The following is a 72,089-nucleotide window of genomic DNA, read 5'->3' on the forward strand; positions in this document are numbered from 1 at the left end:
ACATTATCAGTAAGTAGTGTAACCCACGTATTATCTAATGCCCTTGCTTATATATACCTGGGTTACATCACATGAACATTTTGGACAAAATGAGGAGCATGAAAAGTAAAGGAGTCTTGCAAAATTCAGTAAAAGTCCATTAATCTGGTGCTGAATAGTCCGGAAATCCTGGTAATCCGGCAAAAATAGTTCACCACTGGTCCAACGAGAAACTACCTGGCTTTATTATTGCTAATTGGGTCTGTTGGGTTGGGTGAAGGTCGGGTAGGGTATATCGGCCTTGGTGGGCATCAGCATCTGGATGTCAGCGCTGGTGTTGGAACACTTACATCATTTTGGGAGCTCCGCCATAGGCACTGTTATACAGTGCTCATGTCACACAATGGTGTCGGACATCATTAAGTGGATCTCTATTATGGATCCACTTCTAAGCATATATATTTGTATATGTACTTGTGCCTCCTATAACAAAACCATCATTGACCCCATTAACACTACCTTCAGAGTGGCCACTCATAAACAGTGCCAGGATCTCGGCTATCATTTGTAGGAGTTTTGATAACAAGCTCTAAATTTCTTTGCTTCCAGCCATAGAATGAAATAATACAATTCTGTCTTCCTGCAGCTGCCACTAGGGGGAGCTCACTGCATACAAATGAAATTAAGTCAATGGGAGCAATATAAATACATGGGCATCAAGCGCCCCCTAGTGGCATCTGCCAGAAGCTTTTACAGGAGGCTTGCCTTCTCTGAGAGTATGGGAGATCTCCCTTATTTCGGGAGACTCCCTCACATTCAAATCTACATTATATGTCTTTACATCTCCTGATTTACTAGTACTTTAAAATTCATCTGTCTAGAAAGTCTGGTTGACTGCATAGAGCAAAACTGTTTCAGAAAGATAACCTGGTTGTCAATGCCCCTCCCCTCATAGTTCAAGGGGGCACTCTAGAAGGAAGGTCACTAACAACTTGGCTATTTGCCACAGATCAATGGGAATAGAATAAGAACAATCTCTTGAATTAACCCTCTAAGGCCCCATGCACATGACCGTAAAAATCGCCCGTTATTGCGGACTGTAAATACGGTTCGAAATTACGGACCCATTCACTTCTATTGTTCATGGACACCTTGCCGTTCATTTACAGGAAGGTTTTCATGCCGTAGAAACCTTCCGCAAAAGATAGGACATGTCCTATCTTTTGCTTTTTACGGACTGTGCTCCCATACCTTATAATGGGAGCACGGCCCGCAAATGCGGACAACTGTAATTATGGAGAGTGATTACAGGCACGATCCTGTGCAGGGGGCCTAATATTTGCTTAGCTGAAAACCATTTTTAAGGTGAATTTAGGTCACATTCTTTTTTTATCGTCATTTTCTCTCCCGGATTTTATCAGTACTGAATTTTTAAAAGCTTCCTAAAAAAATGGACACAAAATCCTTTACAATCAAATTAAGGTTCAATTCAGTTGCCCGAAGAATTCCTTAAAGGAGTATTCCCAGAATTGACAATTATGATCCCACACCAATCACGAGAAGAGGGGCCCTAAACCCCCTGTTCCTCCTCACTACTCACCCACATTGAGGAGGACATTAAATGGAGCGGCAGTCGAGCAAGTGCACTGCCACACCATGCATTTATTTTTCTGTTCGTTTTTACTCTGCGGAGAGTAAAAAGAAAGAAGAGGCTGGACGCAGCCCGCAGGGATTAAGGGAGGCCGACATGACCGTCCTGGTAGGGAAAGGGTTACTTAGGTGAGGGAGAGTTGGTAGGAGCTGGAGGAGGGACGGGGAGGAGTTAAGGGGGGGCTGTTCTGCGCTTCCCGCTGTTTCTCGGCATTGAGCCGGAAGCAGCGGGAGGAGTAACACAAGAACAGTAAGCTCCCACCCTCCCGCCCTTGGTTTTGTTACTCCTTAGGTCTTATGTACGTCCGTCTATGAGCGTTGTGTTTTATTTGTGTGCTTATTTAACATGTTTTTCTTTTTTCCGGAGTAGGTTCTGTTGTCATGGCAGCTGGCGGGGGGAGTCCTTGAGGCCAGTCAGTACAAAATGGTGGGGGGGTCGCATCGGGGGTATGCGTCCCCCAAAAAAGGTACATGGTTGAAGACTTCATCGGGTGGTATCCCTTTGAAGTGGTCTTCTGGTAGAAGGTATATCACTTGAAGGCTTCATCGGGTGTTATCCCTTTGAAGTGGACTTCTAGTGGTCGGTATATCACTTGAGGGCTTCATCGGGTGTTATCCCCTTGAAGTGGACTTCTGGTGGTCGGTATATCACTTGAGGGCTTCATCGGGTGTTATCCCCTTGAAGTGGACTTCTAGTGGTTGGAGCCATCTGCAGAGGTGAACGGTGCTTCCGAGCTGGTTTACGGCTGGAGGTAATTGGTGGTTTGCAGATGGCTAATTCGGTGTGTTCTTAAAAAGGAACATCTGAAGGGGCTTCAAGGACTTCCTCTGCTCGGGTTAATGTTAACGTTAAATTGTTATTTACGATTCTGACCCATGTTGGGTCATGTGAATTATTAGGAGGAATTCTATGGCGGATTCCTAACTAGTTATCCGAATGTTTCGGATTTAAATTGTTTTTATAAAACTGTGAAATTAATAAACGGCTGCTGTGGCCATTTCACATCCAACCTCGGTGTCACGTGTCTTTACTAAAATGGGGGTGGGGGGATAGGATGATCTAAGGTTAACGCACGACTCTACCTAGGCAGGTCAAGCTGTTGCTACATGGGAACTATCAACAAGCTGCTGTTGACGGACCTGTTATGTTTATAATGTGTTTGTATTTACTTCTTAAAAGGGTTGTGTCATTTGGACAATCCCTTGTAAGGGTATGTGCACACGACATCGCCAAATATGCACGCGTTTTTCGCGGCGTCTTTTACGGACGTAATTGGAGCAGGTTTTCTTTGGAGTCAATGAAAAACGGCTCCAATTACGTCACAAGAATTGTTCTGCACTTCTTTGACGCGGCTGTAATTTTACGCGCCGTCTTTTGACAGCGACGCATTAAATGACAGCTCGTCTGCACAGAACATCGTAAGACCCATTGCAAGCAATGGGCAGATGTTTGCAGAGGTATTGGAGCCGTCTTTTCAGGCGTAATTCGAGGCGTAAAACGCCTCCATTACGTCTGAAAAGAGGTCGTGTGCACATACCCTAACACTGCAACAGCATGCGGTTTTACTATAAATTGGAGTTTTTTTAATACTGATTTTTGTCCACGTTTTTTTTTCAGGTAAAACATCTTCAACACCTTCAAAAATCGTACGGCCAAAAAATTAACATTGCAAAAACGCAACAATTTGTGTTGAAATCGTATTATGCTCTTGTAGTTTTTGGCTACACATGGGGTTAAACCTTGACCGATACTTGTGGCATTACCCTATATTTAATCCTGCTGTTAAGTAAATGGGCAATGGGTCTGATTGACTTATTATCAATTTAGGTAAGAAGTAGATAAAAGATACAAAAGAGTAACACATGACTGCGGGATCAGACTACACACGGTTTGCTTGTAGTCTGTAACCCTGGAGACACATAGGTCTGTTTAGGAGCTGTTTACACAAAACGGTAGGAGCTTTTTCATCAAGACTAATTGCAAAGTTGCTCTATTTTTTATTTTAAATGTATTGGAGCAATTGAAAAGTATACATACCCTTTAAGATTTTCCTTATTGTAGCCATTTTTCTGTGTAAAGTTACATTCTCATATTTTTGATGAAGTCTTTAACTTTGGAATCAGAATTTATAATGCTGAACGTAATCTGTCATATTGCGATTTTATATTAAATCAATTAAAACCGTTTGCTACGTCTTTGTTCCTGCTTGATTTAAACAATGATGGCATGTTATCAGCAGCGCTGAGAGACAGAGATTGATCTGTTTCACCCAATGTTCCTGCAGTCTGGAGAAATATGTCCATTAAATTGAGTCTGTATTTTATTCCTTCACATCTCTGTCTGGTATTAAATATTGAAGTCAAACATTCACTCGATGCATTTCATAGTGTGAGTATACATAGGATTATACTTGGCATTGTTAACACTATTGCAGTATTTTAGGTTGTACAGATGTAGCCATCTTTATCTTGACTCTTAACGCATTAAATACACAGTGTCAAGAAACTTTAACTTGACTTTTTCAATGGCTTTTGTTGTGTGATATCCCGCTGCAGCAAGTTTTCCGTCAAGATAAACTTGGCTACATCTGTACTTAGTCTGTATGAGCCAAATTCACACTTTCTTAGCACAAAGGCATGAGGCAATAAGAATTTTTGCTCACTCATTTCAGGCTTAATTAATTCTAAAAGGGGTCTACTGAAATGGGTACATTTTTTTCTGCTGTGTAGGGAAAAACAATGAAGGGGCCACTGTTCTTAAGCAGCCCCTTTATTTTAAGGGTCCGTGTGGGTTCCAGAGGTTGGACCTCCACCGACCATAAAATGATGGCATATCCAACCGATAAGCCAGCATTTTATAAGATGGCATACCGCTTTAAATGTTCAGAAATCACAAAAATAAAAAAATACATCTAGCGTAATATAGTTAGCATTAGAGAGGGAGGAGGGGGATGCTGCTGCAGTATCTCTCTCTCAGTGTCTGTGCGAGAAGAAAGATGGAGCTGCAGGCTCAGAGAACTCAGCATATGCATATACATATGGCAAAAAAGTAGAGGCAGCGCTCCAGTGATGTAAAAAATATGGTGTATTTAATTCACCCCAGTGACAGCAACGTTTCAATCCGTCTCAATAGGATCTTTGTCAAGCATAAAATGACATATAAAACAGGGCTTTATATAGATCCAAGGTGTAGCAATTAGTGGAGCACATTTCCATAAATAAATAAATGACATAAAATGCCTTGATGAACAACGTGTAGAAAATATTATAGCACCCAGCACATGTGCAGCGAGTTTGAACCAACAAAAGTGCAATAAAAATATGCAAGAAACACCACAAGTAATTATGAAATAGACATAATGATCATACTCATAGAATGAAAAGAAGATTATAGAACTGATAATAATATAATGTGATGTCCATATGATATCCCTCACCTCCTGATGGACACACGCTGTGTGGGATACAAAACGCCATATCGGCGTCCCTGTTAGCTTACCGCGCAGGGAAGACGATATGGCGTTTTGTATATATATCTTACAGCATACAGATATCATCCGCATACAGCAAAATATTGAGAATCTTTCCAAATACTTTGCTCTCTTTATCTTGTACTGAGGTACAGTATTCCTACTGAACCAGCAGGGGATACTGGGCATCGTGAGCTTAGAAGCTAGTAGAATTATGAATGTAGTGGATTAGGATGGACTATAAGGCATCGCCTTACAGTCCATCCTAATCCACTACATTTATAATTGTACTGACTTCTGAGCTCACAATGCCCAGTATTCCCTGCTGGTTCAGTGTCTGTGGTGAATTTGCTCTAGGGATTTGTATTACTGCTGGTGCACTCTTTACACCAGACACAATACAGGATTACATTACTAGGAATATGACACACTAGCGTCATGGCTTCTGTTCATAATGGAGCCATGACAGTTATGTTGGCTCAGTTTTTTAATGGAAACCAACGAATCATAACAAACCATGTCGACCTAATGAGCTCTCAGGTTTCTGAAATTTTTGATGGCAAGTATGGAGCGGCAGACTGCGCTTTTCTTTCTGTCAAAACTAACAGAAGCTACTATGAAACCAATAATGCCAAAAACACTACCTTTCCCAGAATGCAGTGCAGCACAGAACATTTCATTATATAAAATAAAAGAATTGCAATTTACTACAAAATATTTTCCTATCATTTTTTGTGATGAAAGCAAGAAGCAAAGTTGAGCAAGTGTCACAATCTGCACCAATTTATGTTATTTAATCCCCCCCCCCCCCACCAGCTGTCTGATGTCTGCCTGAGCTGTAAGTGTTCCTATTGTTCTTTTAATAAAATGTTCTCTCAAGTAGAGATGAGTAATGTAATATAGATTTTATATCTACAGCTATAGAACATGTGAGCTGTATGGCCAGTTGTCGGAATCCGGAGGAAATTTACAGGAAGACAGAACAACAGTGACTGCAAGATAAAAAATTGTGGATTCAAGAACACAAAGGTCAATTGAAAAAACAACTTCATATAAATGACAATTCTGCAATTAGTTTATAGCCATATTTCCATCATAGGGGGCAGTATTATAGTAGTTATATTCTTGTACATAGTGGCAGTATTATAGTAGTTATATTCTTGTATATAGGGGGCAGTATTATAGTAGTTATATTCTTGTACATAGTGGGCAGTATTATAGTAGATATATACTTGTATATAGGGGCAGTATTATAGTAGTTATATTCTTGTATATAGGAGCAGTATTATAGTAGTTATATTCTTGTATATAGGGGGTAGTATTATAGTAGTTATATTCTTGTATATAGGAGGCAGTATTATAGTAGTTACATTCTTGTATATAGGGAGCAGTATTATAGTAGTTATATTCTTGTATATAGGAGGCAGTATTATAGTAGTTACATTCTTGTATATAGGAGCAGTATTATAGTAGTTATATTCTTGTATATAGGGAGCAGTATTATAGTAGTTATATTCTTGTATATAGGAGGCAGTATTATAGTAGTTACATTCTTGTATATAGGAGCAGTATTATAGTAGTTATATTCTTGTATATAGGGGACAGTATTATAGCAGTTATATTCTTGTATATAGGGAGCAGTATTATAGTAGTTATATACTTGTATATAGGAGCAGTATTATAGTAGTTATATTCTTGTATATAGGAGCAGTATTATAGTAGTTATATTCTTGTATATAGGGGGCAGTATTATAGTAGTTATATTCTTGTATATAGGGAGCAGTATTATAGTAGTTATATTCTTGTATATAGGAGGCAGTATTATAGTAGTTACATTCTTGTATATAGGAGCAGTATTATAGTAGTTATATTCTTGTATATAGGAGCAGTATTATAGTAGTTATATTCTTGTATACAGGGGGCAGTATTATAGTAGTTATATTCTTGTATATAGGGGGCAGTATTATAGTAGTTATATTCTTGTATATAGGGGGCAGTATTATAGTAGTTATATTCTTGTATATAGGATCAGTATTACAGTAGTTATATTCTTGTATATAGGGGCAGTATTATAGTAGTTATATTCTTGTATATAGGGGTCAGTATTATAGTAGTTATATTCTTGTATATAGGGGCAGTATTACAGTAGTTATATTATTGTATATAGGGGCAGTATTATAGTAGTTATATTCTTGTATATAGGGGCAGTATTATAGTAGTTATATTCTTGTATATAGGAGCAGTATTATAGTAGTTATATTCTTGTATATAGAAGGCAGTATTATAGTAGTTATATTCTTGTATATAGGAGGCAGTATTATAGTAGTTATATTCTTGTACATAGGAGCAGTATTATTGTAGTTATATTCTTGTATATAGGAGGCAGTATTATAGTAGTTACATTCTTGTATATAGGAGCAGTATTATAGTAGTTATATTCTTGTATATAGGGGCAGTATTATAGTAGTTATATTCTTGTATATAGGGGGCAGTATTATAGTAGTTATATTCTTGTATCTAGGGGCAGTATTATAGTAGTTATATTCTTGTATATAGGGGCAGTATTATAGTAGTTATATTCTTGTATATAGGGGGCAGTATTATAATAGTTATATTCTTGTATATAGGAGCAGTATTATAGTAGTTATATTCTTGTATATAGGAGGCAGTATTATAGTAGTTATATTCTTGTATATAGGGGGCAGTATTATAATAGTTATATTCTTGTATATAGGAGCAGTATTATAGTAGTTATATTCTTGTACATAGGAGGCAGTATTATAGTAGTTATATTCTTGTACAAAGGGGGCAGTATTATAGTAGTTATATTCTTGTATATAGGAGCAGTATTATAGTAGTTATATTCTTGTATATAGGAGCAGTATTATAGTAGTTATATTCTTGTATATAGGAGCAGTATTATAGTAGTTATATTCTTGTATATAGGAGCAGTATTATAGTAGTTATATTCTTGTATATAGGAGCAGTATTATAGTAGTTATATTCTTGTATATAGGAGCAGTATTATAGTAATTATATTCTTGTATATAGGAGCAGTATTATAGTAGTTATATTCTTGTATATAGGGGCAGTATTGTAGTAGTTCTATTCTTGTCCAGTGGCCTTGCTATAGGGGTTGCAGCGGTCGCAACTGCGACCGGTCCCCGTAGCTAGGGGGGCCCGCAGGCCCCACTCACCACACTAGCGCTGCAATGATTACTCTACATTGCTGGGTCCCTGCTGTGGTACAAAAGAGACCCAGTAATGTAGCTTAAAGCATTGGTGGCAGCTCAGCTGTCAGAGAGTCATTGCGTGGAGGGGGAACAAGACGGTGGAAAATGAATGATAGATGAATCCACTCATCTTACGAGACCCAGGCCCGCCCACTGTACTGTCCACCCAATCAGCTCACTTCTTTCTATTTCCCTCTTCCTCCTGACCTGTTCAGAGGGAAAGGAATGGCTACAGCAAGAAGATGGTATGCGTGTCTGCTGCTCCCCTGCAGTACGAGCTGCTCTCTGACCCCACAGCAGATGTAAGTAGCAATTAGTAATCCAGCTCTTAACCCCTTCACTGTGTGTGTATATGTATGTCTGTCATGCTGAGCAGTCACACCTCAGGGCTGACAGTTTAGCATAACAGACAAAGTATCTATCTATCTATCTATCTATCTATCTATCTATCTATCTATCTATCTATCTATCTATCTATCTATCTATCTATCTATCTATCTATCTATCTATCTATATCTATAGATCTATCTATCTATCTATCTATCTATCTATCTATCTATCTATCTATCTATCTATCTATCTATCTATCTATCTATCTATCTATCCATCTATCTATTTATCTCATATCTACACTGGCGTAGCTATAGGGGTCGCAATTGCGACCGGGCCCTGAAGCCAGGGGGGCCCACAGCCCCCCGCACCACATCAATAAAAAGTTACTATAGTAACTCAGGCCGCGGGCCCCTGTTACTATAGTAACAGACTGACCTTACCTTCCTGGTTCCGGATCGCAGCGGAGGTCCTGACGTTACAGCGCTATGCGCCGCGCACAATATCGAGAGGACAGAACTTTCGCCGCGGCTGAAGAGGAAGGTAAGATTAGTTGCCCTGACTGGCGGGGTCCGACTCCCGGGACCCGCCTATCAGCTGTTTTGAAGGGGCCGCAGCACTCTTATGAGAGCTGCTCCCCTTCATTCCGGTCACACTGTGAATCGGTGTCGGCGATTCACAGTGTGAGCGAGTAGTGAAATGAAGGGGAAGCAGCTCTCGTACGAGTGCTGCGGCCCCTTCAAAACAGCTCATTGGCGGGTCCCGGGATTCGGACCCCGCCAGTCAGGGCAACTAATCTTACCTTCCTCTTCAGCCGCGGCAGAAGTTCTGTCCTCTCGATGTTGTGCGCGGCGCATAGCGCTGTGACGTCAGGACCTCCGCTGCGATCCGGAACCAGGAAGGTCCCGGGAGTCGGACCCAGACACATCAGCTATTGATGGCCTATCCTGAGGACAGGCCATCAATGTTTAGGGACTGCACAACCCCTTTAAGCCTACGATGTAGCAGGCTTAGAGGGCCCATGAGACAGGATCACAGATTGTGTGATCCTGTCTGCTGGGCCCTGTATCTAAGACAATCACATGGTAGGCTTAGATACATGGCCCATGTGTGATCCTGTCTGTGGGACCCTGTATCTAAGCCTACCACACTGTCGGTTTAGATACAGGGCCCCAGCACACAGTAATCTTATACTGTATAAGATTACTGTCTGCTGGACCCTGTATCTAAGCCTACCTTGTGGTAGGCTTAGATACAGGGTCCCATAGACAGTATCACACATGGGCCCTGTATCTAAGCCTAACACATGTGTTACTAATAGTTTTTTGTGTTTTCTTACAGGTTCGGTCATTGGACTACGTCGGATTCCAGGACTACTTCGATGACGGATTTTTATATTATCAATAAAATGGTTAATGAGGGCTGTGTGAGTTTTTTTTAAATTTCAATAAAATATTTTTTCTATGTCTTTGTGGTTTTTTTTAAACTATATTATTACAGTCTTAGTAATGGCCGCCGGGTGATTGACAGTATCCATTGCTAAGGCGGGGCTTAGTGTTAGCCGGTGAAGAGGCTATCACTAGCCCCCTTTATTACCCCCCAGGGGTGCTGGGAAGAGCCGGGTACGATCCAGTAGCTGACCATCTGTACTGATGGTCGGGCACTGGGGTGGCCGCAGGCTGGTATTATCAGGAGGGGAAAGGCCAAAAACAGTGGCCCTTCCTACCCTGGTGATGCTAGGCTGCTGCTGCTTTATTGTATCTGGCTGGTTATGAAAAATGGGGGGGACCCCACGTCATTTTAAAAAAAATAAAAATAAAAATTGGAAAGAACGATGTGGGGTCCCCCCCAATTTTCATAACCAGCCAGATACAACACAGCAGCAGCAGGCAGCATTACAAGGGTGGGAAGGGCCACTGTTTTTGGCCTTCCCCAGCCTAATACTACCAGCCTGCGGCCACCCCGGTGCCTGCCCGTCACTACAGATGGTCGGGTACTGGTTCGTACCCGGCTCTTCCCAGTACTCCTGGTGGCGGTGGGTACCGGGGTAATAATGGGGGTTAGTGTAGCCTCTGCACCGGCTAACATTAAGCCTCGCCTTAGTAATGGAGGTTGTCAATCAGCCAGCGGCCATTACTAAGGCGGTGATAATAAAGTTTAAAAAGATACAAGCACATAGAAAAAATATTTTATTGAAATAAAAAAACACAACCCTCATTAACCATTTTATTGAGAATAAAAAAAACACCGTTATTGAAGTCCTTGAATCCGAAGTCCAACAACCGAACCTGTAAAAAAAACACAAACACACAAAAATAATCAGTAACACATAAAGAAGCAAAATTATTATTCTTACCTATCCTGGGTCCAGCGCTGGAGCCGCAATGTCAGCGTGCTGAGTCCTGTATCTAATCCAATCATATGTGATACTGTCTGCTGAGCTGTGTATCTAATCCAATCATGTGTGATACTGTCTGCTGGGCCCTGTGTCTAATCGTATCTTTTGTGATACTGTCTGCTGGGCCCTATATCTAATCCGATCATGTGTGATACTGTCTGCTGAGCCACTGTATCTAATCCTATCATGTGTGATACTGCCTTCTGAGCCACTGTATCTAATCCTATCATGTGTGGTACTGTCTACTGAGCCACTGTATCTAATCCTCTCATGTGTGGTACTGTCTGCTGAGCCACTGTATCTAATCCTATCATGTGTGATACTGTCTGCTGGGCCACTGTATCTAATCCTATCATGTGTGATACTGTCTGCTGAGCCACTGTATCTAATCCTATCCATAGTTTACAGGGTCGTAGTGCTATAGATATGCTATTCTGTCTCATATACACACTTTTTTTTGGGCGGACAACATATGTATTGGGGCTATTTCCCTGACATTTTAAGCCCTGAGGGTATGTTCACACGGCAGCGTCCGTTACGGCTGAAATTACGGTGCTGTTTTCAGGAGAAAACAGCACCGTAATTTCAGCCATAATGGCATGTGCAGGCGTCTTTCGCTGCGTCCATTACGGACGTAATTGGAGCTGTTTTTCTATGGAGTCCATTCAAAACGGCTCCATTTACGTCTGAAGAAGTGACAGGCACTTCTTTGACGCGGGCGTCTTTTTTACGCGCCGCCTTTTGACAGCGGCGCGTTAAAAAAAATGACCGTCGGCACAGAACATCGTAAGATCCATTCAAATGAATGGGCAGATGTTTGCCAACGCTTTTGAGCCGCATTTTCTGACGTAATTCAACGCTAAAACGCCCGAATTACGTCCGTAAATAGGGTGTGTGAACCCAGCCTTAGTGACGCCCCCGGCTGCTAGTGCTGCATTGTTGGGTCACTTAGGAGACCCAGCGATGCAGCTGGAAGCTGCGGACCGTCGGCCATGAGAAGTTTGCGGGGGGGGGGGGCCCAGTAAGAATTTTTGCATCGGGGCCCATGAGCCTTTAGCTACGCCCCTGTTCTTGTCCATAGGAGAGGATAGACGTGTGCTTGTGAGCTCCCTGTTAGGACTATGCATGGCTTCTGACCCAGGTGGAGGGGAGGGGTCCTGGGCTGATGATCCTGGGAAAGCCCAGAGTCTGGAGTTTGACCTGCAGCATGGAGATGGTGGAGGTGATGATCTGGAAATGGTGGCTGGTGAATCTCATGATGTTGGTGAATTGTGCACAAAAATGACAAAGAAAAATATCTTTAAAATGGAAATGCAAGTTCGCAAATTGAGAACTGAAATTAACCAAGAGACTAGGGATGTCACGATACCAAAATTTGGACTTCGATACCGATACTTCGTTTAGTATTGCGATTTCGATACCAATTTCGATACTTTTGCCAACAGTAATAAAAAAAAAAATCTTCCGTTTTCTGATGTGAGGCGCGACGTGTGATGAATTTTGAACGCGCCTCACATTAATAGTAATTAATCCCATCATGTTTCTCAGTCATAATGGGTTAATGTGTAAGGTACATGATGGGGTTAATTACTATTAATGTGAGGCACGTGTAGGTGAAATTCATTGCACCTCGCGCCTCACATTAATAAGTGAATGAAAGCCGTGTTTATTTCATTTTTTTTACAGCGTACACATCATAAATGATGCAAAAACATTGTTGTCCGCGCCATTACTGAATGTGTGTATTTTATGTATTGAGACTTATTTTAATGTTTATTGTAAAAAAGGTGAAGGTGTATTTTTTTTAAAATTTAACAATACTTTGTTTTTACTTTATTTTTAAACTTTAATGTACTGACATATATCAGATATATCCCAGTACATTAGCCTGTGGACGGATAGCACACAGGCAGTTGTTAGGCCATACTTGGGTATGTCCTAACAACATGAAATATGGTAAGACAGCCCTGGGGTCCGTCAATAGACCCTGGGCTGTCTGCCCATATATGGTATGGCCCTCGATCGCGTCACAGGAATTCCCTGTGACGCGATCCAGGGGCATCCCCCCTGCTCATTTTCTCCTGAATTCTGCAGTCCGCTGTGATCGCAGCATTCATGGGAATAACGGCGGAGATGAGAGGTTTCTCTGATCTCCGCCGTTATAGAGCGGGGCTGCGGCTGTGTAATACAGCCATTGCCCCGCTCCTGACAGGAAGTGCACGCGCGGTCAGCATAAGGAGGTGCGGCCGGCGCCGCACTAATGAGCGGCGGTTCAGGCACTGGGGACAGAACATGGGGGTGTTTTGTAGCGCGCCCGCCATGTTCTGTCTCCAGTGCCGCCGCTCATTAGTGCAGCGCCGGCCGCATCGCATCATCCTGACCCCGCGAACTTATCATGACTCAGGAGCGGGGCTGTGGCTGAATTACACAGCCGCAGCCGCGCTCCCATACATTAATGTATTACTATACTGAGCTGTGCGGCTGCGCAGCCAAGTATCGAAATACAGGAAATAGCGGTATCGAACCGTTTAGGGATGCAAAGTATCGAAACAGTATCGAAGTTTCGATGCACCGTGCATCCCTACAAGAGACTGATCCAAAGGCAAAGCTGATGAAATGTGAATGTCTGGATGTTTGCACACGTGAGCTGGTTATATTGAAGGAGAGATTGCAGAAAGAATCATGCACAGTACCCAAAATAAAGAACTGGGCAATTGAGAACAAAAGGGAGACCAGAGCCCAAACTGTGAAGAGAAAAAATATCATTGCAAAAAAAGACACTGACTATAAGACTGGGTATAATATTGTGGAGCAGGGAAACCCTGGAAGATATGAGTGTGCAGTGGCTGGAGGATCACATCTCTCATCATGTGTGGGGTCTGTGGAATCAGCCAACACAAATGCTGCTAAAGCTGCAGAGAAATGTGTGCCAGCTGACGAGGGGTTAACTGCAGTAGACTCTGTGTGCAGTACTGATGAAGTGAATGCGAGTGGCACTCCTGGGAGTGAGCAAGAAAGTGCCTCATGTCCTGATATTATAAGTGAGACCTCGCTCAGCGCGGTGATTGACAGTCTGATATCTGATGAACCAGCGGCACAGGCTGAGGCGGACATTGCAGACCCTGTTCTGGAGGTTCAGCCGTCCGCAGTGTCAGTGAATGGAGTGCAGGTTACACAGCGATCAGGAGCAGACACAGGAGGATCTGCAGTACAATCAGCTGAGGAGAGGTCCAGTCCTGACCCACCTGCTGACAGACCTCAGTACAGGAGACTGTTCTCCAGCGTCACAAGACCGACTAACCCCGCACCTCAGAGGAGGAACGCGGTCAGAATCAGGTACTCAGGACCAGAGGAAAACCTCCCCTCCAGACTCCACATTGGGAAAGTTTTGTTGAAGGAGTTTATGAAGTTTAAAGCTTCTGAGGCAGTGGCGGACACAGACTGCAAAAGGCCCCTGTGCAGATAATGTGCCAGGGCCCCCCCCCCCCCACCCCGCAAACTTCTCATGGCCGACGGTCCGCTTTCAGCTGCATCGCTGGGTCTCCTAAGTGACCCAACAATGCAGCACTAGCAGCCGGGGCGTCACTAAGGCTGGGTTCACACACACACTATTTACGGACGTAATTTGGGCGTTTTAGCATTGAATTACATCCGAAAATGCGGCTCAAAAGCGTCGGAAAACATCTGCCCATTCATTTGAATGGGTCTTACGATGTTCTGTGCCGATGGTCATTTTTTTTTACGCGCCGCTGTCGAAAGGCGGCGCGTAAAAAACTGCCTGTCACTTCTTCAGATGTAAATGGAGCCGTTTTCCATGGACTCCATGGAAAACCAGCTTCAATTACTTCCGTAGTGGACGCAGCAAAAGACGCCTGCACATGCCATTACGGCTGAAATTACGGTGCTGTTTTCTCCTGAAAACAGCACAGTAATTTCAGCCGTAACAGACGCTGCCGTGTGAACATACCCTCAGGGCTTAAAATGTCCGGGAAATAGCCCCAATACATATGTGTCCGCCCCAAAAAAAAGTGTGTGTATAGGAGACAGCATAGCATATCTATAGCACTACGACCCTATAAACTATGGATAGGATTAGATACAGTGGCTGAGCAGACAGTATCACACATGATAGGATTAGATACAGTGGCTCAGAAGGCAGTATCACACATGATAGGATTAGATACACAGCTCAGCAGACAGTATCACACATGATAGGATTAGATACAGTGGCCCAGCAGACAGTATCACACATGATAGGATTAGATACAGTGGCTCAGCAGACAGTACCACACATGATAGGATTAGATACAGTGGCTCAGCAGACAGTACCACACATGATAGGATTAGATACAGTGGCTCAGCAGACAGTATCACACATGATAGGATTAGATACAGTGGCTCAGCAGACAGTACCACACATTATAGGATTAGATACAGTGGCTCAGCAGACAGTATCACACATGATAGGATTAGATACAGTGGCTCAGCAGACAGTATCACACATGATCGGATTAGATATAGGGCCCAGCACAGTATCATACATGATTGGATTAGATACACAGCTCAGCAGACTGTATCACACATGATAGGATTAGATACAGGGCCCAGCTCGCTGACATTGCGGCTCCAGCGCTGGACCCAGGAAAGGTAAGAATAATAATTTTGCTTCTTTATGTGTTACTGATTATTTTTGTGTGTTTGTGTTTTTTTTACAGGTTCGGTTGTTGGACTTCGGATACGAGGACTTCAATGACGGCGTTTTTTTTATTCTCAATAAAATGGTTAATGAGGGTTGTGTTTTTATTTCAATAAAAAAAATTTCTATGTGCTTGTATCTTTTTAAACTTTATTATCACCGCCTTAGTAATGGCCGCTGGCTGATTGACAACCTCCATTACTAAGGCGAGGCTTAATGTTAGCCGGTGCAGAGTCTACACTAACCCCCATTATTACCCCGGTACCCACCGCCACCAGGGGTACTGGGAAGAGCCGGGTACAAACCAGTACCCGACCAGCTGTAGTGACGGGCAGGCACCGGGGTGGCCGCAGGCTGGTAGTATTAGGCTGGGGAAGGCCAAAAACAGTGGCCCTTCCCACCCTTGTAATGCTGCCTGCTGCTGCTGTGTTGTATCTGGCTGGTTATGAAAATTGGGGGGGACCCGACATCGTTCTTTCCAATTATTTTTTAAATGACGTGGCGTCCCCCCCATTTTCATAACCAGCCAGATACAATAAAGCAGCAGCAGCCTAGCATCACCAGGGTAGGAAGGGCCACTGTATCTGGCCTTTCCCCTCCTGATAATACCAGCCTGCGGCCACCCCAGTGGCCGACCATCACTACAGATGGTCAGGTACTGGATCGTACCCGGCTCTTCCCAGCACCCCTGGTGGCGGTGGGTACCGGGGTAATAAAGGGGGTTAGTGTTAGCCTCTGCTCCGGCTAACACTAAGCCCTGCCTTAGCAATGGATGCTGTCAATCAGCCGGCGGCCATTACTAAGGCGGTAGTAATATAGTTTAAAAAAAACCACAAAGACATAGAAAAAATATTTTATTGAAATAAAAAAAAAAAACACAACCCTCATTAACCATTTTATTAATAAAAAAAAAAGCTGTCATCGAAGTAGTCCTGGAATCCGCCGTAGTCCAACGACCGAACCTGTAAGAAAACACACAAAAAATGATTAGTAACACATGTGTTAGGGTATGTGCACACACACTAATTACGTCCGGAATTGACGGACGTATTTCGGCCGCAAGTACCGGACCGAACACACTGCAGGGAGCCGGGCTCCTAGCATCATAGTTATGTACGACGCTAGGAGTCCCTGCCTCGCTGCCGGACAACTGTCCGGTACTGAAAACATGATTACAGTACAGGACAGTTGTCCCACAGCGAGGCAGGGACTCCTAGCGTCGTACATAAGTACGACGCTAGGAGCCCGGCTCCCTGCAGTGTGTTCGGTCCGGTACTTGCGGCCGAAATACATCCGTCACTTACGGACGTAATTAGTGTCTGTGCACATACCCTAAGGCTTAGATACAGGGCCCATGTGTGATACTGTCTGTGGGACCCTGTATCTAAGCCTACCACAAGGTAGGCTTAGATACAGGGTCCAGCAGACAGTAATCTTATACAGTATAAGATTACTGTGTGCTGGGGCCCTGTATCTAAACCTACAGTGTGGTAGGCTTAGATACAGGGCCCAGCAGACAGGATCACGCATGGGCCATGTATCTAAGCCTACCATGTGATTGGCTTAGATACAGGGCCCAGCAGACAGCATCACACAATCTGTGATCCTGTCTCATGGGCCCCCTAAGCCTGCTACATCGTAGGCTTAGGGGTTGTGCAGTCCCTAAACATTGATGGCCTATCCTCAGGATAGGCCATCAATAGCTGATGTGTCGCCCGGGACCCGCAAATCAGCTGTTTTGAAGGGGCCGCAGCACTCGTACGAGAGCTGCTTCCCCTTCATTTCACTACTCGCCCACACTGTGAATCGCCGAAACCGATTCACAGTGTGACCGGAATGAAGTGACAGGAATGAAGGGGAGCAGCTCTCGTACGAGTGCTGCGGCCCCTTCAAAACAGCTGATTGGCGGGTCCCAGGAGTCGGACCCCGCCAGTCAGGGCTATCTTACCTTCCTCTTCGGCCGCGGCGGGAGTTCTGTCGTCTCGATGCTGTGCGCGGCGCATAGCGCTGTGACGTCATGTGCTGCGCACAGCGCCTGACGTCAGGACCTCCGCTGCGATCCGGAACCAGGAAGGTAAGTAAAGTATGTTACTATAGTAACAGGGGCCCGCGGCCCGAGTTACTATAGTAACTTTTTATTGATGTGGTGCGGGGGGCCGTGGGCCCCCCTGGCTTCGGGGCCCGGTCGCAATTGCGACCGCTGCGACCCCTATAGCTACGCCAGTGGTCCACGGGCCTCTGTCTCAGTCCTCAGCATCGCGCAGCTGAGAACTGAGTCGGCCAGCAGAGGAACGGGCCCCCTTCCCACGCGGGGCCCTTGTGCAGCTGCACCGGCTGCACATGCGGTATGTCCGCCCCTGTTCTGAGGTGTTCGCTCTGATCCACGTTCCCTCCAGCAGGAATTATGACATCAGTTTCAAGCTGCAATATAGTCTAGACTTATTCTGGAGTGTTTATAACGATACAAAGGAGCACGCGATGTGGGAGCATCTACATGTCATCCAGCTGACTAAACCCCAGGTAGTCACTGCCACCGTCCTGTTCCAGTCTGAGGTGGTGGCTCTGGCAGATTTGCAGCACTGGTTGAGCAGATATTGTGAGGTGAAGAGACTGCCAACAAAGATCTATGATGAGGAGGAGATCTGGAATGGAGGATATTCTGTCAAGATCCAGCTCGTTCAGGAGAATGGAGTGACCAGACATCTGCCGCACTCCTTCTACCTGGGCTCGGAGAGAGGCGTATGTTACTACCCTGGTAAACCGCGACGGTGCCATAGATGTGGGGGCAGACACCTGCCATTCAACTGTTCCCGTATTAAGTGCTCACTATGTGGTCAGTTTGGGCATGTGAAGGACGATTGTACAGGGCCTGTCATCTGTAACCTGTGCTTAGGACCTGGACATACATTCCGGGAGTGTCCACATGCAGAACATAATAAGGAGGAGACCTTTAAAGAAGCCATGGAGGAAGACCAGGAGGATGTCTCCATATGTGTAGATATGACCCCAGAACCTGGAAGCCCCAGCGATGATGTGAGCCGAAGTACCAGAGACCCTGCTCCAGAGACGAATGTACCATCTGTGGATGCTGCACAAGTGTCACCAGCCACTAAAAATAGAGGTCATGCTAAAAGTAAAATATCCAGTCACTCTGTCACCAAACATCTGCCCGACACCAGTAAGGAACCAGCTGATCCAGCCGCAGCGACCAGTAAAAAAACCAGCTGGGCCAGCCGCAGCGACCAGTAAAAAAACAGCTGATCCAGTCGCAGCGACCAGTATCGATGAGGAGGGATTTCAGACGCTTAAAAGGAGAAGTAAAACAGATGATTCTTCTAGGAAAAAAATCACTGCTGCAAAGAAATCACCGGAGTCTCCAGTGCTGGCGATAACTGGGGGACGTTACTGTGCGCTGGGGGAAGATGAACAGGAAGAAGAAGCAGAGATGGAGCAAGTCTCCTCACACATCCCAGATGACGAACCTCCAGTTCTCTCATGCCCCCAGAACTGAGAACAGGCAGGGTGGAGGAGTAGGTATACTTCTTTCCCCACACTGCACTTTCCAGGTCATTCCCCCGGTCCCCTCACTCACATTTCCCTCTTTTGAAGCCCACACCCTCAGACTCTATCACCCTTTTCCCCTCCGAGTGGCAGTTGTCTACCGCCCACCGGGCTCACCCCGCCAATTCCTGGATCATTTTGCTGCCTGGCTTCCACAATTTCTATCCTCTGAAACACCCACTCTCATCATGGGTGACTTCAACATCCCCATTGATAACCCAATCTCCTCATCTGCCTCCCAGTTTCTATCTTTAACCTCGTCCCTCGGTCTGTCACAACTTACTAACTCTCCTACACATGAAGACGGGCATTCACTTGACCTGGTCTTCTTACGGCTCTGCTCAGTTTCTGACTTTATTAACTCTCCTCTCCCGCTTTCTGACCACAATCTTCTCTGCTTTACTATCAAATATTCTCTGCCTCCTCAGGTCATCCCTACGTATCAGACATACAGAAATCTACATGCCATTAACACTGTGAAACTCATAGACAGTCTACAGTCCTCATTGTCCCCTATCTCTTCCCTCTCCTGTCCCAATCTGGCTGCCAAACTTTATAATAACACTCTCAAAAATGCATTGGATGAAGCAGCCCCCACTACACTCCGAACCACCCGACAAAGACGACGACAACCCTGGCACACGCCTCAATCCCGCTTTCTTCAGCGGTGCTTGAGATGTGCCGAACGACTGTGGAGAAAATCGCATTTGGATGCAGATTTCCTCCATTACAAATTTATGCTCAAAACTTACAACTCTTCCCTTCACCGCGCCAAACAAGTCTACTTCACTTCTCTCATCTCCACACTATCTAATAATCCAAAACGCTTCTTTGATACTTTTCACTCCCTCCTTAGTCCTAAAGTGCAGACGCCAATCACAGATCTCAGTGCTGAAGACCTGGCCAATTATTTTAAAGTTAAAATTGACAACATCCGGCATGATATTATCTCCCAGTTCCCTAGTAACATCGATCCCCTTCCCCCCCCGCACTCCCTCTTCTTCACTCTCAGCATTTGACCCAATAACTGAAGAAGAAGTCTCGAGGCTCCTCTCTTCTTCTCGTCCTACTACCTGCCCTAGTGATCCTGTCCCCTCACACCTCCTCCAGTCCCTCTCCCCAGCTGTCACTAGTCACCTCACTAAAATATTTAACCTCTCTCTGTCCTCTGGTATCTTTCCCTCCGCTTTTAAACATGCCATTATAAACCCATTATTGAAAAAACCAACACTTGACCCATCCAGCGCTGCCAACTACCGACCAGTCTCTAATCTGCCCTTCATCTCCAAACTCCTGGAACGCTTGGTCTACTCTCGCCTTATCCGCTATCTCTCTGCTAACTCCATTCTTGACCCCTTACAATCTGGTTTCCGCACTCTACACTCCACAGAAACTGCCCTTACTAAAGTCTCAAATGATCTCTTGGCGGCTAAATCGGACGGTAAATCCTCTCTCCTGATTCTTTTGGATCTCTCTGCAGCCTTTGACACTGTAGACCACAAACTCCTACTTAACATGCTCCACTCTATTGGCCTCAAGGACGCGGCTCTCTCTTGGTTTTCCTCCTATCTCTCTGACCGCTCATTCAGTGTGTCATTTGCTGGTTCCACCTCTTCTCCTCTTCCCCTTGATATCGGGGTTCCTCAGGGATCAGTCCTAGGTCCGCTCCTCTTTTCTCTCTACACAGCTCCTATTGGACAAACCATGAGCAGATTTGGCTTCCAGTACCATCTCTACGCTGATGACACCCAATTATATACCTCTTCCCGTGACATCACCCCTGCTCTAATACAGAACACCAGTGATTGTCTGTCCGCTGTCTCTAACATCATGTCCTCTCTCTATCTGAAACTGAATCTTTCTAAAACTGAGCTCCTTGTGTTCCCACCATCTACTAACCTCCCTAAACCTGATGTCTCCATCTCTGTGTGTGGCACTATCATAACTCCTAAGCAGCACGCCCGCTGTCTCGGGGTTATTTTTGACTCAGATCTTTCCTTTACTCCTCACATACAATCACTTTCACGCTCCTGTCAGTTTCACCTCAAAAACATCTCTTACGGAGGAAACTGCCAAAACTCTCATTGTTGCTCTGATTCACTCTCGTCTTGACTACTGTAACTCATTACTAGTCGGTCTTCCCCTCACTAAACTCTCCCCTCTCCAATCTATCCTCAATGCAGCAGCCAGGCTCATCTTTATGACCAACCGCTACACCAACGCCTCTAATCTGTGCCAGTCACTGCACTGGTTGCCCATCCCCTTCCGAATAAAATTCAAACTTATTACTCTCACCCACAAAGCTCTCCACAGTGCTGCACCTCCTTACATCTCCTCCCTCATCTCTGTCTACCACCCTACTCGGGCTCTACGTTCTGCCAACGACCTTAGATTAAAATCCTCCATAATCCGAACCTCCCACTACCGTCTCCAGGATTTCTCTCGTGCTGCACCCGTCCTCTGGAATGTGCTACCCCAGACAATCAGATTAATTCCCAATATCCACAGTTTTAAACGTGCCCTGAAAACACATCTATTTAGACAGGCCTATAACATTCCCTAATCTGACTCCTTTCCATGGCCCTCCATTTAGATTAGTCATCAGAATAAGATTCCCTCACACTCCTTCTCTTCATGTCCGTCATACACGGATAGTGGCTGGTGACCGGCTCATGCAGCTTTATGTTACCACCGCATGTGTATAAAAATGGCCGGACTATTGTACAGAACAAACACTGTTACACTTTGTGTCTCCCTTATGTCCTCATAGATTGTAAGCTCTTGCGAGCAGGGTCCTCACTCCTCAGGTTTGAATTGTAAATTAACTTTGTCACTATGTAATGTCTGATATTGTTTGTTTCATGTTCCCTCTAAATTGTAAAGTGCTGCGTAATATGTTGGCGCTATATAAATAAAGATTATTATTATTATTATTATTAAGACGCTGACCCCCCAATGTCCACCAAAAGATGGGGTGTTACAGGACATAGCAGTGGAAGAAGGAAAAAAAGTAGGAAAGACCTGTAACCAGGATGAGGCTGAAAATCGCCTCCTATTAATGTGAACAGTGTGAAGAATAGGAGCAGGCGGCAGGCGATATTCCAGCGTCTGTCTGACGACAAAACCAATGTCCTCTTTATACAAGAGACTTATCTACAGAGTAATGTCCCTGCTGTGTCCCTGCAGTCACCACATCTAGTGGGACAGTGAAACTCTCAGCTGCTGTATGGAGACTTCTACCCCGAACTCGTTTATATCATAGAGGTTCACTATATGTCATAAATGTGGTGACCGTGTACCCTCTGTGGTGTGCCCGATGCTGCCCGGTCACCAATAAAGAAGAACTCTCCTGTAATACTGTCTAGAATAATATCATGAAAAATAGTTGAAACAATCTATACTGGAGTAATATTCTTATATTATGGTTTGTTTAATGGTTGTGATGTTATTAAGAGACAAATGTTTATTTTCTTTATCTGTTATGAATGTATTGCAAAGGTATTGTAATAATTTGTTGCAAGTTTTCAAATAAAAAAGATAATTATAGTAGTTATATTCTTGTATATAGGAGCAGTATTAAAGTAGTTATAATCTTGTACATAGGAGCAGTATTATAGTAGTTATAGTCTTGTATATAGGGGGCAGTATTATAGTAGTTATATTCTTGTACATAGGGGGCAGTATTATAGTAGTTATATTCTTGTATATAGGGGCAGTTTTATAGTAGTTATATTCTTGTATATAGGAGCATTATTATAGTAGTTACATTCTTGTATATAGGAGCAGTATTATAGTAGTTATATTCTTGTGTATAGGGGCCAGTATTATAGTAGTTATATTCTTGTATATAGGGGCATTATTATAGTAGTTATATTCTTGTATATAGGAGCATTATTATAGTAGTTATATTCTTGTATATAGGAGCATTATTATAGTAGTTATATTCTTGTATATAGGAGCAGTATTATAGTAGTTATATTCTTGTATATAGCGGGCAGTATTATAGAAGTTATATTCTTGTATATAGGACCAGTAATATACAAGTAATATTCTTGTATATAGGGGGCAGTATTATAGTAGTTATATTCTTGTGTATAGGGGGCAGTATTATAGTAGTTATATTCTTGTACATAGGGGGCAATATTATAGTAGTTATATTTTCGTACATAGGGGGCAGTATTACAGTAATTATATTCTTGTACATAGGGGGCAGTTTTATAGTAGTAATATTCTCGCACATAGGGGACAGTATTATAGTAGTTATATTCTTGCACATAGGGGCAGTATTATAGTAGCTATATTCTTGTATATAGGAGCAGTATTATAGTAGTTATATTCTTGTATATAGGAGCAGTATTATAGTAGTTATATTCTTGTACATAGGGGGCAGTATTATAGTAGTTATATTCTTGTATATAGGAGCAGTATTATAGTAGTTATATTCTTGTATATAGGAGCAGTATTATAGTAGTTATATTCTTGTACATAGGAGGCAGTATTATAGTAGTTACATACTTTTATATAGGAGGCAGTATTATAGTAGTTATATTCTTGTATATAGGGGGCAGTATTATAGTAGTTATATTCTTTTAAATAGGGGGCAGTATTATAGTAGTTATATTCTTGTATATAGGGGGCAGTATTATAGTAGTTATATTCTTGTATATAGGGGTAGTATTATAGTACATATATTCTTGTATATAGCAGGCAGTATTATAGTAGTTATATTCTTGTATATAAGGGCAGTATTAAAGTAGTTATATTCTTGTACACGGGGCAGTATTATAGTAGTTATATTCGTGTGTGTATATAGGGGGCAGTAATATAGTAGTTAGATACTTGTATAATGTGGCAGTATTATAGTAGGTACATTCTTGTACATAGGGGGCTGTATTATAGTAGTTTAGTCTTGTATATATGGGGCAGTATTATAGTAGTTATATTCTTTTATATAGGGGGCAGTATTATAGTAGTTATATTCTTTTAAATAGGGGGCAGTATTATAGTAGTTATATTCTTGTATATAGGGGGCAGTATTATAGTAGTTATATTCTTGTATATAGGGGTAATATTATAGTACATATATTCTTGTATATAGCAGGCAGTATTATAGTAGTTATATTCTTGTATATAAGGGCAGTATTAAAGTAGTTATATTCTTGTACACGGGGCAGTATTATAGTAGTTATATTCGTGTGTATATAGGGGGCAGTAATATAGTAGTTAGATACTTGTATAATGTGGAAGTATTATAGTAGGTACATTCTTGTACATAGGGGGCAGTATTAAAGTAGTTTAGTCTTGTATATATGGGGCAGTATTATAGTAGTTATATTCTTGTATATAGGGGCAGTATTATAGTAGTTATATTCTTGTATATAGGGACGATTTTATAGTAGTTATATTCTTGTGTATTGGGAGCAGTATTTTAGTAGTTATATTCTTGTACATAGGGGGCAGTATAAGAATATGTTCACACGCATAACCAAAAACGTCTGAAAATATGGAGTTGATTTTAAGGGAAAACCGCTCCTGATTTTCAGACGTTTTTTTAATCCATTCGTGATTTTTATGGCCGTTTTTGGAGCTGTTTTTAATAGAGTCTATGAAAAACGGCTTCAAAAACATCCCAAGAAGTGACCTGCACTACTTTTTCGCGGCCGTTTTTTTACGCGACCGTTTTTAAAAACGGCCGCGTAGAAAAACGGCCCGTCGGAACAGAACGCCGTTTTTCCTATTGAAATCAATGGCCAGATGTTTGGAGGCGTTCTGCTTCCGATTTTTCGGCTGTTGTTCGGGCGTTTATTGCCCGAAAAACGGCCGAATATCTGAAAATAATCCGTGTAAACATACCCTCATAGTAGTTATTTTCTTGCTCCTTCCCCATAGAATTTCCCCAACCCCATTCCTTTATTAGAAATATGTGGCTAGTTATGATTTTAGAAGTCACATAACATTTGGCACTCTTATGATCTAGATAAGATGTGTGCTTAAAGGGGTTGTCCACTACCGGACAACTGATGACCTATCCACCGGATAGGTCATCAGTACATGATCTGTGGGGGTCCGACAAACGGGAATCGCACCGTTAAGCCGCTCCGGCAGCCTCCGGGCACCGGATGTACATGCCGGAAGCAGTTGGCTGCGGCCACAGAATAGCGGCCGAGCTGCAGTACTACATTTCTGCTCCAATTCAAGTGAATAGGGGCAGTTCTGCAGCACGACCGCTATACTATGTACGGAGCCAACTGCTTCCGGCACCGTACATCACATAATGGGCAATAATATCCGGTGGCAGCAGGCACCGGAGCGGCTGATCGTGCAGGGTCCGAGTCTTGGACCCGCACCGATGACATACTGATGACCTATCTTTTGGACAGCCCCTTTAATTTAATAAGGCATTTAATCTTACTGGACAACCCCTTTAATTTAATAAGGCATCTACTGCTATAAAGGCCATGAATACTGAAGAATAAGTAAAAGTCTTTACAGGGCCTAGACTACTCAAGAAGCCATTGACATGATATGAAGCTATTTCTACACATATTACTGCTAGAAAATTACTCCACTTCTTCTTTTAGACTACTCCTGAGCTGCCTTTATGTGTTGCAATATTTCAATTACATCAGACCATAAGGTCAATAATTCTGTATGGGTAGATATGAACTATTTCAAGCATAAAGGGACTCTAGTGCTACATTTTGGAAAATTTCCCTGCAGTCGCCCCCTTCATTATTTAAAGAGAAAGATTTGGACCCGTATTACAGTGTTATTCACCGCGTACCGATCCAGGATCTCTCACCTGCTCACTGCCGCTGGCTTTCTGCTTAGCCATGTGCCGCGTCAGGTCTCTATAATGACCGGCCCACTTTGATGGTGTCACGAAATCGGCAGATTTAAAAGGGAAAATCACCAGTTTCCTTGTGTGTGAATAAGGTACTTTTTGTATTGTTGTATTTACTTGTATTGATCTGGACTCTGAGCCTGATTTTGACCTAAGCCACCATGCTACCTTTTGTTTCAAAAAGGTCTAAAAATCGAAAAAATATTGCTGTCTTTGAATTCTAGGAGGAACAATGCAGAATCTTCTCCCCAAAGATATTGAGATTCAAATTTCATTTTTCAATAATTCATATTCATGTCATTTGAGATCATTTGTTTGCTGATGTGAACTTCCCCGAGGTTTAATAATCATACATTATAGTGGGTGGCATAGGAAATGTCGATATGAAAACCTTTCTGATTAACTCCACAGATGAATCATACGATTGCTGACAGGCGTATCACATAAATCACGCTCAAATTATATCTCACAGGTCTATGAATTTATTGATGTGTGCTATCTATTGCATGGGAAAGGGTCAAAATCTTTTTGAATTTTTTGTAAATATTAGAAATTGTAAATATAAAGTCTATAACTTTGCTTTGAATTAACCCATTTGTTACCAATGACTAACGAGGCTTTTCGGTTATGCAGAAACTTTAGTGGGTTGAGAATGGAGAAAGGTGATGCCAAATAGTTTGAGTAGAGTCCGTTTCTGGCCAAGAGTTTTTGACAGACAATGCTCCAATTTCAGCTGATAATTTCCCCTTCTACAGTGTAGAATCTAGTTTACCCTTAAGGCTTTGTTCACATCTGCGTCAGGGCTCCGTTCCAACGTTCCTTCTGAGCTTTTCGTTGGAACGGAGCCCTGACTGACACAAACGGAAACTGTAGGTTTCGGTTTCCATCACCATTGATTTCAATGGTGACGGATCCGGTGCCAATGGTTTCCGTTTGTCTCCGTTGTGCAAGGGTTCCGTCGTTTTGACGGAATCAATAGCATTGACTGAAATCAATGGGCTATCCGTGCAATACATGAATGTGCCCGGTCCTCCTGAGAGAGATAGAGATGCCTTTAAGGTCGCTCTTTCCTTTGGCTAATTGTTGGCGGTTTTAATGAGACCCCTATCTGTTCATTCAGAATCCCCTAATAGGGTGCTTGAAAATAGATTTTCTAGTTCTATTATATACGCACTATGCCTGGTTCTATTATGTGGCACTGTGCCAGGGTCTCTTTTCTGGCTACTATGGCTAAAACCGATATGGGCTCACTGTTGCTGGTTCTGTCAAGGGGACACTGTAGCTGGCTCCATAATGGGGGCAGTGTGGCTAGAACTTCAATAAGGTCACTGTGGTTGTCATTGTTATAGGGGAATGGTGGATTGTACTGTAATGGGGCACTTAGTTGGCTCTCTCATGGGGGCACTTTGGCTGACACTCATGTGGTAGTAACTGTTATGGGTCACTAGCTGACCCTGTAATAGAAGCACTATAGTTGGTTGGCACTATTATGGGGATGCTGTGACAATTATGGGGCACTGTGGCTGACACTTATACGGGCACTGAGTCTGTCATTGTTGTAGGGGCACTATAACTGAAACTGTTTTTAGGGTTCTTTGGCTGCCAGTTTCACGAGACACAGCATTATCACTGTTATGAGGGCAATGTATTTGGCGCACTTATGAAAGACCTGTGCCCGGCACTGCTCACGCTCCTTGGCCTCAATGTAAAATGTATACTAGATGTCCCTAAGCCGTCACATACTATTTAGGCAACAAGGCCCAAGTTCAACTTCAACACCCGCTAGGGTAGCTTCGCTGATCTGCACAAAGGTATACTGTAGATCAACTGAATGCTATAGTCACTGAATGATCCTGGATGTGAAGAGCAAATATTAGCACAGGTTGGGTCTTCGCTTTAGACAAATCAGACCCAGTTTAGCGCCCGTTGTGTAAAATTACTTTTCTCATTACTAGACTAATTCTAATTGTACAAATAGGATGGATGAAGCCGTATTGTCCGGAGGATATTATGTTTGATTTGTAGGATTGACACTGACGTTTTCCATTGGTCACTGACAAATATTTACAGAATAATATTCAGAATTCTGCCGTAATTATTAGATTCAGCTTCTTGCAGAATACAAGTGTACACTGTAATAGCAATGCAAATATTTCAGATATTGCAATATCCGAACTGTAGGATGAGATTTGTTACGGTTTTAGGAGACAATTGAATTTGTCTATGTTTTAAATGTAATAGAAATAAGTGTTCTCTGCCATATGATGGAAATTCTTAGTACAAAACAATCTATTTCACTTGTGTCAGGTAGGATTACTGTCGAGGTAACAGAAGATATGACTTGGACTATACTTATCTGAAATGGAATAAAGTGGTGAGATATGTCTGGCAGCAAAAACAGGTAAAAAATAAGGTCGGAGCAAAGGAGATTGCTATGACCTGATAAAAAAGACTTATAGTTTCAAGAGATTACTTGTCTACTCTTGGCACCAGATGCATCTATAGGTTAGGGCTCATGCACGCAGTTCCGCGATGCATACAACCATCGTACAGCGGTAATGTTATCATACGGACAGGGCCCATTCTAGCTTTTCTGCTGCCTGAAGCAAAAATTGAAATGGCGCCCCCCCCCCCCAGATTTTGATTGACATCCCCCTGGCTGTTATACATCACTAACAGTCTCCTCCAACTCTTGCGGATGCACCGTTGACTTGTACTGGCATGCGCGGTGTGGCCGAGCTGAATACACCAAGCTGCAAGGTGCATACCCAAATAGTACAAGGCAATGGCGCATCCGAGAAAGTTGGAGGAGACTGGTAGTGATGTAGAACGGCCAGGGGGATGTTAATCAAACATAGAGAATTGGGTTTGGAGTCAGGACTATGTGACTCTTCAGGATAGCGGCGCCGCCCCATGGCCCTTTAATGAGTAATTAGCAAATAGCGTGTGTCATTTTAAAAGTTGATTTTATAGATTTTGCTGCATTGGAAAACAACATACAGGCGAATGTTTATAAATATTGTCAGGACATTTATTACTGCATGGTGGCGGTTCAAGGGGTTAAAACTACCTGACAGGTTCCCATTAAATATACAATGAATTAAAAACATTTCTATCTGCCCTGCAATTTTGTTATTATAAATATATTCTATATAAATACAGCTCCAGTACCAAACTCTGACATATATGGCTCCAGAACCAAGCTCAATGCATATATACACCACCAGAACCGAGCTCAGTACATATATACAGCCCCAGAACCAAGCTTATATATATATATATATATATATATATATAAACCAGAACCAAGCTCAGTACATATATACAGCACCAGAATCAACCTCAGTATATAAATACAGCACCAGAACCAAGATCAGTACATAAATATAGCACCAGAACCAAGTTCAGTACATATATACAACACCAGACCCAAGTTCAGTACATATATACAACACCAGACCCAAGCTCAGTACATATATACAACACCAGAACAAAGCTCAATACATATATACAGCACGAGAACAAAGCTCAGTATGTATATACATCACCAGAGCCAACTTCAGTACATATATACAGCACCAGAACCAACCTCAGTATATATATATATATATATATATATATATATACAGCACCAGAACAAACCTAAGTACATATATACACAACACCAGAACCAAGCTCAGTACATATATACAGCCGCAGTACAAACCTCAGTACATATATACAGCACCAGAATAAAGCTCAATACATAAATACAACACCAGAACAAAGCTCATTACATATATACAGCACCAGAACCAAGTTTAGTACATATATACAACTTTAATACCAAGCTCAGTATATAAATACAACACCAGAACAAAGCTCAGTACATATATACATTACCAGAACCAAGCTCAGGACATAAATATAGCACCAGAACCAAGCTCACTACATAAATACAGCACCAGAACCAAGCTCAGAACATATATACAGCATCAGAACCAAGTACATGAATACAACACCAACACAAATGCAGCTCAATTTAGTGCAACCTCTGCCGTATAGGTTTGTACAGCGTAAAACTACAGCTCCCAGCATCGTTCGAATAGCGCTAAGGATATGCTGGGAGTTGCTGTTTCACAAAAAAAATTCATACCAACTATCATCTCGCTGCAGCTCATACAGTGACTACAGTTGCTGATTAGAGGCATAATAAACATTTACATTAAGTGACTCACCGGTGACTATCTCAGATTCTAGTTGTTCGTTTTTCTCTTTTCTTCTCCATCCGGTTCAGACCTCTATGAAGAGTTCTCCCGGCCATGGCCCATTTCTGAAGTTTTCTGCTCAGATGTCTTCAGCTTCTCACTTTTCAAACATTTCTGCACCTATAAATGAAGATAAAATTCTCATGATGCCACACACTACACCCTAAATATAATAGTGCTATACATTGCACATCTAATTATAATAGCACCATACACTGTCCCTGATTATAATAGCACCATATACAGTGTCCCACACACACAGTGCTCCCTGTAGATAGTGCCCCCATAGAGCCCCCTGTAGATAGTGCCCCCCATAGAGCCCCCTGTAGATAATGCCCTACATAGACACCCCTGTAGATTGTGCCCCATATATAGTTCTCCCTGTAGATAGTGCCCTACATATAGCCCCTCTGTAGATAGTGCCCCACATATAGCCCCCTGTATATAGAGCCCCACATATGGCCCCCTGTAGATAGTTCGTACATATAGCCCCTTGTAGATAGTGCCCTACTTATAGCCCCATGAAAATAGTGCCCCGCATATAGCCCCCCTGTATATAGAGCCCCACATATGGCCCCCCTGTAGATAGTGCCCCACATATAGCCCCCACTGTAGATAGTGCCCCACATATGGCGCCCCTGTAGATAGTGCCCCACATATAGCCCCCACTGTAGATAGTGCCCCACATATAGCCCCCTGTATATAGTGCCTGACATATAGGCCCCTGTATATAGTGCCTCACATAGTCCCCCTGTATATAGTTCCCTACATATAGCCCACTCTATAGATTGTGCCCAACATATAGCCCTCCCCTCCTGTAGATAATGTGACGCACACTTTTAAAAAAAACCAAAAAAACTTTATATACTGACCTTGATCCCGTTCCCGCACTGTCCTGTGTATGACTTGCCCCGCCAATCAGCGCCTTTTGACGACGCGCGTCACTTCCATTGTTGAAAGGTGCTGATGACGTTATCGTGCCGCTAGCATCGTTGAAAGGCACTGATTGACAGGGCAGAATCAAAACGTGCCCGGCCATTGAGCTCTTATACATGTAATTGTACCTGCGTTTTATAGAGGCAGGTACAATAAGTGTAAGAGGGAGTGGTGGCGGCTGGTTTCAGTGGCGCCGCCGACCCCTCAGAGAGGCAGCAGGCCACCTAAGCCGAGATACTCATGTCGCCTCATGTGATTTCTGGAAAACTGAACCAAAAATCACAGATGGCATAAAATTTTAACAGACATGTGCCCTGCCAATTTATGTAGACCCTGTCCCCAAAATGCCCCCAACAAAATGCCTTCTGACTCATGAAGTCTCCAAAAATACAAACCTACATCAGACACCAAAATGTATTCAGAGCTGATAACTTCTCTATACTACACCACAATGCAGAGCAGACAGATCCTCTATACTACACCACACAGGAGAACTGACAGATCCTGTAATGGCAGGGGGTAGGGAGACGGACAAGTGAGCCCAAATCTACCCGCCACTCTGTCCCTGCCTACTTGCAACGACCCGCCCTAGGCGACGGGGTACAACTGGGCGGCGGTCCCTGCACTCAGTAAGTGCACGACAAACACGAGAAACATACAAAGGAACACAAGCAAGGAAAAGGGGCCGTTGCCCACGGAAACACCGTGAGCAACCAGAGTGGTGAACGAGCCGAGTCAAGCCAGGAGTGTGCGAGGTACAAAACAAAAAGCAGAAGAGTAGTCGGAAAGCCAGGGTCTGTATGGAGCAGGATCAAAAATAGCAGGAGCTGTAGCTGGGCCAGGAAACCACAAGGAAAGAATCACAAGCACCGAGGGACAGGAAGTGCAGGCTTAAATAGACCGAGGGCGGGAGCTAGCTGAGTCTGGCCAGGTTACGATAGGCTCTCCCACTCCTAAGCCTGCCAGCCTGAATGGTGGAAGCAGGAGTCAGTCTCAGGGATGTATTCTCAGGTGCTGACTGATTAATTCTGGGAATTAACCCCGAATCTGTGCCTGGCAGATCCTTTACAGATCCTCTATACTACACCACACAGGAGAACTGACAGATCCTCTATACTACACCACACAGGAGAACTGACAGATCCTCTATACTACACCACGCAGGAGAACTGACAGGTCCTCTATACTACACCACACAGGAGAGCTGACAGATCCTCTATACTACACCACACAGGAGAGCTGACAGATCCTCTATACTACACCCCACAGGAGAGCTGACAGATCCTCTATACTACACCCCACAGGAGAGCTGACAGATCCTCTATACTACACCACACAGGAGAACTGACAGATCCTCTATACTACACCACACAGGAGAACTGACATATCCTCTATACTACACCACATAGGAGAGCTGACAGATCCTCTATACTTCACCACATAGGAGAGCTGACAGCTCCTCTATACTACACCTCACATGAGAACTGACAGAACCTCTATACTGCACCACACAGGAGAGCTTACAGCTCCTCTATACTACACCACACAGGAGAACTGATAGAACCTCTATACTACACCACATAAGAGAGCTGACAGACCCTCTGTACTACAACACATGAGAGCTAACCGATCCTCTATACTACACCACACAGGAGAACTGACAGATCCTCTATTTTACACCACACCGAATAGCTGGCAGATCCTCTTTACTACACCACACAGGAGAGCTGACTGATCCTCTATACAACACCACACAGGAGAGCTGACATTCTCCAGTATACTTCACACAAACAGGAGAGCTGACAGATCCACTCTACTACACCACACAGCAGTGCTGACTGATCCTCTATACTACACCACACAGGGCAGCTGACAGATCCTCTATACTATAGTACACAGGAGAACTGACAGATCCTCTATACTACACCACAGAGTAGAGCGGACAGATCCTCTATATACTACAACACACAGGAGAGCTGAGAGATCCTCTATACTACACCACACAGGAGAGCTGACAGATCCTCTATACTACACCACACAGGAGAGCTGACAGATCCTCTATACTACACCACACAGGAGAACTGAGAGCTCCTCTATACTACACCACACAGGAGAGCTGACAGATCCTCTATACTACACCACAGAGGAGAACTGACAGATCCTCGATACTACACCACACAGGACAGCTGACAGATCCTCTATACTACACCACACAGGAGAACTGACAGCTCCTCTATACTACACCACACAGGAGAGCTGACAGATCCTCTATACTACACCACAGAGGAGAACTGACAGATCCTCGATACTACACCACACAGGAGAGCTGGCAGATCCTCTATACTACACCACAGAGGAGAACTGACAGATCCTCGATACTACACCACACAGGACAGCTGACAGATCCTCTATACTATAGCATACAGCTCCTGTTATACTGGGTTGAGCAGATGAATGAAAAATGCATTTAGCTATATTTTGAGATGGACATTAACTACAAGTGAAGCCCAGGCTTTACTATGTTCTGACTGGTGAGATTCCAGTAGAAAAAGGTTTAGAAGCCCTGATCTAGGCAAAATGTTTTTTAATTCGTTTTTTATTATTATAATTATTTTTATCATTTATCTGTTTACTATATAAGTCAGTCTACATTGTGCACTCACCGATGATTTTAATACAAAACCTCTTGTTGCATATTATCATTTATTGGGACAATATTATTCGTTATGCAAATATTATTAGTTTATGCTGATCTGGGGAGCAGAAAGAAAAGTACGAATCCGCTCCTGGAGGTTAAATTAACAGTCAGTCTTTAATTTATTGAAATTGCTTTAAAAAAAGGTAAATCAGCAAAAGCGTGGCAAGAAATTAAACAGAAACTATTTATCTGCGGAATGTATTAAAATTTGTCCTTTTTTTTCCTGCCAGCAGAAATACACAAAAGGGACCAAGCTTTACAAAAATCAATGAGGAGAAGACTTCTTACATGCTGATACGAAGAGAGACGTAGGAAAGGCAATTAGTTTTCTTTACCACCTGAATTATGGAGCTAATGTTGTACTTGTGTTTTGTGGAGTGAAGTATTAAAAACAATTAACGTTTCAGGTGAAATGACTGGAGTATTTATTGTTGGTACAAGGCTGTAAATCTGGGGCACATGTATGTGTGTGTATGTATATACATATACACACACACACACACACACACACACACACACACACACACACACACACACGATGTACAAAGGGTGTTGCTAGAGGGAGGGTCTAAAAAAAATCAAGGCCCCCAGCTATGCCTTTTCTTCTGGAATAGGGACAAATTATTAGGGCAGAGGGGCACATGACCAAGGGTCTCTACTATCCTCCACAAGGTGATTCACAGCATGGTTTACTATCAGTCTCTAATGCATGGCTGAAAAACTGAGGACCCATTCTATATGCCCATCATAAAAAAAAAAGAGTCCCCTGTTATGAGCTAGATCGCACTGGCTGACGTGAGCTGCCTATGTACTACATGAGATGTTCTGCTTTTCATTTTTTTAGGAATCAGGGTTTTCCTATATAAATAAGAACAAAGAACACTGGGGATTGGTGGGGACATTTGCAAAAGGGGATGATTGATTGTCCATCCGACAGTTATTATGCAGAGACCGTGGGGGTGGGGTGCATTCTGAAATCACTGCTTTGGGCACCAACATCTCCCTCCTCCCCTGTTATGGTGACTACTCTAGTGGCCAGTCTGCAAACTGCAATATTAAAAAAAAAATAATAATAATAATATAATTGTTGGATAGTTACATTTCCTGTAAGGCTACAAATATTATTTTTCTATTGCAAGCATAAATAGTAATAATAAAGTCCTAAACACAACCTTCACTAAAGTTATACACAGGAATAAATACCCAGGCTACAAATGTATCAAAATTAATTTCAAAGAGCTGAAAATCGGAATTGAGCAGCAAGTAAAGTGGTAAATTATTAGCTATTTTTGAAATGTTGTTTATTAGGAGCTTTCAAGTTGAGTCTTGCCCCGGGCCTGGAGATGAAAGTGTTCTAGCACCTCGCACCACTCTACATGAATATGTTTATTTCATAATTTATAGATTTCTTTCTACAGAAGAATCTGAAGAGTGTCGGTGTCATTATCACTGAGCTCGTAAACTGGAGGCTACATCTGGTCGAGAGACACCAGCCCTGTATTCTCATCTCACTTTGTAATGTACAGAGCATTTTTGCCTTCATACTATTCATGCCTGAGTGTAGGCATCATCCATGGAGATACACAGCCAATGGTGTAGTTAGGGGTTGTTGACCGCAACCACCACCGGGCACCAAAAACTTCAAGTGGCCATGGTCCACCCAACCATATAAGAAATCTAAACTATAAGAAGGTGGACTGAGCTGGAAATAGCATCTCAATAATAGATACATTTTATAATGTATATAAAAATACAACAGCACACTGGGGGCGCTAATATATATGCAAACATTGTTGTTTTTTTTTTCATTTAAATTGTATTATTGTTATATTTTCTGTACTTCAATTATGCGGTTTTCGGCACAAATTTAGATTACATTGTATGAACTTAACAGGAGACTTACCTTTCTCTCTTGGACTTGCCCTATAAAATGTACTCAGGACAAGATTTATTCTGTACTAATAAAAAACAGCCTTGAATAGATGGGAGAAGTGCATGACCAAGATCGAGGCAGTCACCTGTATAGTAAATATAGCAGGTATGCAATTTAAAATCAAATATTCAATGTTTGCATATGTCTTAGCACCTGCAGAGTACTGCTGCACTTTTGTGTTAGAGTCTATATAGCATGTTATTATGAGACATGTTGGCAAGTGATGTCATTTGGGATTAGATGGAGAGTCTAGGCGAGGCTTTTACACTACAAACAAACCCTCTGTGTAGTCTGTTCCTGTAGTCATGTGTTACTTACTTCTATCTGCCCCCTCTTTCATTGTCTGTAGTAACACAGTAATCAGACTACACAGGGTTTGTTTGTAGTCTGTAACCATGGAGATTAGGCAAAAATGGTAGAATCTTTTTAACCAAGATTATTTGCACAGTTGCTTTATTTATATTGTTAGATGCACTGGAGCAATACAAGAAAATATATTTTTCAATTGTATATATGCACCTTTATTTACCCTTTTGGCAGGGACACAGTTTGGAACCAAGATAAATGTCTTCGCCATCCACGATCCATCTCTGAGCAAAAATTTATTTATTTCATACTTATAAAGATACAAATCTTCCTTTTCTGTAAAAAAACAATTTCTAGTATCAGTTCTCAGCATGAAGAACTACATTATGCAGAAATCATGGATATGCAAATCTGTCATCAGCCGCTCTAACTATAGCACTTTAAGGAAATGTCATACAGTAAGTGTTCAATTTCATCCAAAATTACTTCTCTTCAACCAAGTGCAACACAAAATTTCCAGTCATATAGGGATGTACTCGCTATACAAATAGCACATAAGCGCCACCAATAGGACACAGCATGCCCTGAAAATGGATGCATTGTGGGAATTAGATTTTTTTAAAGGGCATTGCTAGAATATCCAGTCCCTAGTCATCCAAGGGTGCCAAACAGAAAAAAAAACATCTTTAGGGGTCCCCTTAGACAGCTGGTCCCACAAAAAGTTCCCCCTTAAACAGTGCCTCCCCGGTTCCCTCATTAATCGTGTCTGGCAGTGTCCCCATATACAGTGCATGCTAGGTGCGACCACAAACTGTACCTTGCCAATTGCTCACAAACTTTTTGTGGGGTACTATCAGTTTCCCCCTTAAAGTGTGCCTACAAGGTTCCCTTATAAATAATGACTGCTAGTGCCCCAATAAACAGTGCCTACTAGATGCCCCTATAGACTGTAACTTGCCAAGTGTTTATAGAATGTGCCCCCTAAACAGTGACTTGTTTGGTGCCTCCATAAAAGTGCCTACTAGGTGCCCCCTCTAACAGTGCCTGACAGGTGCTACATTAAAATGCTTGCCAGAACCCCCATAATCAGTACCTGCCTTCTGCCTTTTTCCTTCCCTTCCTCGCACACCGAGCCAACCTAGCTACTACCAGTGCACGTCCTCATGTTCCAGTGCCATCCAAGAGGAATTTATGGTGAAGCAACCAATCAACAGCTGTCAGTGGCATAACTTAAAGTTCTAGGGCCCCAATGCAAAATCTGCATAGGGGCCCCACCTACCATGTACCATTTATAATACTGATGTGGCAGAGGGCTCCCTCAGGTACCAGGGCTTAGGTGTAACTGTTACCTCTGCAACCCTGTGCCCCTGGAGGATGTTTAGAAGTCACTCGCTCTTATTGTAGGAAGTCTTGGGTTGTCTGATCTCTTTGATCGCTGCAGTCGAAGTCTCTATTAAATTGTATCTGCGTTCTGAGGAAAAGGATGCAATCAACAGCATTAGCGTTGCCCAGTGCTGTCTTGTTCGCTACATTATTAGTTCATTATTTTACTAGACTGCCCCTGACAATAAGATGATCACAGCGTATCCCTCTTCTGAGACCACCTGCAATCGGCTGTAGTAAGTGTGGGAACCTGGCAGTAAGTGATCAGAAGGAGTATTGACCCTGCAGCTGAAAGGCAGACGGAGCACTATAAGGTTATGTTCCTGACAGTCTGCTCTGTTCCTGAGTTCAATTCTACAAACTCTTTTAGGTATAAAAAAAAGTTGCAAGCAAGAAATAATTTGCACTTAGTTTGCCCTTAGTAACTGATGAGTGAATTAATAAGTGAGTATTTACATCCATGACTAATTACATATAATTGAGACTCAGTCAGGGGGTTATACAGGGCCACAGGCTGCATACCTGGACATGTGTCATATGTACTTAAATCATATTTGCTCATTCCTGCCGGTCTGTCCCCAGCGACTCTACAATTCCGATTCGCTACAGACGTCCCACATTTGCTTTAATGAAGCCGTCATTTTCTGCTGTAAAGATTTAATTGGATGCAATTGCTTATTATTAAAGCAAAGGTTTCCAATGCTTAATCTTAGGGTACGGATGTAGAGGGGCCTTGGATATCAATTCTACATGAAGAACAAATTTAGTTTTACCTTTTTATTTTGTCGCGCTTACCTGTCCACTTGATGGAGTGTCGCATCCTGCGTGTTGCCTATTTGTTACAATTATACACGGTGCATAGAAAATACAAATCCTTAATATCCTGAATGTACATCTTTGCCGTCGGCACTACAGTCCTGGCTAAAAGTTTTGAGACTGACACAAATTATTATTTTTTTTCACAAAGTTCGCTGCTTCAGTGTTTTTAGATCTTTTACTCGGATGATTCTATGGTTACTGAAGTACAATTATAAGGCCCTGTTCACACAGAGTTTTTTGCCGTGGTTTTTGCCACGGAAACCGTGGCAAAAAAAGGCCGAAATTGACTCCCATTGTTTCAATGGGAGTCGGAGGCGTTATTTTTACCGCGAGAAAATGCTCGCGGGAAAAAGAAGCGGCATGCCCTATCTTGAGGCGTTTTCCGCTTTAAAAACCCCATTGAAATCAATAGGAGACGGAAATAAACGCGTTTTTTGCCGTCTCAATTTTTGCGCAGAATTTCACTTCGTCTTTGAAGAAATAGGAAAAAGAATCTTAAAAAACGCGGAAAAAAAATGCGTCAAAACCACTTCAAATAAACCGGAGCTGATTTTTCCAGGCAGAATTTTCTGCATGCAAAAAAACTCCATGTGAACAGGCCCTAAGCATTTTATAAGCTTTTAAACTTTTATTGACAAATACATCAAGTTTTTGCAAAGACTCAATATTTACAGTGTTGACTCTTTTTTATTTAAGTTTCTGTAGTTCGCCCTGGCCCGCTGGATATCAGCTTCTGGGCCAAATCTCCTGACTGACGACCCATTCTTACCTAATCAGTGCTTGGTATTTATCACAATTTCTGTGTTTTTGTTTGTCCACCCGCTTTTTTGAGGATTGACAACAGGTTCTCAATAGGATTAGGATCTGCGGAGTGTCCTAGCCATGGACCCAAAATGTCAATGTTTTGTCCACCGAGCCACTTAGTTATCACTTTTGCCCTGTGACATGAGTCCATCATGCTGGATAAAGCATTGTCCATCACCAAATTGTTCCAGGATCGTTGGGAGAAGTTGCTCTTGGAGGATGTTTAGTTATCGTTTTTTATACATGGAAGTTTTCTTAGGCAAAATTGTGAGTGAGCCCACCCCCATGGATGAAAAGCAACCCCACACATGAATGGTCACAGGATGCTTTACTGTTGGCATGACACAGGACTCATGGTAGCGCTCACTTTTTCTTTTCCTGTCAATTATTCTTCCAGATGTCCCAAACAGTCTGAAGGGGGCGTCATCAGAGAAAATAACTTTACCCCAGTCCTCTGCAGTCCAATCCCTTTACTTCCTGCAGAATGTCAGTCTGTCCTTGATGTTCATCTTGGAGAGAAGTGGCTTCTTTGCTGCCCTTCTTGACACCAGGCCGGCCTCCAAAAGCCTTCGCCTCACTGTGTGTGCAGATGCACTGACACCTGCCTGCTGACATTACTGAGCAATCTCTGCACTGGTGTTGAACCGATCCTGTAGCTGAATCCTCTTTAGGAGACGGTCCTGGGACTTTCTTGGGGGCCCTGATGCCTTCTTCATAGCAATTGAACCTCTCTCTTTGAAGTTCTTGATGGTCCAATAAATGGTTGATTTAGGTGCAATCTTCGAAGCAGCAATGTCCTTAACTGTAAAGCCCTTTTGATGCAAAGCAATGATGACTGCACGTGTTTCCTCGGAGGTAACCATGGTTAACAGAAGAAGACAATGATTTCAAGCACCATCCCCCTTTAAAAGCAACCAGTCTGCTATTATAATTTCATCAGAATGACAGAGTGATATCCGCGGCCTTGTCCTTGTTAACACTTTCTCCTGAGCTAACGAGAAGATCACTGAAATTATAATAGCAGGTAATTTTGTGGCAGGGCTGAAATGCAGTGGAAATTGAGTTTTTGTGATTACGTTAATTTTCATGACAAGGGATGACTTGAAAACTGAAGAAGCAAATTTAGTGAACACCAAAATTTGTGTCTGTCTCAAAACTTTTGAAAAAAAAAATGATACCAATTACCAGAATCCTTATTTACATTCCAGCTGATATGTACTTGAGGTAGGTAAAGTTTGATAGAAAATGGTGGCCTAGTAAACAAGTTAAGTAGGGCCCCCACTCAGCATACATATAACACACAGATACGTATGAACTTGTTTATACTTATAGACTGCCATACAATGCCAAATGATACTTCCTTACAAAGTCTAAATAATACTAATGTTTACATGCTCAACTCTCAGGTTGCTCCTTAGGGTCTAAGCCCTAGTGGCCGCCTCATAAATGGGAGTCTTGGCCAATTACCCAGTTTTTCACCCCCTCTCTGTAGGGCTGGTTCACCTTGGTGTTCCGATGTTTTTTGCATAACCCAATGGGTGCATTTAAAATGTTCAGCTCTTTAACCCCTTCCCGACATTTGTCGTAAGTATACGTCATGGAAAGCCAGTGCTTCCCACAAAATGTCGTATACTTACGACAAATGCATGGCACTGGCTCAGAAGCTGAGTCGGTGCCATCATCCCCGGATGTCAGCTGTATCTGACAGCTGACATCCTGCTGTAATGGCGGGGACCGAAGTTAACTTCGATCCCCGCCATTAACCCCTTAAATGCAGCCGTTAAAAGTGATCGCTGCATTTAAGGTGTTTGCAGCTCATCGACACCCCAGCAATTAAATTGCCAGGGTGTCGGTGGCTGCAATGGCAACCGGAGGCCTAATACTGGCCTCCCGGTATGCCTAGCATGGAAAACTTCCAGCTCCCACCCGGAGGCGTGGCCTGAAAGGCTTCAGCAGCCGCCTGCAAGATGGCGCCGGCTCAGGAGATGAGCTGGCGTCATCAGCGGTGGATATCAGCTGTATGTTACAGATGACATCCACCTGTAATGGCAGGAACCGGAGCTAGCTCCGATGCCTGCCATTAACCCCTCAGATGCAGCGATCGTTGCATCTTTGTGGTTGCTAGCAGATCGCCAGCTGTGCCCTGCAATCGCACGACTGCCGACTGCTATTATGACAACAGGAGACCTAACAATGGCCTCCTGTCTGCCATTACGGAAGCCGATTAGGCCCCGCATGGAGGTGAAGCCTAATCGGCTTGCTGTCAGTGAATGACTGACAGATCTAATACATTGCACTACGTAGGTAGTGCAATGTATTAGGACAGTTGGACCTTCAAGTCCCCTAGTGGGACTAAAGTAAAGTGTAAAATAGTGACAAAAAAGTGAAAAAAAAGTTGTCAAAAATATAATAAAAGTTTTAAGTAATAAAATAAAACACATTCGCCCTTTTTCCCTTATCAAGTCCTTTTATTATTGAAAAAAATAAATAAACCATACATATTTGGTATTGCCGCGACCGTAAGAGCCTAAACTATAAAAATATTATGTTACTTATTCCAAGCGGTGAACGGCGTAAAAAAAAACTTAAAAAATAATGCCAGAATTTTTGTTTTTTGGTCACTTTGCCCTACAAAAATTGAAATAAAAAGTGATCAAAATGTCGCATGTATCCAAAAATGGTGCCTATAAAAACTATAGCTCGTCTCGCAAAAAACAAGCCCTCATACAGCTCCGTCACCGAAAAAATTAAAAAGTTATGGTTCTCACAACTTGGCGACAGAAAAAATACATTCTTTTTACAAAAGTCATTTTATTGTGCAAAAAGTTATAAAACATAAAAAGTTCTACAAATTAGGTATCGCCGGAATCGTACTGACCCGCAGAATAAGGTTAACATGTAATTTATAACGCATGGTGAACACTGTATAAAAAAAACCCTAAAAAAACTATGCCAGAATTGCTGTTTTTTGGTCACCTTGTCTCTCAAAAAATAGGATAAAAAGTGATCAAAAAGTCGCATGTACCCCAAAATGGTACCAATAATAACTACAGCTCGTCCCGCAAAAAAAACAGCCCTCATACCACTACGTCTATGAAAAAATAAAATTAGTTAAGGCTCCAAAAAGCCAGGAAAGAAAAAATATGCGGTTGTGCAGATCAGAGGGAAACATTTCGTCTGTTTCTAGAGGCAATTTATCGGGGCTCTAAAATTAGGGTACCAGGAAGGTGAGATCCCAAACATATCTGCTTGAAGCGAGTGTGCCCGTATTATACCAGGACAACACTTCCCAGCAAAATTCCCCAAACTGCAAAGGTGCAGAGTGTAAACCAAAATGGAGATAAGTAAAGACACCGTTGATCAGTGCGACACCGGCCTGTGCAGAAAGGATTGCTTCACAGCGTAACACACATCTATGGATCATATTATTGTTCACCCCATTATTATACCACCTGACTATGCCCCTGATGTACTCTGCCCGGCTTACATGTACCCCCACATTATAAACGGAAACACCAGCAATACTCAAATCTACTACCAAGCAAAATCCACGCTCCAAAAGCCAAATGGCGCTCCCACCCATCTGAGCCCTACAGTGTGCCCAAACAGCTATTTACTTCCACATATACAGCACCGCCATACCCGAGAGAACCCTTTTAACTATTTTTTGGGTGTGTGTCTACAGTGGCATAAGCTGGGCATGACATACTTGCCACTGAATTGGCATATCTGGGGAAAATTTTTAATTTTTACTTTGCACCATCCGCAGCGCATTCATTTATGGAAAGGACCTGTGGGGTGAAGATACTCCCCTTAATAAATGCCTTGAGGGTTGTAGTTTCTAAAATGGGTTCACTTCTGGGGGGTTTATTTTATTATTTCCCATCTGAGCCTCTGCAATTGTGAACCAATTCTGTGTAAATCGCCAAATTAGGCCACAATTTCGCATGGTATTCTCTCACTCCTGAGCCCTGTCAAATGTCCAGGCAAAAGATTAATGCCCCATGTAGGATGATTCTAAAACCGGGAAACACAGCATAATAATTAGAGAGCTGTGTTTGTATGGTGACACAAGCTGGGCCCCACATATTGGCATATCTAATGAAAATCCCATTTTATCGTGTGCACGCTAATTTATGCAAAACACCTGCAGGGTTAACATGCTCACTACACCCCTAGTTGAATACCTTGAGGGGTGTAGTTTCCAAAATGGGCTCACTTTTGGGGATTTTGCAGGGTTTCCACTGTTTTGGTCCCACAGGGGTTTTGCAAATGCTACACAGCAAACAGAAACCAATCCAGCAAAATCTGTACTCCGAAAGCCAAATGGCTCACCTTCCCTTCTGAGCTCTACCGTGTGCCCAAAAATGAGTTTATAACCACATATGGGGTATTGCCGTACTCGGGAGAAATTGCTTAACAAATGTTGGGGGTTTTTTTCTGCTTTATTTTTTGAGAAAATGACAACTTTTGCGCTAAAGCTACGTCTTATTAGAAAAAAAATTTAATTTTTATTTTCACTGCCCAATTCAAATAAAATCTATGAAAAACCTGTGGAGTCAAAATGCTCACTACATCCCTAGATTAATTCCTCAAGGGGTGTAGTATCACAAATGGAGTCCCTTTTGGGTAGTTTCCACTGTACTGGTACCTTAGGGGCTTTGCAAACGTGACATGGTGTCAAGAAACCAATCCAGCAAAATCTGTGCTCCAAAAGCCAAATGGCGCTCCTTCTCTTCTGATCCTTGCCATGTGCCCAAACAGCAGTTTATGACCATATATGGGATATTGCCGTACTCCAGAGAAGTTGCTTTACAAATGTTGGGGTTCTTTTTTTCCTTTATTTGTTGAGAAAATGAAAAATTTTGAGCTAAAGCTAAGTCTTATTGAAGAAAAGTGATTGTTTTTATTTTCACTGCCCAATTCTAATAAATTCTATGAAACACCTATGGGGTCAAAATGATCACTACACCCATACATGAATTCCTCAAGGGGTGTCGTTTCCTAAATGGAGTCACTTTTTGGGCGTTTTCACTGTTTTGGTCCCTCAGGTGCTTTGCAAATGTGACATGGCCTCCGCAAACCATTCCTTCTAAATGTGATCTCCAAAAGCCAAATGGCGCTCTTTCCCTTCTAAGCCCTGCCGAGTGTCCAAACAGTCGTTTATGACCACATGTGGGGTATTGTTTTACTCGGGAGAAATTGCTTTACAAATTTTGCAGTGCTTTTTCTCCTTTAGTCCTTGTGGAAATGAGAAAAATTAGCTAAACCTACATTTTCTTCTAAAGAATGTAGATATCCATTTTCATGGCCTACTTCCAATAATATCTGCAATAAACCTGTGGGGTCAAAATGCTCACTATACCCCTAGATAATTTCCTTAAGGGGTGTAGTTTCCCAAATGGGGTCACTTTTTGGGAATTTCCACTGCTTTGGCACCGCAAGAGCCCTTCAAACCCAACATGGTGCCTAAAATATATTCTAATAAAAAGGAGGCCCAAAATCCACTAGATGCTCCTTTGCTTCTGAGGACGGTGCTTCAGTCCATTAGCGCACTAGGGCCACATGTGGGATATTTCTAAAAACTGCAGAATCTGGGCAATAAATATTGAGTTGTGTTTCTCTGATAAAACTTTCTGTTTTGCAGAAAACATAGATTAAAAATGAATTTCTGCAACAATAAAAAATGAAATTTGTAAATTTCACCTCTACTTTGGTTTTATTCCTGTGAAACGTCTAAAGGGTTAAGAAACTTTCTAAATGCTGTTTTGAATACTTTGAGGGGGGAAGTTTTTTAAATGGGGTGACTTTTTGGAGGTTTCTAATATATAATGCCCTCAAAGCCACTTCACAACTGAACTGGCCCCTGTAAAAATAGCCTTTTGAAATTTTCTTGGAAATGTGAGAAATTGCTGCTAAAGTTTTAAGCCTTGTAACGTCCTAGAAAAATAAAAGGATGTTCAAACAACGATGTCAATCTAATGTAGACATGTGGGGGATATTAATTAGTGACTATTTTCTGTGGTATAACTGCCTGTCTTACAAGCAGATACATTTAAATTTAGAAAAATGATAATTTTTGCAATTTTTTGCAAAATTTTGGTGTTTTCACATTTAAATACTGAATGTATCGAGCAAATTTTGCCAGTAACATAAAGTCCAATGTGTCACGAGAAAACCATCGGTTAAAATAGGTTAAAGCATTCCGAAGTTATTTCCACATAAAGTGAAACATGTCAGATTTGAAAAATGAGGCTCTGTCAAAAAGGTCAAAAGTGGCCAAAGAGGGAAGGGGTTAAAAAAGTGTAAGGGCTCTGTTCACTTTTGTAGCACATTTGTTTTGTAACCAATGATTTATTTGATAATAAGCAACTTTTTAAATGGATTTTTATGTCAATAAATGAACTTTTTGAGATACAGCTTTTGTGTATGCTGTATACATAAAGCTGTATCTTGCTGTCAAAGCCGATTCCGTCAGGTCGGCTGAACTGACGGCTCCGGTGCAGGCTCTCTGACACGCAGGATCCAGCTAATAACGATCACATGAACTTAAATGTGATTGTTATTAGCTGAATCCTGCATGTTAGAGGCAGGACCAGCATTCTGCCGAGCCATCAGTGCAGCTGACTTGACGAAATCGGCTTTGACGGCAAGATATAGCTTCTATGTATACAGGATACATGGAAGCTGTATCTCAAAAAGTAAAAAACATTTCTTAATAAAAATGAATTTAAAATGTGCTTATAATAAGTTTTAGCACTGAAGCTTCTATGTATCCACTATGCATAAAAGCTGTCAGTCAGTTGGACTAAAAGCTCGGCTTACAGCGGCTCCTGGGTGCCTCCAACACACAAGCTAACCCTAATACAGATGAAGGCTAAGTTGATCAACCAGGGGGACAGCTGGTATAAGTTATACATCTTCCCATATATATTGATATGGAGCATGCTGGTATAACCTGGGTATCTTCTGTATATAATTATATATGTACAGCTGGTATAAGTTATACATCTTCTTGTATATAGTGATATGGAGCATGCTGGTATAACCTGGGTATCTCCTGTATATAATTATATATGTACAGCTGGTATAAGTTATACATCTTCCCATATATATTGATATGGAGCATGCTGGTATAACCTGGGATTCTTTTGTATATAATGATATATGTACAGCAGATATAAGTTATACATCTTCTTGTATATAGTGATATGGAGCATGTTGGTATAACCTGGGATTCTTTTTTATATAATTATATATGTAAAGCTGGTATAAGTTATACATCTTCTTGTATATAGTGATATGGGCCATGTTGGTATAACCTGGGTATCTTCTGTATATAATTATATATGTACAGCTGGTATAAGTTATATATCTTCTTCTATATAGTAATATGGAGCATTCTGGTATAACCTGGGCATGTTCTGTATATAATTATATATGTACAGCTGGTATAAGTTATATATCTTCTTGTATATAGTGTTATTGAGCATGCTGGTATAACCTGGGCATGTTCTGTATATAATTATATATGTACAGCTAGTATAAGTTATACATCTTCTTGTATATAGTAAAAAGGATCCATGTGGGTATAACCTGGGTATCTTCTGTAAATAATTATATATGTACAGCTGGTATAAGTTATACATCTTCTTGTATATAGTGATATGGAGCATGCTGGTATAACCTGGGTATGTTCTGTATATAATTATATATGTACAGCTAGTATAAGTTATACATCTTCTTGTATATAGTGATATTGTAAAGGATCTGCCAGGCACAGCTTCGGGGTTAACTCCCATAATTAATCAGTCAGCACCTGAATCTACATCCCTGAGACTGACTCCAGCTTCCACCACTCAGGCTGGCAGGCTTAGGAGTGGGAGAGCCTATCGCAACCTGGCCAGACTCAGCTAGCTCCCGCCCTCGGTCTATTTAAGCCTGCCCTTCCTGTCCCTCGGTGCTTGTGATTCTTTTCGTGTGGTTTCCTGGCCCAGCTACAGCTCCTTCTATTTTGATCCTGCTCCATACAGACCCTGGCTTACTGACTACTCTTCTGCTCTTCGTTTGGTACCTCGCACACTCCTGGCTTGACTCGGCTCGTTCACCACTCTGGTTGCTCACGGTGTTTCCGTGGGCAACTGCCCCTTTCCCTTGCTTGTATTCCCTTGTATGTTTGTCGTGTTTGTCGCGCACTTACTGAGCGCAGGGACCACCGCCCAGATGTACCCCGTCGCCTAGGGCGGGTCGTTGCAAGTAGGCAGGGCCAGAGTGGCGGGTAGACTAGGGCTCACTTGTCCGTTTCCCTACCCCCCGTCACTACATAATCACAAGCCCATACCTAGTCTACCCTGGTCCCTGACACCACTATGGACCCCCGTGAGACCCTGGCTCAGAAAATGCAGGGTCTCTCCCTACAGGTCCAGGCCCTGGCTCAGAGGGTCAACCAGCCTGATGCTACCTTGGTAGTTCCCCTCACCTCACCTCTTGAACCCCACCTCAAGTTGCCCGACCGGTTCTCAGGGGACCGGAGGGCTTTTCTCTCCTTTCGGGAGAGTTGTAGGCTTTACTTTCGTTTAAAGCCTCATTCCTCAGGTTCTGAGAGCCAGCGGGTGGGTATAATTATGTCCCGGCTCCAGGAAGGGCCCCAAGAGTGGGCCTTCTCCTTGGCTCCTGACGCCCCTGAACTTTCCTCTGTTGATTGTTTCTTTTCTGCTCTCGGACTTATTTATGACGAGACTGACAGGACTGCCTTTGCCGAGAGTCAGCTGGTGACCTTACGTCAGGGTAAGAGACCTGTTGAGGAGTATTGTTCTGACTTTAGGAAGTGGTGCGTAGCTTCTCGGTGGAATGACCCTGCCTTAAGGTGCCAGTTTAGGTTGGGTCTGTCGAATGCCCTGAAAGACCTGCTAGTTAGCTATCCCTCTTCTGACTCCCTAGACCAGGTTATGGCTTTAGCGGTACGACTTGACCGACATCTCAGGGAACGACAATGTGAACGTTTATGTGTTTTCTCCTCCGACTCCCCCATGATGCCTCCCGAAGTTCCGTTGCTTCGTTCCTCCCCAAAAGACTCAGAGATACCTATGCAACTCGGGGCCTCCGTGTCCCCCCAACAACGTAGAGAATTCCGCAGGAAGCATGGTCTCTGCTTTTACTGTGGGGATGACAAGCATCAAGTGAACAACTGTCCTAAGCGTAAGAATGTAGCCAGAGAACTTCCGCGCCGAAGTGATCACCGGGGAGGTCACTTGGGCGCACAGGTATTTCCCGTAAATAGGAAACGTACTAAGATCTTGCTTCCCTTTCAGGTCTCTTTTGGTGGTAGGTCTGCTACCGGCAGTGCCTTCGTGGATTCAGGGTCCTCTACTAATATCATGTCTGTGGAATTTGCTATGTCTCTTGCTATGCCTCTGATTGATTTGCCTAAACCTGTCCCGGTAGTGGGTATCGACTCCACTCCTCTTGCTAATGGTTATTTTACACAGCATACCCCTGTTTTTGAACTCCTTGTTGGCTCCATGCATTTGGAGCAGTGCTCTGTACTGTTGACGCAGGGATTATCGTACGATTTGGTTCTAGGTCTTCCCTGGTTGCAGTTGCATAATCCCACGTTTGACTGGAATACTGGGGAGCTAACCAAATGGGGTAATGAATGTTTTACGTCATGTTTTTCTGTTAATTCTATTTCTCCCCCTGAGGAGGCGAACACGCTACCCGAGTTTGTTCAGGACTTCGCTGATGTTTTCTCTAAGGAGGCCTCCGAAGTGTTACCTCCTCATAGAGAATACGATTGCGCTATCGAATTGGTACCAGGAGCTAAGCTTCCTAAGGGTAGGATATTTAATCTTTCTTGTCCCGAACGTGAAGCCATGAGAGAGTATATCCAGGAATGCCTGGCCAAGGGTTACATTCGTCCCTCTACTTCTCCGGTAGGTGCTGGCTTCTTCTTCGTAGGGAAGAAGGATGGTGGTCTTAGGCCATGCATTGACTACCGTAGCCTGAATAAGGTCACGGTAAGGAACCAGTATCCCCTTCCTTTGATTCCTGATCTCTTCAATCAGGTTCAGGGGGCCCAATGGTTCTCTAAGTTGGATCTACGGGGGGCGTATAACCTTATCCGCATCAAAGAGGGGGATGAGTGGAAGACTGTGTTTAACACGCCCGAAGGCCATTTCGAATACCTCGTCATGCCCTTTGGGTTGTGTAATGCCCCTGCGGTCTTCCAGAATTTCATAAATGAGATTTTGAGAAATTACCTGGGGATATTTCTTGTAGTGTACCTTGATGACATACTGGTGTTTTCCAAGGACTGGTCCTCCCACATTGAGCATGTCAGGAAGGTGCTCCAGGTCCTTCGGGAAAACAAACTGTTTGCCAAAACCGAAAAATGTGTGTTTGGGGTACAGGAAATACCATTTTTGGGTCAAATCCTCACTCCTCATGAATTCCGCATGGACCCCGCCAAGGTTCAGGCTGTGGCGGAATGGGTCCAACCTGCCTCCCTGAAGTGTTTTTTGGGGTTCGCTAATTATTACAGGAGATTTATTGCTAACTTCTCGGTCATCGCTAAGCCTCTTACGGACCTCACTCGCAAAGGAGCTGATCTCCTCCACTGGCCTCCTGAGGCTGTCCAGGCTTTTGAGGTCCTTAAGAAGTGCTTTATCTCGGCCCCGGTGCTGGTTCAGCCCAACCAAATGGAGCCATTTATCGTGGAAGTTGACGCATCTGAGGTGGGAGTGGGGGCTGTCTTGTCCCAGGGTACCAGGTCCCTCACCCATCTCCGCCCCTGTGCCTACTTCTCCAGGAAGTTTTCGCCAACTGAGAGTAACTATGATATTGGCAACCGCGAACTCTTAGCCATTAAATGGGCATTTGAAGAGTGGCGCCACTTCCTGGAGGGGGCTAGGCACCAGGTAACGGTCCTTACCGACCACAAGAATCTGGTTTTCCTAGAATCTGCCCGGAGGCTAAACCCGAGACAAGCTCGATGGGCGTTATTTTTTACCAGATTCAATTTTTTGGTTACCTATAGGGCTGGGTCTAAAAATATTAAGGCTGATGCACTGTCGCGTAGCTTCATGGCCAGCCCTCCTTCGGAGGAAGATCCTGCTTGTATTTTGCCTCCATGTATAATCATTTCCTCGATCGATTCTGATTTAGTCTCTGAAATTGCTGCTGATCAAGGTTCAGCTCCCGGGAACCTTCCTGAGAACAAGCTGTTTGTTCCCCTGCAATTCCGGCTAAGGGTACTTAGGGAAAATCATGACTCCGCACTATCTGGTCATCCAGGCATCCTGGATACCAAACACCTCATTACTAGAAACTATTGGTGGCCTGGGTTGCCTAAAGACGTTAAGGCCTACGTCACCGCTTGTGAGGTTTGTGCTAGGTCCAAGACTCCCAGGTCCCGACCAGCGGGCTTACTGCATTCATTGCCCATTCCCCAGAGACCTTGGACACATATCTCCATGGATTTTATCACCGATTTGCCTCCATCCCAAGGCAAGTCGGTGGTAGTAGACTGCTTCAGTAAGATGTGCCACTTTGTGCCCCTCAAGAAACTACCCAACGCCAAGACGTTGGCTACCTTGTTTGTCAAACACATCCTGCGTCTCCATGGGGTCCCTGTCAATATTGTTTCGGACAGAGGGGTACAATTTGTTTCATTGTTTTGGGGAGCCTTCTGTATGAAGTTGGAGATTGATCTGTCCTTCTCCTCTGCCTTCCTTCCTGAAACCAATGGCCAAACTGAGAGGACTAATCAATCTCTAGAACTATATTTAAGGTGTTTTGTCTCTGACTGTCAATATGATTGGGTCTCATTCATTCCCCTCGCCGAATTTTCCCTTAATAACCGGGTCAGTAACTGGTCAGGGGTCTCCCCCTTTTTCTGTAATTTTGGGTTTAATCCACGGTTCTCCTCCGTTTCACCTGGTAGTTCCAACAATCCCGAGGTAGAGGTCGTTCATCGGGAACTGTGCACAGTCTGGGCCCAGGTTCAGAAGAACCTAGAGGCGTCCCAGAGCGTACAAAAAACTCAGGCTGATAGAAAACGTTCTGCTAACCCCCTGTTTATGGTCGGGGATCTGGTGTGGTTGTCGTCTAGGAACTTGCGTCTCAAGGTTCCGTCCAAGAAGTTTGCTCCCCGGTTTATTGGGCCATATAAGGTCATTGAGGTCCTCAATCCTGTCTCCTTTCGGCTGGAGTTACCCCCGTCTTTTCGTATACACGACGTGTTTCATGCCTCCCTCCTTAAACGCTGCTCCCCGTCCTTGGCTCCCTCGAGGAGACCTCCTGTTCCCGTCCTCACCCCTGAGGGGGTGGAATTCGAGGTGGCCAAGATTGTGGACAGCAAGATGGTCCAAGGCTCCCTCCAGTACCTGGTCCATTGGAGAGGATACAGGCCCGAGGAGAGGACTTGGGTACCCGCCCGGGATGTTCACGCTGGGGTATTGGTCAGGAGGTTCCACCTGTGTTTCCCCACTAAGCCAGGTCCACTTAGAAAGGGTCCGGTGGCCCCTCATAAAAGGGGGGGTACTGTAAAGGATCTGCCAGGCACAGCTTCGGGGTTAACTCCCATAATTAATCAGTCAGCACCTGAATCTACATCCCTGAAACTGACTCCAGCTTCCACCACTCAGGCTGGCAGGCTTAGGAGTGGGAGAGCCTATCGCAACCTGGCCAGACTCAGCTAGCTCCCGCCCTCGGTCTATTTAAGCCTGCCCTTCCTGTCCCTCGGTGCTTGTGATTCTTTTCGTGTGGTTTCCTGGCCCAGCTACAGCTCCTTCTATTTTGTTCCTGCTCCATACAGACCCTGGCTTACTGACTACTCTTCTGCTCTTCGTTTGGTACCTCGCACACTCCTGGCTTGACTCGGCTCGTTCACCACTCTGGTTGCTCACGGTGTTGCCGTGGGCAACTGCCCCTTTCCCTTGCTTGTATTCCCTTGTATGTTTGTCGTGTTTGTCGCGCACTTACTGAGCGCAGGGACCGCCGCCCAGTTGTACCCCGTCGCCTAGGGCGGGTCGTTGCAAGTAGGCAGGGACAGAGTGGCGGGTAGACTAGGGCTCACTTGTCCGTTTCCCTACCCCCCGTCATTACAGATATGGATCATGCTGGTATAACATGGGCATCTTCTGTTTTATAATGATATATGTAAAGCTGGAATTAGAAACATTTTCTTGTATATAGTGATATGGACCATGCTGGTATAACCTGGGCATCTTCTGTATATAATTATATATGTACAGCTAGTATAAGTTATACATCTTCTTGTATATAATGACATGGAGCATGCTGGTATAACCTGGGCATCTTCTGGATATTATTATATATGTAAAGCTGGTATAAGTTATACATCTTCTTGTATATATGTAATGATGGGGGTAAGGAAACAGACAAGTGAGCCCTAATCTACACGCCACTCAGTCCCTGCCTACTTGCAACAACCCGCCCTAGGCGACGGGGTACAACTGGGCGATGGTCCCTACGCTCAATAAGTGCACGACAGACAAACAGACAAGGGTATACAGAAGCAAGGGAAAAGGGGCAGTTGCCCACGGCGACACCGTGAGCAACAAGAGTGGTGAACAAGCCGAGTCAAACCAGGAGTGTACGAGGTACCAAACGCAGAGCAGGAGAGTAGTGAACAAGCCGAGTCAAACCAGGAGTGTACGAGGTACCAAACGCAGAGCAGGAGAGTAGTCAGTAAGCTAGGGTCAATGTGAAGCAGGGTCAAATGGTTCAAGAAGCTGCAGCAGGGCCAGGAAACAAAACGAGAAGAATCACAAGCAAGGAGGAACAGGAAAGGCAGGTATAAATAGACAGGGGGTGGGAGCTAGCTCCGTCTGGCCAGGCTGTGATAGGCTCTCCCACTCCTAAGCCTGCCATCCTGAGTGGTGGAAGATGGAGTCAGTCTCACAGACATAGAAGCAGGTGCAGACTGATTACCTATGGGCGTGGATACAGAAGCTGTGCCTGGCAGATCCTTAACAATATAGTGATATGATCATGCTGGAATAACCTGGGCATCTTCTGTATATAATTATATATGTACAGATAGTATAAGTTATATATCTTCCAATATATATTGATATGAAGCATGCTTATATAACCTGGGTATCTTCTGTATATAATTATATATGTACAGCTGGTATAAGTTATACATCTTCTTGTATAGAGTGATATGGAGCATGCTGGTATAACCTGGGCATCTTCTGTATATAATTATATATGTACAGCTAGTATAAGGTATACACCTTCTTGTATATAGTTATATGGATCATGCTGGAATAACCTGGGTATCTTCTGTATATAATTATATATGTACAGCTGGTATAAGTTTTACATCTTCTGGTATATAGTGATATGGAGCATGCTGGTATAGCCTGGGTATCTTCTGTATATAATTATATATGTACAGCTGGTATAAGTTATACATCTTCTTATATATAGTGATATGGAGCATGCTGGTATAACCTGGGTATCTTCTGTATATAATTATATACATACAGCTGGTATAAGTTATACATCTTCTTGTATATAGTGATATGGAGCATGCTGGTATAACCTTGGCATCCTCTGTATATAATTATATATGTACAGCTGGTATAAGTTATACATCTTCTTGTATATAGTGATATGGAGCAGGCTGGTATAACCTGGGTATCATCTGTATATAATTATATATGTACAGCTGGTATAAGTTATACATCTTCTTGTATATAGTGATATGGATCATGCTGGAATAACCTGGGCATCTTCTGTATATAATTATATACGTACAGCTGGTATAAGTTATACATCTTCTTGTATATACTGATATGGAGCATGCAGGTATAACCTGGGTATCTTCTGTATATAATTATATACGTACAGCTGGTATAAGTTATACATCTTCTTGTATATAGTGATATAGAGCATGCTGGTATAACCTGGGTATCTTCTGTATATAATTATATATGTACAGCTGGTATAAGTTATACATCTTCTTGTATATAGTGATATGTAGCATGCTGGTATAACCTGGGTATCTCCTGTATATAATTATGTATGTACAGCTGGTATAAGTTATACATCTTCTTGTATATAGTGATATGGAGCATGCTGGTATAACCTGGGTATCTTCTGTATATAATTATATATGTACAGCGGGTATAAGTTATACATCTTCTTGTATATAGTGATATGGAGCATGCTGGTATAACCTGGGTATCTTCTGTATATAATTATGTATGTACAGCTGGTATAAGTTATACATCTTCTTGTATATAGTGATATAGAGCATGCTGGTATAACCTGGGTATCTTCTGTATATAATTATATATGTACAGCTGGTATATCTTATACATCTTCTTGTATATAGTGATATGGAGCATGCTGGTATAACCTGGGGATCTTCTGGTATATCATTATATATGTACAGCTGGTATAAGTTATACATCTTCTTGTATATAGTGATATGGAGCATGCTGGTGTAACCTGGGTATCTTCTATATATAATTATATATGTACAGCTGGTATAAGTTATACATCTTCTTGTATATAGTGATATGGAGCATGCTGGTATAACCTGGGTATCTTCTGTATATAATTATATATGTACAGCTGGTAAAAGTTATACATCTTCTTGTATATAGTGATATGGAGCATGCTGGTATAACCTGGGTATCTTCTAGATATATTATTATATATGTACAGCTGTTATAAGTTATACATCTTCTAGTATATAGTCATATGGAGCATGCTGGTATAACCTGGGTATCTTCTGTATATAATTATATATGTACAGCTGGTCAGCTGGTAAAAGTTATACATCTTTTTGTATATAGTGTTATGGAGCATGCTGGTATAACCTGGGTATCTCCTGTATATAATTATATATGTACAGCTGTTATAAGTTATACATCTTCTTGTATATGCTGATATGAAGCATGCTGGTATAACCTGGGTATCTTCTGTGTATAATTATATATGTACAGCTGTTTTAAGTTATACATCTTCTAGTATATAGTCATATGGAGCATGCTGGTATAACCTGGGTATTTTCTGGTATATGAATATATATATATGGTTGCTATAATGGTAGTTTACTCTTATAACATGGGCTTTCTGTTATGTGTTTGAAGCCATAACTAATATTAGGTACTGAATATTTATTTATTGGCCATTCATGACATTTGATGTTACCATGTGTAGGACTTCCCAATTTATGCATTATCTTATTATGTTTCAAGATAAAAGCACTCTCACTATGTCTTTTTTACAGCCAGGAAACTTTCCGCTTTTATTACCCCACATTACTCTAACCTTAATGGTTAAACTTGATTTACGGAAAAGGAAAACACCATTGATCCAATGTCTTTTAAAGGGGACATTCTCACCACCACAGCCTGCATGACTGGTATCTACTGGTATTTACCACAAACCCTATACAATCAGAGTATAGGATTATGGACGAGCGAGCGCGATCAGATTTCTTAGACAGGTTGATTTGGGATGATTTAGCAATTAACTGTTACAATGATATGAAGACCTCCCAGTTATTTTATCTAATTAGCCTCGTTAGCCGTAAGTCACATGCAAAGTCATTGATCTCCCTCCATGAGTCATCCGTCCTCCCTGTCTCACAGCGCATTAGTGGAAATGATCAGCAGGTATATGGTGTCTACTTCGTGGATTAAACCCTGCAATGTTAATTAGCAAGTGTGGTACGAGATGAAATGGAATCTTTCCATAAAGCCGTGCCATCATCATAGCGCTGAGCGATCTGCACGCTTATAAATTCATAAATCACCCGCTGCTTCCTCTTTGATACTTCACCATTTATAGCCCTTAAAGGGGCACACATTATAATATCAAAAAGCAGCAAGATGTGGGAGAGCTATTAATATTATATAAGGTTTACCGGTCTAATTTTAGTGCAGTGAAATGAACGTTAAACCTGGTGTATGTAGGAATTCCCTTATCTGTGATATGAAGCTCTAGTTTTTATTCTGGCGTATTTAAAGGTGCACTAACATGACCCTTAAAGGGGTAGTCCCATCTCAGACATTTATGGCATATCCAAAATTATGTAGGGAGAAGATGAAAAATGCAGCACTCACCCAGAATGGTACAAAAACGTATTTATTATGGCACAGTGAGGGAGGACAAAGCAGACAACTAGCAAGGTTACAGCCTGTTTTCGCGCTATATAGCGCTTCTTCCGACCTACAAACAAAGATGCAGCTGGCACATTTATGGCATATCCACCAGCGATCTCCCGAATTCCGTACTGCTTGACAAGGCAGCCGATGCCTCCAGCCGGAGAATGAATGGAGAGGTTGCCACGCATGCTATCAAGTGTGCTCGACTGTTTCCGTGACTCCCAAAGAAGTGAAGGGCCACCTCTCCATTCATTTGTGTCCTGGATGCGCTGTACCTCCGTTCTCTAGATAAGGGCTGGTCCTATCAGATATTTATGGCATATCCTGTGTATATAACCCTTGAACACTATTTTTTCTTTTTTTTTATCTTAATAGGTCCAAACTTCTGCACTGAATAATTTTGTAATCTATCTTTATAGCATCAGATCAAATTTTTTTCTGATACAGAGCTCCAAATCTCCTGCATAGGCATTGAGTAAAATGATAAACTGCTGCCACCACTAGAGGGCGCTTACTGCATACTGTTATACATTAAACTCAAAAATAAAAAGAGTGCAATAGTGTCAAGGCCTGAAAGCAGATTCAGAGTTGAGTGGCTAAAACACTCAGGCAGGAGGTTGATCATAGCAAGAATAGTCAATTAACAGTCCAGTACACTGATAAGTGACAACAGTCTGTAGCTTAAGTCAAGGAAGTGGTCAGGAAATAATCCAATTTTGGTACACAATTAAACTGAAACAGTTTGTAGCGTGAGGCTGAGACATGGTCAGGAAACAATTTAAGTTCAGTACACAGATAAGCAGCAGTAGTTTGTAGAGTAAGGCAGGGGCGTAGCTGAGGGAGGGGTACCAGGGTATATGCTTCAGGTGCTGTATGACAAGAGGGTTGCCCACAAGCCACTTGTCTTAGGCCAGGATATTTAGATGGATTGGGCAGCACACTAAACCTTTGCCCCGAGTGAAGAAAAGCCTTGCTATGGCTCTGGAGTAAGGAAGCAAGGATCTAGACTAGAGGCAGGAACCTCAATAGTCTGGCAAAGAGAAATTGCAAGGCCTAGGCTTATACAGGAAGCCAAAAGGGTGAGAATAAATCAGGAAATCAAAGCAAGGAATCTAAAAAGAGACAAGAATCAAGAGAACCTTGACAAAAGATTCAGCATTGGAGATGTCCAACACCACCAGTAACCCAATGAGAAGAGCTACAGCCTGTAACATAGGAGTTTCTGGATTCAAATCATGACGAATAGGCTACTAAGCTCCCCCTAGTGGTGCCTTCAGGTAGCCAGAAATTTTTTTTTTCAATCCATGTCTATGCAGAGGATTTGGATCTTAGTATTAGAAAAATAGAGCTCTGACTGTTATAAAGATATATTAAGAAATTAATAAGTTCAAAAGTTTGGATCTAAAAACAAAATTATGTTAAAAAGAGGAGATTTATTTATTTTTTTCCCCCCCGCATGTATTGTATAGAAATGGAGACAATTTGGTAATAAATATTTATACTTGTAATGTCGGGGTAGGGAGACAGACAGGTGAGCCCTAACCTACCCGCCACTCAGTTCCTGCCTACTTGCACGGCCCGTCCTAGGCGACGGCGTACAACTGGGCGATGGCCCCTACGCTCAATAAGTGCACGACAGACAAACAGACAAGGGTACACAGCAGCTAAGGGAAATGGGGCAGCTGCCCATGGCAACACCGTGAGCAACAAGAGTGTACGAAGTACCAAACGCAGAGCAGGACCGTAGTCAGAAAAGCCAGGGTCAATTTGAAGCAGAGGTCAATAGTACTAGCAGGAACAGCAGAGCCAGGATACAAGACAGAATCACAGGCAAAGGAAGAGCAGGAAATGAAGGTATAAATAGACCGAGGGCGGGAGCTAGCTCCGTGTGGCCAGGCTGTGATAGGTTCTCCCACTCCTCAGCCTACCAGCCTGAGTGGTAGCAGATCGAGTCACTATATCAGACCTAGGAGCAGATGCAGACTGATTAACCACGGGCGTCGACACAGAAGCTTTGTCTGGCAGATCCTTTACAGTACCCCACCTTTTATGAGGGGCCACTGGACACTTCCTAGGTGGACCTGGCTCAATGGGGAACCGAAGATGGAACCTCCTGAGCAATACCCCAGCGTGAACATCCCGGGCATTGTGTGTTAGAGGCACACAGGAGCCGTTGTAGGCCGAGCTTTTAGTCCAACGGATTTGGCTTACATCGGCATTGTAATGACTCGGGGTAGGGAGACGGACAGGTGAGCCCTAATCTACCCGCAACTCAGTCCCTGGCTACTTGCATGGCCCGTCCAAAGTGACGGCGTTCAACTGGGCGACGGTCCCTACGCTCAATAAGTGCAAGTCAGACAACACAAGACAAAGGCACACAGAAGCAAAGGGGAAGTAGGGGCAGTTGCCCACGAAAACACTGTGAGCAAAAGGAGTGGTGAACGAGCCGAGTCAAACCAGGAGAGTACGTGGTAGCAAATCAGAGCAGGAGAAAAGTCAGTCAAGTCAGGGTCAATAAGTAACAGCGGTCAATCAGGTAAATAGCAGGAATCGCAGAGCCAGGAAACCAGACAATCACAGGCAAGGAACATGCTGCAAGTGAGGGTATAAATAGACCAAGGGCGGGAGCTAGAACCGTCAGGCCAGACTGTGATAGGTTCTCCCTCTCCTCAGCCTGCCAGCCTGAGTGGTAACAGATCGCGTCACTCTAGCAGACCTTGGAGCTGAGGAAGGCTGATTAACCCCGGGCGTCGACACAGAACCTGTGTCTGGCAAACCCTTTACAGTACCCCCCCTTTTTATGAGAGACCACTGGACCCTTCCTTTGTGGACCTGGCTTGTTGGGGAACCGAAGATGGAACTTCCTGAGCAATATACCGGCGTGAACATCCCGGGCGGGTACCTAAGTCCTTTCCTCAGGCCCGTATCCTCTCCAATGGACCAGGTACTGGAGGGAGCCTTGGACCATCCTGCTGTCCACAATCTTTGCCACCTCGAATTCTACCCCTTCAGGGGTGAGAACAGGGACCGGAGGTTTCCTCGAGGTAGCCAAGGACGGGGAGCAGCGTTTCAGGAGGGAGGCATGAAACACGTCGTGTATTTGAAAAGACGGGGATAACTCCAGCCAGAAGGAGACAGGATTAAGGACCTCAATTACCTTGTACGGCCCTATATACCGTGGAGCAAATTTTTTGGACGGAACTTTAAGACGCAAATTTTTTGAAGACAGACACACCAGATCCCCGACCACAAACAAGGGGTTGGCAGAACGTCTTCTATCCGCCTGAATCTTTTGTGCGCTCTGGGACGCCTCTAGGTTCTTCTGAACCTGGGCCCAGACTGTGCACAGTTCCCGATGAACTACATCTACCTCGGGATTGTTGGAACCACCAGGTGAAACGGAGGAGAACCGTGGATTAAACCCAAAATTACAGAAAAAGGGGGAGACCGCTGACGAGTTACTGACCCGGTTATTAAGGGAAAATTCGGCGAGGGGAATGAAGGAGACCCAATCATATTGACAGTCAGAGATAAAACACCTTAAATATTGTTCTAGAGACTGATTAGTCCTCTCGGTTTGGCCATTAGTTTCAGGATGGAAGGCCGAGGAGAAGGACAGATCAATCTCCAACTTCTTACAGAAAGCCCTCCAAAACAATGAAACAAATTGTACCCCTCTGTCAGAAACAATATTGACAGGAAACCCATGGAGACGCAGGATGTGTTTGACAAACAAGGTAGCTAACGTCTTGGCTAGAGTTGAGCGAACTTATGAAAAGTTCGGTTCGGCTGGTTCGCCGAATTTCATGGAAAAGTTCGATTCGGACCAAACTAGTTCTGACCGAACTTGTAATTGGAGCTCCCGTAATGACGGGTGGCTACATGTGTGCACCGGGCATTACGGCAGCGTTGCTAGGAGACGTCAGTAAATAGTCACTGTCCAGGGTGCTGAAAGAGTTAACTGATCGGCAGTAACTCTTTCAGCACCCCGGACAGTGAATTCCGATCACAATATAGAGCAACATGTAAAAGAAAAAAAGACGTTTGTACTTACCGAGAACTTCCTGCTTCTTCCTCCAGTCCGGCCTCCCGACCGTTGCCTTGGCGACGCGTCCCTCTCGACATCCAGTCCGACCTCCCGGGACGATGATTCAGTCCAAGTGACCGCTGCAGTCAATCACAGGCCAATCCCAGGCTGCAGCGGTCACATGGACTGCCGCGTCATCCAGGGAGGTCGGGCTGGATGTCAAGAGAGTGACGCGTCACCGTTGCCTTGGTGACGCGTCCCTCTCTTGACATCCAGCCCGACCTCCCTGGATGACGCGGCAGCCCATGTGACCGCTGCAGCCTGGGATTGGCCTGCGATTGGCTGCAGCCTGTGATTGGCCTGTGATTGGCTGCAGCGGTCACTTGGACTGAATCGTCATCCCGGGAGGTCGGACTGGATGTCGAGAGGGACGCGTCACCAAGGCAACAGTGACGCGTCCCTCTCTTGACATCCAGCCCGACCTCCCTGGATGACGCGGCAGTCCATGTGACCGCTGCAGCCTGGGATTGGCCTGTGATTGGCTGCAGCCTGTGATTGGCTTGTGATTGGCTGCAGCGGTCACTTGGACTGAATCGTCATCCCGGGAGGTCGGACTGGAGGAAGAAGCAGGGAGTTATCGGTAAGTAGCAACTTCTATTTTTTTTACACGTTGATGTATATTGTGATCGGAAGTAACTGTCCAGGGTGCTGAAACAGTTACTGCGGATCGTTTAACTCTTTCAGCACCCTGGACAGTGACTATCTCCTGACGTTGCGTACCGGAAAATCAGTGACTCATAAGGTGCCAGTCAGTCAGGGAATGCTGACTACACAGGCGCCAAAATTTAGCCGGGTTCGGTCAAAACGTGTTCGGCCGAACCCGGTGAAGTTCGTATTCGCTGCGAACCGAACTTTTCCCGATGTTCGGACCGAAACCGGGTTCAGTTGTCCCAGTTCGCTCATCTCTAGTCTTGGCATTGGGTAGTTTCTTGAGGGGCACAAAGTGGCACATCTTACTGAAGCGGTCTACTACAACCCACACCACCGACTTGCCTTGAGATAGAGGCAGATCGGTGATAAAATCTATGGAGATATGGGTCCAAAGTCTCTGGGGAATGGGCAAAGAACATAGTAAGCCCGCTGGTCGGGACCTGGGAGTCTTGGACCTAGCACAAATTTCACAAGCGGCGACGTAGGCCTTAACATCTTTAGGCAACCCAGGCCACCAATAGTTTCTAGCAATAAGGTGCTCGGTACCCAGGATGCCTGGATGGCCAGATAGTGCAGAGTCATGATTTTCCCTGAGTATCCTTAGCCGGAATTGCAGGGGAACAAACAGCTTGTTCTCAGGAAGGTTCCCAGGAGCTGAACCTTGATCAGCCGCAATTTCGGAGACTAAGTCAGAATCAACAGAGGATATGATTATACCTGGGGGCAAAACACACGCAGGATCTTCCTCCGAAGGAGGGCTGGCCATGAAGCTACTCGACAGTGCATCAGTTTTAATATTTTTAGACCCAGCCCTATAGGTGACCACAAAGTTGAATCTAGTAAAAAACAACGCCCGTCGAGCTTGTCTCGGGTTTAGCCTCCGGGCAGACTCTAGGAAAACCAGATTCTTGTGGTCGGTAAGGACCGTTACCTGGTGCCTAGCCCCCTCCAAGAAGTGGCGCCACTCTTCAAATGCCCATTTAATGGCTAAGAGTTTGCGGTTGCCCACGTCATAGTTACTCTCAGTGGGTGAGAACTTCCTGGAGAAGTAGGCACAGGGACGGAGATGGGTGAGGGACCTGGTACCCTGAGACAAGACAGCACCCACTCCCAACTCGGAGGCGTCAACCTCCACGATGAATGGCTCCATTTGGTTAGGCTGAATCAGCACTGGGGCAGAGATAAAGCACTTCTTAAGGATCTCAAAAGCCTGGACCGCCTCCGGAGGCCAGTGGAGCAGATCAGCACCTTTGCGAGTAAGATCCGTAAGAGGCTTAGCGATGACCGAGAAGTTAGCAATAAACCTCCTGTAATAATTAGCAAACCCCAGGAAGCACTGTAACGCCTTCAGGGAGGCAGGTTGGACCCATTCAGCCACAGCCTGAACCTTGGCAGGAAGGGGATACTGGTTCCTTACAGTGACCTTATTCAAGTTTTGGTAATCGATGCACGGCCTAAGACCACCATCCTTCTTCCCTACGAGGAAGAAGACAGCACCTACCGGAGAAGTAGAGGGGCGAATGTAACCCTTGGCCAGGCTTTCCTGGATATATTCTCTCATGGCCTCACGTTCGGGACAAGAGAGATTAAAAATCCTACCCTTAGGGAGCTTAGCTCCTTGTACCAAATCGATTGCGCAATCGTATTCTCTATGAGGAGGTAACACTTCGGAGGCCTTTTTAGAAAAAACATCAGCGAAGTCCTGAATAAACTCAGGTAGAGTGTTCACCTCCTCAGGGAGAGAAATAAAACAGAAAACAGAAAAACAGGACGTCATGCATTCATTACCCCATTTGGTAAGATCCCCAGTATTCCAGTTAAACGTGGGATTATGCATCTGCAACCAGGGAAGGCCTAAAACCAAATCGGATGATAATCCCTGCATCACCAATACAGAGCACTGCTCCAAATGAATGGAGCCAGGGGCGTAACTAGGAAAGACTGGGCCCCATAGCAAACTTTTGACTGGGGCCCCCCCCCTCTGCTGGGTATCACACAACCCCCCCCCCTTGTAGATAGTGCCTCCCTATAGATTCCACCACACAGCGCCCCCTATAGATAGCACCATACACAGCCCCATGTAGATAACGCCATACAGCCCCCTCTGTAGATAACGCCATACAGCCCCCTCTGTAGATAACGCCATACAGCCCCCTCTGTAGATTACGCCATACAGACCCCCCCCCAAAAAAAAACGGCCTATAGTTTGTCCTACAAAAGACATGCATCCCCTATCCACAGGATAGGGGATACATGTGTGATCGCTGGCAGCGATAAGGAGAACGGGTGACCGAAAGTCCCCCGAAGTTCTCCATGACTAACCTCGGACTTCCGGCGTCTGCGCAGTTCAATAAAAATGAAAGGAGCGCTGGTCACGCATGCGCACAAGCACGACCGGTGCGCAAGTCATTTCCATGGAGCTGCCGACACAGACCCCGGAAGTCCGAGGTTTGTCATGGAGAACTTAGGGGGGACTTTCGGTCCCCCATTCTCCTCATCGCTGGGCGTCCCAGCGATCCCACATGTATCCCCTATCCTGTGGATAGGGGATGCATGTCTTTTGTAGGAACAACCATAGCGGCTGCTAGCGGAGCCTGCGGCCATGGGAGGGGCCGTGCCGGCGGGTGGCACAGGCCCCCTCATGCTGCAGGCCCCGTAGATGTCGCTACGGCTGCTATAGCGGTAGTTACGCCACTGCGCATAGGTTTGTACGGCGTAAAACTACAGCTCCCAGCATGGCCGAAACAATGATAAGGATATGCTGGGAGATGCGGTTTCACAAAAAAAATCATACCACCATCATCTCGCTGCAGATCATACAGTGACTACAATACTGATTAGAGGCAGAATAAACATTTACATTAAGTGACTCACCGGTGACATCTCAGATTCTAGTTCTTTTCTTCTCCCTCCGGTTCAGACATCTATGATGGATTTCTCCCGGCCATGACCCACTTCTGCAGTTTTCCGTTTAGATGTCTTCAGCTTCTCACTTTTAAAACATTTCTGCACCTGTAAACAAAGTTAAAATTCTCAACACATCTAAATATAACTGTCACACACACGCACACACACACACACACACACACACACACACACCGTGCCCCCTGTAGATAGTGCCCCCTGTAGATAGTGCCCCCTGTAGATAGTGCCCCCTGTAGATAGTGCCCCCTGTAGATAGTGCCCCCTGTAGATAGTGACCTACATAGAAGCCCCTGTAGATAGTGCCCACATATGGACTCCAGAGCTGCAAGGCAATAGTGCTAACCACTGAGCCACCGTGCTGCCCTACATATAGCTTCCCCTATAGTTAGTGCTCCACGTATAGCCCACCTCTGTAGATATTGTCCCACATATAGCCCACCCCTGTAGACTGGGCACTACATATAGCCACCCTGTTGCTAGTGCCCCACAGGTAACCCACCCCTGTATATAGTGTCCCACACATAGCCCACCCCTATAGAAAGTACCCTAAAAAATAGCTCCCCTATAGATAGTGCTCTACATATAGCCCACCCCTGTATAGTGTCTCACATATACTGCCCCACATATAGACCCCCCTGTAGATAGTGGCCCACACCCCCACATATAGACTCCCCTGTAGCTACTGCCCCACATATAGACCCCCCCTGTATATAATGGCCCACATATAGAGTCCCCTGTAGCTACTGCCCCACATATAGACCCCCCTGTAGCTACTGCCCCACATATAGACCCCCCCTGTATATATAATGGCCCACATATAGAGCCCCCTGTATATAGTGGCCCACACCCCCACATATAGACCCCCCTGTAGCTACTGCCCCACATATAGACCCCCCTATATATAATAGCCCACATAAAGACGACCCCCCCCTGTAGATAGACCCCCCCCACTATAGATAATGCCATTCACATTTTTATGAGGAAAAAAATATATAAAGTTGACATACTCACATTCTCCGGTTCCCACGCTGTTCACTGGCGATGCAGACATGCTCTCTTCTGAGCATGTCTGCAGGAGCTGAATGAGCGTCCTTCAATGATGCTGATTGGCGGGGCAGAATGACTTGCCCCGCCAATCAGCACCTTCCAAGCATGGAAGCGGCGCGATGATGTCATCGCGCCGCTAGCCAATCAGTGTCATTGTAAGGCACTGGATGGTCAGGCACGGAACATGCCCGGCCATTCAGCGCTAATACATGTATTTGGCTGCCACTAGCACCGGGGCCCCCTCCGGTGCTAGCGACACCTACAGGCATGAGAGTGCCTGTGTAAGGCTCGGCGGCGCGGGCCCCACAGTAGCGGTGCTACCCCTGTAGCAGCCATAACAGCTGCTAGCGGCGCCACCGGGCATTTGGGAGGGCGTGTCGGCTGGCGGCACGGGCCCCCTCAAGCCCCGGGCCCCGTAGCAGCCGCTACTGCTGCTACCGCGGTAGTTACGCCACTGAATGGAGCCAACAATGAGTTCAAGTCGTCGTTCTCTGAGACGTCGGTCAAGACGTACCACTAAAGCTATAACCTGATCTAGAGAGTCAGAAGAGGGATAGCTAACTAATAGGTCTTTCAGAGCGTTCGACAGTCCCAATCTAAACTGGCACCTCAAGGCAGGGTCATTCCACCGAGAAGCTACGCACCACTTCCTAAAGTCAGAACAGTACTCCTAAACGGGTCTCTTACCCTGACGTAAGGTCACCAGCTGACTCTCGGCAAAGGCAGTCTTGTCAGTCTCATCATAGATGTGCCCGAGAGCAGAAAAAAAAAGGTCAACAGAGGAAAGTTCAGGGGCGTCAGGAGCCAAGGAGAAGGCCCATTCTTGGGGGCCATCCTGGAGCCGGGACATAATTATACCCACTCGCTGGCTCTCAGAACCTGAGGAGTGGGGTCTTAATCGGAAATAGAGCCTACAACTCTCCCGAAAAGGAGAAAAAAGTCTTCCGTCCCCTTAGAACCGGTCAGGCAACTTGAGGTGAGGTTCAAGAGGTGAGGTGGAGGGCACTACCTGGTTAGCATCACGCTGGTTGAACACCTGAGCCAGGGCTTGGACCTGTAGGGAGAGACCCTGCATTTGCTGAGCCAGGGTCTCAAGGGGGTCCATAGTTGTGTAGGAACCAGGGTAAAAAAGGTATATGGGCCTGTGATTATGTAATGTCGGGGTAGGGAGACAGACAGGTGAGCCCTAATCTACCCGCCACTCAGTCCCTGCCTACTTGCACGGCCCGTCCTAGGCGACGGCGTACAACTGGGCGATGGTCCCTACGCTCAATAAGTGCACAACAGACAAACAGACAAGGGTACACAGAAGCTAAGGGAAATGGGGCAGTTGCCCACGGCAACACAGTGAGCAACAAGAGTAGTGAACGAGCCGAGTCAAACCAGGAGTGTACGAGGTACCAAACGCAGAGCAGGAGCGTAGTCAGAAAAGCCAGGGTCAATTTGAAGCAGAGGTCAATAGTACTAGCAGGAACAGCAGAGCCAGAAAACAAGACAGAATCACAGGCAAAGGAAGAGCAGGAAATGAAGGTATAAATAGACCGAGGGCGGGAGCTAGCTCCGTGTGGCCAGGCTGTGATAGGTTCTCCTCATCCTACCAGCCTGAGTGGTAGCAGATCGAGTCACTCTATCAGACCTAGGAGCAAGATGCAGACTGATTAACCACGGGCGTCGACACAGAAGCTGTGTCTGGCAGATCCTTTACAATACTGTATGTCTTTATTTTTACCCCTCATTATATAGGGCACAAATTGTATAAGTGGAGGGTTTCTTTAAATAACTTATTCTGCCTTTTTCCTTTAAGATTTTGAGTTAATATTTAGTTTTATATATTTCTTTGTATCACAGGATGTAGTATACAATACAAACTAAGAAGCCTTACAGGGTGCATACTGCTGCCTGGCTGATGGACACTTCATACGGAGCGATCAGCAGGACATGGCTGGCTTCCCACTTGCTGTAAAGAATTGTGCAATTATGAATGTATAAGTCTTTCTGTGCAGCTGCAAAAAGAAAAATATAGAACTGAATAATGACGACAATAAAAATATATAATGTTTCTAGCGTAATATTCCGCTTGTTATATAAACCCAGAAATGGTTCCAGAAACTTGTATTTTACGATATAATGGACATATATAGGACAGTCGTAGCCATGTCATAGGTAGTAATATAGCTAGGGGGTCTGGCAGGGCATGTGTCCCAGTACTGGGTAACAGGGGGGGCACCAACACACCACTCTGCCTTGGTCAGGGTATTTAGATACAGGGCTAGGGCAGTGAACTGAACCCTTGCCCCAGTTAACGGAAAGCCTTGTAATTAAGACAGCCCCTTTCCATATTTACCCATTAAGGGTGATATAGAGGGGGTGGGTTCCCCCTCTCAGGATCCACTCCATGAGCCAGAGTGGAGGGCTCTCGCTCTGGCAGACCCTGTTCGTACATTTATTACATGGTTGGCCATTCATTTGAACAGCTGTTGTGTTATACAGTATTTCCCTTGCAGTGGCGGATTAAGTAGACCATAGGCCTCTGGCTGTTCCACAAACTTGTGCCCCTCTTTCCCACTTCCGCTCTGCCGTGTCTATAGTGAACACCACCTTTTTATGCGAGCATTGACAAATGGTTGTTACAATTCCCCTTGTCAAAGAGCTGTGTCCCTACATACTGACAGTCTCCAACCATCACTGACAGTATCACACTGTGTAGGGGCACATCCTCCTGACAATGGGAATGGTAACACACATTTGTCTATTAGTCCTGCGTACACAAAGACTTTGTGTGGAATACAAGGATTACCTACAACAGACATGTCAGGAGAGGGGACAGATTCTCTATAGATCCAGTGACTCACAAGTGACGTCTTCTCTGATGGGAGTAATTTTCTTTTCTTCTCCATCTGACACAGACCGTTATGTCGACTTCTCATGATGAAACACCTTTGCCCATCACTTCTGCAGCCATTTCCAGCCCCTATAGAAACACACAAATTTAGACACCAAGGCCCAGGACCATACATTGAAGGGGTTGTCCGGGCACAGATCGGTTTTTCCTATCGATGTGCCCAGACAACCCCTTTTACTCAGACTAATACATTTGGACCCCAGACTAGATCATGAATACATACAGACCCCAGACCTTCTAAACTATTGAAGTCCCCAGACCAGACCCCCTAAACAAATACAGACCCCAGAACAAGCACCCTAAATAAATACAGACCTCAGACCAGACCCCTAAATACAGACCCCAGACCTGACCCCCTACACCAATAATGACCCCAGACCTGACTCCCTTAATACAGACCGCAGACCAGACCCCCTAAACTAATACAGACCCTTAAATAAAGACCCCTAAACTAATACAGACCCTAGACCAGGCCCCCTAAATACAGACCCCATAAACTAATACATACCCCCTAAATACAGACCCACAGACCCTTTTGCAGGACATATACAATGCCGTTACGTCGCGGTTTTTTATGTGATTTGCGGCAAAATCGCTGCAAAAATGCAACAAAACTACATTGTACTTTGGGCGGCCATGGTCCCCCTGGGAGCCTTTTTGATGATATTCTAATTCATTGAGCAGGACTAGTATGTGTTAATGAACCAATCTGTCTTGATTTTTTACATGTTTAATAATTAAAATAAATATTCACAATAACATCAGTCAACAGCAGCTAGCCTGCTTGTTGGAAGTTTCCAATCAGTCAAAACTTTTTTATACTTTCTGATTGTTGAGCTAATGTTTTTTATAGTTGATTTCTCCACATCCTTTGTACGGCATTCAGCAAATGACACCCAATAACCGCAGCAGTCGGAGCAAATTATCTATATGGCTATTGATTAAAGGTAAAGCTGCATTTCCGAGTAAGTTAACCACAGCAAACAGAATTTTGCTGCTGATTACTTTCACAGTGACTGAAAACTCTTACCTTCCAATATATCTCAATTAGTTATTGTCAGAGCAGATTTCACTTGTAAGCTGGTGCCTTCTTCCATTACCAGAAGAACTCCGAGCAAAAAGTAATTTTCCTATTGACTAATGAGCAGTCATTTAATCCTTTTTATACTTTTGGATGTAGAACCTGTGTCACACATACCCAGGAGACTAGCTTATCATAGAAAATTATTTTCTGCAAGGGTAAAGGGGGCACATATTTATGGCTATCAATTTTATTTTTATTTTTTTAATTCTATGGCAAGATAATTAAAGAAAAACAATTATGCATTTGAAATATATAAAAAAATACAATACTTTGTACAATTACTTAAACTTTGTTGCCCCCATTGTTTACACTGCTGAATAGTTCAATGTGGGTGGGACTGCAATGTGATTGACAGCTCTGCACAGAGCCCTCAACTCTGAAAAGACATGACTTTCATAGGCATGTTTGTGCCTCGGAAATGTTACAATGATTATAGCTGATCCACTATATTGCAATACAATGGATCTTAAACGTACTTAAAGGGTATGTAGACTTTTGCAACAATTTTTTCAAGGCATCTAAAATAAAATAAATTAGCAACATTGTAAATGGTGTTGATAAAAAATCTCCCCATGTTTTACGTATTCACAAGAAGGTTATAGCCATAGGATGAGCAGTCACCTCCAGACCCTGGTGGTTGAGAGAGGCCAAAGGCCCCTCTGACACATAAAAATACACCAATATTATACATGGCAAAAGTAGGTGGGGTTCCCTATTACAGATTTTGAATTTAGGGTCAAGGAGGTTCAAGTCATACCTCTGTATACAGCTCCTGTGCAGATCTATGTTTCTCCATGGTTCCAAATTACAATCAAATCCATTGCAGTCTGATCCTGCAGTAATATGTTACTCCCTCTCATATGCCCCCTCTCCTACTGTCTGTAGGTTAGCAAGAAGAAATTGTAAAGGGAAAGGAGTAACATATGACCGCAGGATCAGACTACATACAGAGTTTGTTTGTAGTCTGTAACCATGGAAACACAACTGCATAAAAGTTGTATACACAAAACGGTAGGATATTTTTAATGAAGACTATTTGCAAAATTACTTTATGTTTTTATTTAAGATGCATTGAACCATCGAAAAGTTGCAAAAGTATACATACCCTTTAAATGTGGCCTTTATTAATACATTTTAGTCCAGTCAAGTATCAGTGCTGCATTAGTTATTTTTAAGATGATTTTTTTTTATTTTGTGAAATATGACAGGATCTATAGCAAGCAAATTGTTTTTAGCTACCGACTGACTGTGATTTCATGTTAATTCTTGTTCTTGGAACATCAGTAAAATTCCTTTAATCTGGTATTGAAATAATGAAACATTCTGGGTTACTGGACAGTTATAGAAAAGTATATATAATGCTCTCTGTGTGTTAGAGGAGCCTCATAATTGCTCGCACTCTTTAATCAGATTATCTTGCAGTTCTGCGTCGGATGATCAGATGCCGGATTAAAGGAATTTTACTTTGCGTGGGGCCTGATATTTCACATCTGAGGGAATCCAGGTGAATTAAACTGCCTGGTGTAGATGCCCATTACTAGATGTTGTATATAGGACTTGTGTCATGTACATACATAGGATATTGGAATTCCGAGCAAGTCTCCTCTACTAATAAGATATTTCCTCCGAAGAAATTCTATTTCACAAACACTAATGAATTCACGTATTGATTTTCCAATCATGTAGTGTATCAAATCTTTTTCCAAAGTAGATCAAGGAATTTCTTCACCCCTCTCATCTTCTGATAATGGAGTTAACAGGTTCTGACTGCACATGAGATTACTGTGTCTGGGACAATGTATCTGTCTGGATTATAGAGAGATGCAGTATTGACGATGAGAAAAACCTGTCCTTGATAAGAGTCCAGCTCCTATAGATAAAGTGCTATATCTATGTATACAGGTGACATTTAATACAATAGACAATATGCATAATGTACAAATACATAAAAGAAGGAGTCCCAGCTCAGGATTCCCCTTTACGAGCCAGACTCGGAAAAAAAAGTGGTTTCCAATTTGGCGAACTCGACGTAACCTTGTATAACATGGTCACCTATTCATGTGAATGGGAGCCATGTAATACTACATTTCCTCTGCAGTGGCAGCACTGAGCTTCCCCTAGAGATAATGGGCTTATTGCTGGTTATAGAAAACTTGAACCCACAGTGATCGACTGATCGGCTGGGCCGCTTCATTCTAAGAGAGGGCTGTCCAGATGGGACAAGTCCTTCAAACCTCAATTGCCTTAAATGGGGAAAAACAGCTCAAAAAATGTATTTACCAAATTGTGAATTTTCAAAAATTCATATCTTAGTTTGGTGGATTTTGTAAAATAAATAAAAACAAAATGTATTCATTTATGATAGAGAAACTCTTGGTGGTACCGTAAAGTTAGTGATCGCAACAGAACACAGGCTGCTACATTCACAGAATACATAATTGGTGCCAGGATTTCCCTGTTGGTAAAGCAGAATATTTGATTTCTCATTAACTCCCATCTACTATTAACTACGTTACTCCAACTAGTAAAGAGTATATGTTAGGCAATTACCCATAATGCAGTTCCCTAAAGGTGATTTACATTGTGCACTTTTACTGTACTGTGGGGCTGCTTCGGGCAGGGGGCTGCAGAGGTTACAGTCGCAACCAGACCCTGGTACCAGATAGAGAAATGAACCGACAGGGAGATGTGCTGTTAGACTAGGAGGTATATGTGTTGCCAGGTGTAGGTTGTGCTGTACTTGTTGGTATCAAAAGATGTTCATGAGGCAGAAGTTGCACCCGGCCCAGTTGCAGGAGGGAGTCCAAAGGACCCTTCTGCCACATAAGACAACACCGGTGGCCCTGTTACAGATATTGCATTGGGACCTAGGAGCTTCTCGGTCTTTTGGCTAAGATCAAGTGTAGTATCTGTTCTTATCCGAGGTTAGTAATTATCCCTGCCGGTGTGTACGGTC

The 72,089-nt window shown here is 43.7% G+C and overlaps 1 long non-coding RNA gene and 1 pseudogene across 1 annotated transcript; both read left to right on the forward strand.

The window, feature by feature from the left end:
• Nucleotides 1-8,550: 8,550 nt before the first annotated feature.
• Nucleotides 8,551-34,442, forward strand: LOC142653053 (uncharacterized). The gene is made up of 3 exons (XR_012848032.1): nucleotides 8,551-8,634; nucleotides 28,469-28,562; nucleotides 34,273-34,442. It is a non-coding gene; the product is annotated as an uncharacterized LOC142653053 (long non-coding RNA).
• A 37,561-nt stretch (nucleotides 34,443-72,003) lies between these two features.
• Nucleotides 72,004-72,089, forward strand: part of LOC142654749 (U2 spliceosomal RNA) — a 133-nt pseudogene continuing 47 nt past the window's right edge.

Source organism: Rhinoderma darwinii, chromosome 5, assembly GCF_050947455.1.
Source record: "Rhinoderma darwinii isolate aRhiDar2 chromosome 5, aRhiDar2.hap1, whole genome shotgun sequence".
NCBI lineage: Eukaryota > Metazoa > Chordata > Amphibia > Anura > Rhinodermatidae > Rhinoderma > Rhinoderma darwinii.